A 71,128-nucleotide genomic window follows, 5' to 3' on the forward strand; every position below is an offset into this window, starting at 1 on the left:
TGCTGCTTCTGCCTGCTGCCTGCAAATACAGAGGCTCTTGCCGTTGTTTTATACCCCAAAGGGTATGAATCTTAATGTGGATTCCAGGAGATTTCAAGGAGCCATCTCTTCTTTTGAAGGCATTCAAAAACACTGTTATTTAGGGCATGAGTTTGTGGGAGGGGCTCGCATCATTCAGTTCATTTTGTACCTAACCACACAAGAGGGATGCTGAGGCAGCGACGTCATGCAGTAGTTTAGCTAAACTCCCAGCAAAGCCATACATTAAAAACCCACAGCTGACGTCCCACTCAATGTTGGAAGGCTGAAAGCATTCCTCCTGAGATCAGGAGCAAGATAGGACACCCATTCCCACCACTGCTATTCAACATTATACTGGACCCTCTAGCCAGAGCCACGAGACAAGCAACAGAAAGAAAGGGCATCCAAATTGGAAAGGATGAGGGAAAACCATTCTCTGTCACAGATGACGTGACCTTACGTACAGCAAATCCCAAAGGGCTCATAAAGAAACTCGTAGAGCTAATAAACGAGCTCTGCAAACTTGCAAGGAGCAAGACGAACATACAGAGATCAGTTGTGTTTCTACACATCAGTAGTGAACTCTCCCAAAGGAAATTTTCTGACAGGTACAGAGTTTTTGTTGGGGATGACAAAAATGTGTTGTGTAGAGTTAGTGGTGATGGTTGTACAACATTGTGTATCTATTTAATGCCACTGGACTGTGTAGTTAGGCATGGTCAAAATGACATTGTTATGCAGATTTTGTCACAGTTAAGACATAATCTATAGAAAGATAATCATAGATATCGTAATGTCTACTAATTATATGGAGCAGAGATCCACAAAGTGAGCACGGCTCACTGCCTGTGTACGTATAGCCCCCAAGCTAAAAATGACTTAGACATTTTTTTAATGGCTGAAAAATCCAAAGGACGAATAATATTTCAGGACACTTGAAAGTTATGGGAATTCCAACTTTCAGTATTCAGAAGTAAAATGTTTTGGAACCAAAAAATTAGCGGGATTTGGATGATTGATTTATCCTTAGTTAGGGCCCTGATGTGGTTGCCTCTCCTCAGGTGATTCAAATCCAAGCCACTGATCACCAAAATGACCTCTTTTTTTTTATGGTAAACCTTTACTTTCTACACACTTTAGAAAGTGCCCGTGACTTTGCCTTCCTTATAGGTTTTAGTATTTTTGCAACCTGGTGTCTCATGAATGGACCTGCCTTTTAGAGGTTCCGTTTACCAGTGTTATGGGATCCACAGGATTTATTCACCTCTCTTCTACACTGTGAAGCTCTTTCTACACTTGATCTTAGCCAAAAGGCCGAGAAGCGATTGTGAAGCTCTTTCTGTACTTGAGCACCGGACCACTGACCCGTCACTTGTGTGGCCACTGGTGGATCCATTGTTCCTGTACTCGATACACTTCCTGTCCATACACCTGCCGCCATCCTTCCCACCTGGTGCCTTTTCACAGCTGCTGGGCTTGCCTCAATGTCCCGCTTGCACAAATAGAGACGTTCAAATCTCTACTCTATCACCTGCCATGGATATAAAAGAAGAAAAAATAGTCACGTCCATTCATCTTCCTGCACTTATTAAAACCGGTGACAAACTCAACATATTTTATTTGTGTTCATCCAGCTTTTATACTTCAACCGCCTTTTCCTAACCTTTATATTGATTTTCTGTTTTTCACTGTAATTATGAACTCGTGGCTTTTCGTAGAATCAACTTCTTCCAAATAATGATGTTAATGTTATTTTCATTTTCAAATTGTCACAGGTGGTCTGGCAGGATTCCTTCCTTGGATGCCTTGTTTTATCAGCCTTGTTGCTGGCTTGATTTCTGGCATCAACATGGTGTTCAGTTCTGTCCTGAATTTTCCTGATGCAAGACACAAATACCTACTCTCTAAGAAGACAGATTTCTTTTCGGAGGAAACAGAGCTAGGGAGTAAACTCTAGTCACTGGTATCACACAAGAGAATTGGGGGTAGGTAGTGATGCTACTAGGTCCCGTTTGCCTCCCTTAGGAGAGACAGAGCCGGAAATAGTATCTTAAACATAATTTTAGAAGTATGAGCTCACATCACATTTCCGATTGAATATATTTCTTAAAGGGTGAGGTATTGTCAACCACTAATATCTTGTGCTATGTTGACAGTTACTTTATTAAAGAAGTTGGTTAAAGGAAATTAAAATAAAATGGAGAAGCCAGGCAAATAGAAACTGAGGTTTGAGACGGTTGAGAATCGGTACTGAGGGGGAATTGCAGATGCCGATTCAAGGTGGTAGTCTGTATCAAAGGCCAGAAAATACCAACAAGTGTTTCATAATTAAACAATCCCTGGTATGAACGATGCAACCCAAGGAGAAGGTGCCAGTGACTGAGCTGGCTTTGGGCAAGCTCAAAGGTCTTGGAAGAATTTCTAAACTCAGCAAAGGCAGAGACAGAGCAGTTCTAGTTAGAGGGGCCAAGACAAGACATGGAAGGGAAAGGACAGGAGACATCTGAGCAGAGGAGGCCAGGAGGGCGCAGGTTGAGAAGGCATTTGGGGACTCTAAATCTGGGCAGGCTGAACACCTGCTGGCAAGTTCATTGTGACCAGTTATGCAATAAAATCTACAAACCCAGGGACTTTTTAAAATGAATCTTAGTCTGTTTCCTCAAAATTAATACGGTTTCATTTAGGCATCTTAAAAATTGGCTACTCCAGAACAGAGACCAGAATCACAATAAAATAATAAATATCACAGTAATGGTCAACATTCTGGAGTGTCATACCCCAGGTACGCATTGTTTACATAGTGAAATCTTACTTTCTTCACCATCATTGTAGCTGATCTTTTCATGGAATACAACAATTTAAACAGACTCATGAAAATGGTATTTCATTTTCAATGCATATTTTCTCTTCCCCCCACATATTTTTAATATTTATAATGCATATTCTCTTTTTTATTGAGATATAATTGAGGTATACCATTATGTGTTTCAGATGTACAGCGTGATGATTTGATATTTGGATAGACAGTGGAATGATGGCCACAGTACGTCTAGTTAGCATACATTTCATGCACATCTCCTATGTGTAAGCAAGGTGGAATAGACTTACTGGGAGTCTAATGCCTTTTTGAGAGGAGAGGAGGAGATGCTTTAATGCACCTGATTTAGGCACGAGAGAGAAGGAAAAGATTAACAGAGTCAGAATCCAGAAATTAACCTAACAGCGTTAGTCAGCCTCTTGTGATGATATGGATAATACATGCTAGAAAAGGAGTGTGACAGCCCAATAGTCTGTTTAGAAATTTTTCAGTGAGGTATCACGATACTGTCACAGGGTCAATGAGCTAGGAATTTTCATGCTCTGTTGATCAGAGTGTAAACACTGATAGGGCAGAACCTTTTGAGAAATTGGCTTGGAAACATCAGATAAGGGCTTCAAAATATATATATTTAATAATTTTCCACAGCGTCATAAAATCTGAATAAACATCATTATAATTTCTTTTTTCAAAACTGTTTAGGTAGTCTGTGTACTTTCTATTGCTACATATCATGAAGCAGATAATGCCTGGATTTCAATTGCTCTTTTATTTATTTATTTTTTATTTTTATTTTCTTAAAGATTTTATTTATTTGAGTGAGGGAGAGAGAGCACAATCAGGGGGAGGGGCAGAAGCAGACTCCCCACTGAGTAGGCAGCCAGACATGGGGCTCGATCCCAGGACCCCGAGATCATTACCTGAGCCAAAGGCAGACACTTTACCGACTGAGCCACCCAGGCACCCCTCAATTGCTCTCTTAATTTATCAATTCAAACTTGGAAATGGAGGTAGGCCCAGAGTTAGAGCTTCATTAAATAGGTTAAAAACAAAATTAATCGAAGATTAATCATTCTAAGACCATGTTAGAATAATACAAATGTATTGGGGTTGTCAAATTCAACTCAAAATGGATTAAAGACTTAAATATAAGACCAAGAACTTTAAAACTCTGGAGGAAAACATTGGAGAAAATCTTAATGACATTAATCGTGATTTCATACCAGAAGTACAAGCAACATGATGAAAATAAACAAGTGGGACTTCATCAAACCAAAAAGCTTGAAAACAGCAAAGGAAACCATCAACAGAGAGAAAAGGCATTCTTTGAAATGGAAGAATTTGGCATTTGCAAACCATGTACTTGATAAGAAGTTCCTTTCCAAAATATATGAGGAACTCCCACAACTTGTTAGTAAAGGAAACTAATAACAAATTCAAAAATGGGCAAGGACTGAAGTAGACATTTCTTCAAAGAAGATATGCAAATAGCCAAGAGGTACATGGAAATATGCTCCACATCACTCATCATCAGGGAGATGCAGATCAAAACCACAACATCACTTCATACCTGTCAGGATGGCTATTAACAAAAAACAGTGGGTAAGAGGTATCAGAGAAGATGTGGAGAAATTGGAATTCTCAAGAATTGGAATGTCAATGTTACAGCCATTTCGGAAAACACTTGGCAGTTTCTCAGAATGTTAAACCTGGGTTTGCTCTATGACTCAGTGATTCTAGGCTTACGTATAGACCCAAGAGAATTGAAAATGTATGTCCACACAAAAACATGTGCATGGATGTTTACTTAAGCATTATTCCCAGTAGGCAAAGAGCTGAAAAAACCAAATGTTTGTCAACTGATGAATGGATAAGAAGCATGCGGTACATCTGTACAAAGGGATGTTAGTTAGCCCTTAAAAGGAATGAGCGACTATTACACACTATGACGTGGACTGGCCTTGAGAACATTATGCAAAGTGAAAGCAAGCAGCCACAAAATGCCACATAGTGTAGGAATGCATTTATATAAAGTTTCCAGAATAGGCAAATCCAAAGAGACAGAAAGTGGCTGCCAGGGGTCGAAGGGAGAGAGGAGTGGGGAGTTGTTTCTATGAGTATGGGGTTTTGAAGGGTTATGAAAATGCTCTAAATTTGTACATGGATAACAAGTCCAGGAATAGACTAAAAACTGTTGACTTGGGTAATTTAAAGGGGGTGATTTTATGGTATGTGACTTATATCTCATTAAAGCTGTTAAAAAAATGTCAATTATATTATTTTCTCCCCTCAGCAGATTTCTTTTAATAAAAAGCCAGAAGAGTGCAAAGAGATGGACCCAGTGAAAGCTTGCTCTATAAAGCTGAATGACGGACGCCTCATGCCTATGTTGGGATTTGGCACCTCTGCTCCTGGTGAGGTAGTCGTAATGACATTGGGGATGGAGAGTAGCAGACATGGGTCCTTACCAGAATCAGAATTTAGGAAATGCAGGAAGGCCTCATTTTCTCCATTTGTAAGCTGCTTCTCTCCAGGCTAGGTTGTTTTGTGCATTAAGTCAATGCTTTTCAAATTTTAATAGGCATACAAACACCTGAGGACCTTGTTAAAAATGCAGATTTGGGGGCTGCACCCACAAAGGTTCTGAATGAGTAGATCTGGGATAGGCCTCAAGAATCCACATTTCTAATGAGCTACCCAGTGACTCTGATGCTGTTTATCCAAGGATCACACTTGGAGTGGTGCTCTATCAAGGGACATGGAAGTGTGTCATCTATCAGCAGTCCAGGGGTGGGCAAGGCTGTTTCTGTTCCTTTCACCTGCTGTCCAGTTGTAGCCATTCAAAGTCTGTCGGAATCAGTGAAACCCAGGAGTCAGGGACTTCGCAGCAACCTTGCTTGTCATGAAGTTTCTTTGTAATGCCCAGGGTCCAAGACCTCTCTGTCCACGCATGCTCGTAGAATATCTAGAGAAATCTCAGCCGCTGAAGGATCTGGAGAGAGGCGAGATTCATGTAGAGAGAGGGTTGGTGGTCTGGAGTGGAAATACTCTCTTCGAGGCCCGGTTGTTAAGACTGTGCCATGGGGAGAGCCATGTGGCCCTTGGAAATTCTCTCTCTGCTTGGAAAACTGAGCTCCATGCATGTTTCTCATTTGAACATCGCGAATTTACAAGAGCACATCGTCAGTGGTTCTTGGTGGAGGAGCTTATAACTATTTAAAGCAAGTTGTAGGGTTTGTTCCCCAGCAGGAGAGTCACGTGGGATGTCATGCTGAGGACTCAGCGAGGACCCTAGCACAGAGTGTTTCTTTTCTTTGGACGTGGCTTTTAAGTCTGTATCATTGGGAGTTACAAATTAAAAAATAATCCTGGAGACATTTTAAGTGAGGGAGAGGAGGGTCACAGAGAGGGGAAATTATGGCTAACTTTAAAAGTCCAGCCTGGTAAAGCAGCAGAATAGTAGGCAGCTAAGAAAAATAACCAAGTTGTCTATTGATCATAGGAGAAAGTATCACCTACAGACACCAACTTAGTGACATAACAACAAATTAATGAGCTATTTTTGCGTAAAAAAATAGTTTATTTTCTTTTACCTCTTTGTCCTTCCTCAAACGTTGTTTGAAGTGTTTTTCCAAGTTGACATAGGTAAATCATTAATTTATTCTGTGTAAAGTTATGCCTTCATTGCACTGATAGATAATTTTGAGCCTTAGACTTCTGAATTGCAATCAGTGTAATAATCTCTTACCAGTGAATTAACTTGGGACTGTAAATCTACAGACTGTATAAAACCACAGATCATGTAAATCCAGAGGCAGAGGGTTAAACCAGTGACAAGTGGGGCCAGCTCATGGGCTCACGAGATCCGACAGTGAGCACCTTTTCCTAATGTTCATAGCTTGAAGTTAGCAGTGATGGGAGTATTTATACCATAGAAACTGGCAAATATTCTAAATCAGGACTTCTTTTCTTCAGAGAGTCTGTTGTTAAACATTTACCACTAAGGTTATAAGTCATCATTTAGCTCTGTCATCTCTAGCTCTCAGCGCTTAGAAAAACAATAGGTCCTGCTGAATAGCTCTGCTTGTGGAACTGGCCATTCCTGAATCTAGTAGGTCCTTGTCTTTTTATGGTCTTCTAGGTTGCGAAGAGCAATGTAGAAGAGGCCGTCAAGACAGCAATCAATGTAGGCTACCGCCATATTGACTCAGCTTATTTGTATCTAAATGAAGACGAGATTGGGAGGGCCATCTGGAAGAAGAATGCCGATGGCACGGTGAAGAGAGAGGACATATTCTACACTTCGAAGGTTCTGTGTATAGTTCCCTCTGTATCTGTGAATAATAGACATGTTAGGTCTCTTTCCTCTGAAGTAGGAAAATAGAACTGCTCCAAACATGAAATTAATATTTGTAAAAATACTTATGTATCTTGTTAACTTTTTAAACAAAGATGTACTTGTTTATTTTTTTAAAAAGATTTTATTTATTCAATCAGTAGAGAGAGAGACAGCGAGAGAGGGAACACAAGCAGGGGGAGTGGGCAAAGGAGAAGCAAGCTTCCCGCTGAGCAGGGAGCCCGATGTGGGGCTCCATCCCAGGACCCTGGGATCATGACCTGAGCCGAAGGCAGTCGCCCAACCGACTGAGGCACCCAGGTGCCCAAGATGTACTTATTTATTTTAGAGAGAGAGAGTGTGCATGTGCACCAGCAGGGGGAGGGGCAGAGGGAGAGAGAATCTCAAGCAGACTCCCCGCTGAGCATAGAGCCTACACGGGGCTTTATCTCATGACCTGAGATCTTGACCTGAGCCTAAATCAAGACTTGGACGCTTAACTGAGTGAGCCACCCAGGCGCCCCTACACACACACACACACACACACACACACACACACACACACACACATATTTTACTTTTGAGCATTTTCTCCTCTATTCCTCACATCCATGGATATCATACCTGAAACAAATAAAAGAACTTTCATATTTGAGTCAGACTAGAAAGAGAATCCAAGAGGCATTTTTCCAGTAGTGTTCATTGAGCTGACTACTACTAGAACCAAATGTATATATTTTTTAAAGATTTTATTTTATTTGAGAGAGAGAGAGAGAGAATAAGCGGGGTGAGGGTCAGAGGGAGAAGCAGACTGTGCTGGGCAGGGAGACCAATGCGAGGCTCCATCCCGGGACCCTGGGATCATGACCTGGGCTGAAGGCAGACGCTTAACGACTGAGCCACCCTGGCGCCCTAGAACCAAATATTTAAACGTGAGGTGAAGTAGCCCATGAAGAGAGAGTTGAAGTTCACGCAAATGAATCCTAGGCAGGTCTGTGAACAGATACCGCTTCCTTTTCGCTCCAGAAGATGAAGCTGTCTCTATGTGTTAGACACGGTATCACCATCTTACTCTCATCTGTTTATCTCCTTTCCATTAGATCCTTTTGTTTTGTTGGTTTTAGCAATTTTGATTGATTTTCCTTAAATTATTCCTTCTTTAAAATAAGCTGACTGAAGTACCTTCCCCACCAAAATCCCTATAGGACCGAATTTTCTTGGGAACACTGAACCATTTAATACAGTCAAGACACAATTTCCTGAATCACAACTGCTTGAGGTTCTTGTTTAAAATGCGATTTCCCAGCTCAATCTCTAGATACTGTGATTTATTAGGTTTGAGGTAGAACCCAGGGATGCGTTCTACACAGGGAGGCCAATTAATTCCTTTACGTTCTAAAGTTTGTGGGGCGCCTGGGTGGCTCAGTCTTTAAGCGTCTGCCTTCAGCCCAGGTCATGATCCCAGAGTCCCGGGATGGAGTCTCACATTGGTCTCCCTGCCCAGCACAGTCTGCTTCTCCCTCTGACCCTCACCCCACTCATTCTCTCTCTCTCTCAAATAAAATAAAATCTTTAAAAAATATATACATTTGGATCGAGCCCCACATCGGGCTCCCTGCTCAGCTGGAAGCCCGTTTCTCCCTCTCCCACTCCCCCTGCTTGTGTTCCTGCTCTCGCTGTCCCTCTCTGTCAAATAAATAAATTAAAAAAAAGAACTTTAAAGTTTGAGACCCTCTGTGTAGGGCCATACTTCTCCGTTTCTACTGCATTGTCTTAATTCAGTATGAAACGGAAGCCATGAGGATACGGAACTTAGGAGCTTGGCAGGATGACTTCCCAATGACAGCACTTGGATTTGTGGTTGTTGTTGTTGTTGTTGTTGATTTGCCATTTTATTATTTTCTCCTAAAGATTCTTTTTTTTTTTTTTTAAGCTGAATCAAATAGTTTTATTTGTTTCTGCTTAGGCTAGAACCAGGCAGCAAGCCCCTGATGACTCAATCAACTAAGCCATATTAAAATACAACATTTTTTTTTTATTGAAGTGAAGTTAAAAGAGCATTTTTTTGTTACAGAAGTAGAGTTGAAACACAATGTTCTTTGAGTTCCAGGCACACAACAGAGTGGTTTGACAAGTCTATACATTACACAACACTCACCACGATAAGTGTAGCCCCCATCCGTCACCATACAATGCTGTTGCAACATTATTGACTATATATGGTCTCCATTCTTCATGACCTCCTTACTGTATAGCTAACTGGAAGTTCATACTTCTTGATCCCCTTCACCTCTTTCACCTCTCCCCTGCCTCCCGTCCCTTCTGGAAACTACCAACTACCATTTTCTCCTCTGTATTTATGACTCTGTTTCTCTTTTCTGTTTGTTTGTTTGTTTGTTCATTCATTTGTTTTGCTTTTCAGATTTCACATATAAGTGAAATCATATGGCATTTTTCTTTCTCTGGGTTATTTCACTTAGCATAATATCCTCTAGGCCCATCCATGTTGTCACAAATGGCAAGATTTCATTTTTTTATGGATAACACTCCATTTGTACATATACATATATATCACATCTTTTTTATCCATTCATCTATCAATGGACATTTGGATTGTTTCCATATCTTGGTTGTTGTGAATAATGCTGCAATAAACACAGGGGTGCGTGTATCTTTTTGAATTAGTGTTTTCGTTTTCTTTGGGTAAGTACTCCAAAGTGGAATTATAGTAGTAGATAATATGGTATTTCTAGTTTTAATTTTTTGAGGAACATCCTTCCATGCTGTTTTTCACAGCAGCTGCACCAGCTTGCAATCCCACAACAGTGTAAGAAGGTTCCCGTTTCTCCACATCCTCGCCAACACCTGTTGTTTCTTGTGTTGTTGATTTTAGCCATTCTGACAGGTGTGAGGTGGTATCTCATTGTGGTTTTGATTTGGGTTTCCCTGATGGTTGATGATGTTTAGCATCTTTTCATGTGTCTGTTGGCCATCAGCATGTCTTCTTTGGAAAAATGTCCATTCAGGTTTTTTGCCATTTTTAATCAGATTAGTTGTTCTTTTGGTGTTGAGCTGTATAAGCTCTTTATGTATTTTTGATATTAACCACTTATCAGATATATCATTTGAAATATCTTCTCCCATTCTGTAGGTTGCTTTTTTTGTTTCGTTGATTGTTCCCTTCACTGTACAGAAGCTTTTTACTTTGGTGTAGTCCCAACGGTTTATTTTTGCTTTTATTTCCCTTGCCTCAGGAGACATATCCATAAGTATGTTGCTGAGGCCAACATCCAAGAGATTACTGCTTGTGTTTTCTTTTAGGCTTTTTATGGTTTCAGGTCTCACATATAAGTCTTTAACCATTTTGAGTTTATTTTTGTGTATGCATGTTGCTGTCCAGTGTTTCCACTACCGTTTGTTGAAGAGACTGTCTTTTTTCCATTGCATATTCTTTCCTGCTGTGTTGAAGATTAATTGACCATACAGTTGAGGGTCCATTTCTGGGTTTTCTGTTCTGTTCCATTGATTTATGTGTCTGTTTGTGCCAGGACAATACTCTCTTGATGACTACAGCTTTGTAGTATAACTTGAAGTCCAGAATTGTGATATTTTCAGTTTTGCTTTTCTATCTCAAGATGACTTTGGCTGTGCAGGGTCTTTTGTGGTTCCACATACATAGTAGTTCTGTTGGTATTTTGAGAAGGATTGCATTGAATCTGTAGATTGTTTTTGGTAGTATGGACATTTTAACGATATTAGTTCTCCCAACCTGCGAGCATGGTGTATCTTTACATTTGTTTGTGTCATCTTTAATTTCTTTCATTAATGTCTTATAATTTTCAGAATCCAGGTCTTTTACTTCTTGATTAAATTTGTTCTTAGGTATTTTATCCTTTTTGGTGCAATTGTAAATGGGATTGTTTTCTTAAGTTCTTTTTCTACTGTGTCCTTATTGTATAGAAATGCAACAGATTTCTGTATATTAATTTTGTCTCCTGCCACTTTACTGAATTCTGAATTTATTAGTTCTAATAGTTTTTTGGTGGAGTCTTTATATGGTATCATGTCTGCATTACAAATAGTGACTGTTTTATACTTTATTAATTTCTCCTAAAGGTTCTTAAAAAAAGGGGGGAGGCTGGGTGGCTCAGTCAGTTAAGCGTCTGCCTTCGGCTCGGGTCATGGTCCCAGGGTCCTGGGATCGAGCCCCGCATCGGGCTCCCTGCTCGGCGGGAGGCCTGCTTCTCCCTCTCCCACTCCCCCTGCTTGTGTTCCCTCTCTCGCTGTGTCTCTCTCTGTCAAATAAATAAAAAAATCTTAAAAAAAGATTCTTAAAAAAAATCATCTCTTTACCATTTCTCTTTCGACCACTGCAGGTGTGGGGAACCTTCTTCCGTCCAGAATTGGTTCAAACTGGCCTGGACACGTCCCCGAGGAAGCTTGGGTTGAGCTATGTGAACCTTTATCTCATTCATTTCCCAGCAGCTTTGAAGGTTAGCAAAGTTATTTTACTTTGATGATCAACATAACGATTAGTAGCTGAATACAGCAGAGGATATAGTTTATAAAAATGAGGAGAAAACATACATAATACTTTGAGATTCCCCTTTTTCTGCTACAATATTCCCATCTCAGTCCCAGAGTGACAAAAGCTCATTGGCTTCCATGTCTTTGCTTCGATCTTATGAATCCATTGCCTGTATTTTGAAGATCCCATGCTCCTAAATCTCAGCCTCTGTCCTCTGGTGTCTGGGGCAGGTCCCGATGTGGAGACCAGTTGAGGTACCGGAGATTTAATGAGCCTGGAACTCAGGCCTTGAGATGCTGATGAGTCATGCTCTCGTATGGCCACCTCCAGATGGAAAGCAGGGGTGGGAGGGGCCTATCCCACAAGGGTCCGGGGCCAAAGGGCCTGTGGAGTCCTGGCACCACCCTCACTTCTCTCTACGATGGGGCCTTGGGTGTCTCAAGTTGTCCTTGACACAAACAATATTCATTAAACCTTTAGCAGTTAAAAACATACTTTCTAGGAAGTATACTTCCTCCACATACTTTCTTTCCCTTTAACCTAACCTTTCCGTTCGTTTCAAGAATGAGAATAGATTGTTGCATTAGTCTCCAGGTCTGTAGGCTGTAGCTGGCTTGGCTGAGGCCAAACATAGCTTTATACAACCTCTCATTCTTTTCTGTGTCCCAGCCCGGGGAGGAACTTTTTCCAAAGGACAAAGATGGAGAAATCATTTTTGACACAGTGGATTTCGGTGCCACATGGGAGGTGAGTACAGTTCCAAAGGTGCTACCCACGTCTCTGCGTGTTGGGAGACAGAGGATGGACAAGGAGTCCAGGAAACATGTGTCTCATCCAATTCTGCTCCCGTGTAGACTTGGGCGAGTCCCCGGATGTCCCTCTGCCTTGGTTTCACATCGCCCCCACTTAATAATTCAGTAAGTACTTATTGAGTGCCTATGGTGTACTCAGCGCGGAGAATTTTTAAGTTCTCAGGCTACATCGGTGAGCAGATCAAGGTGTCTGGTTGCATGTGCTGTGGCAAGAGGTTGGAATGGGAAGGGAAGGCTGACTCACAGGACTGAGAGTGCCAAGGTAGCTATGGGGTGCGGATGGGCAGGGTGGGCCCTCCTGAGCAGCTAACATTGGGCAAAGATTTGCAAGAAGTAAGGGAGCTGATCGTGTGGGTATCTGGAGGGAGAGTGATACAGGCATAAAGAAAGCCAAGGCCCAGGGTTGCTTTTTTTCTTTTAAAAATTTTATTTATTTACTTGAGAAAGAGTGAGAGCGAGCGAGAGAGAGAAAGAGAGAGAGCATAAAGGGAGAGGGAAAAGCAGACTCCCTGCTGAGCAGGGAGCCCGATGTGGGGCTCGATCCCAGGACCCCGGGGTCATGACCTGAGCCAAAGGCAGACGCTGAACGACTGAGCCACCCAGGTGCTCCCAAGGCCCAGTTTTTAAGGTGAGAGAGAACCTATTGTGTTCAAGAACAGCAAAGGGGCATGTGTGACTGGAACAGAGTGAATCTGGTAACCCTAATAGGAAATGAAGTCAAAGGGAAAAGAGGGAGCCAGTGGTCTGGGGGTTACATGTATGGCCTCCTCCCTGCTTCCTGTGCTTCCCAGGCTCCACTTCCTGTTCTCCTGGAGCTTGTTTTGCCATCGCTCAAGGTTTTCTAGCTTTCAGCTAAAAATCGCATTAGCCCCTTTAGCTTTGTCATGAACCGCTTGCCTTCTTTCCTTATTCTATCTTCTTACTCATTTTTTTCCTATTATTTTCTTTTTCATTCTCATACTCGGTTAATTCCTACCTCATTTACTGACGTCGGCACCTTTCAAGGCTTTCTCTCTCCTGCTGTGTCTCACCTTCTCTCCCAGCCCCAGCCCCCAGGCTAAGCATGCTACTGTTTACCATGCTTCCCCAGGTGGTTACACAGATAACTCCTCACACCCCCTCCGTCCACAGGCCGTGGAGAAGTGTAAGGATTCAGGGCTGACCAAGTCCATCGGCGTGTCCAACTTTAGCTGCAGGCAGCTGGAGATGATCCTGAACAAGCCAGGGCTCAAGTACAAGCCTGTCTGCAACCAGGTGAGCCTCACCAGTCCGCCCCCCCACGCCCCAACCTCTTCTCCCTCCTCAGCTTCCTCTTCCCTCATTTCAACAAGGTCACCAGTGGCCTCTCCCTCCCCTCTAGAGAACGGAGTGCATTGCAAGTTGTTGAAACAGGTCCCAAGGCCACATTGCTTTATAAACAAACATCAGGGGGTCAGGTTGGAGTGTAATCAACTAGAGGCGCTATGGTGGTTGGTCCTAGAAAATTAAAGCTAACCAGCTACTGGGCTTTCTCACCTCCGGTCAATAAAGTTGGAACACCCTTGCGTAAAGGAAAACGGGGAATTCTGTTGAGTTCTGTGTCACGAGATAACCACTGAGACTCGAAGGTACAAAATCAGCCTGCCACAATGTGAATACGTGAATGCCATTGAACCCTACACTTACAAACGGTTAAAACGGTAAACTTATTTTTTTATTTTAATTTTTATTTTTTTAAAGATTTTATTTATTTATCTGACAGAGAGAGAGAGAGAGAGAGCGCACAAGTGCGAGGGAGGGGCAGAGGGAGAAGCAGACTCCCCACAGAGCGGGGAGCCCGATGTGGGGCTCGATCCCAGGACCCCGGGATCATGACCTGAGCCGAAGGCAGATGCTTAACCAACTGAGCCACCCAGGCACCCTGGTAAACTTATTTTTTATAAAAAATGGTAAATTTATGTTATGTGTATTTTACCACAATAACAAATTTACAAGTAAAAAAAATTAAGAAGTCCACTTGCGAAGATAAATCTGCTTTAATAAGCCACACATACAACTTGCTTATTTTACGGAATAAAGTAAGAAATCCTATAAGTAGGGAAGGGAGCGGCCACCCCTCTGCACTAGGCAGGGCCCACACGCACCCTGGTTTTATGTCAACTCCTTTTAAATTTCTTACCTGCTGGCTGACAAAGAGGGATAGGCAGTCCGTGTATTAAATATTCGGGAGGCTTATTTTTAGATGAAAATACAAAGGAGTTCTAAAAACTTGAGGATAACTAGGGAGGTTTACCTCCACTTTGGGCATCACAAGTTTAGAGGAAGTAAAGAAACTGGTTCTGACCGGGGTAGTGGTGACGAATTAAGAAGTCGAACGTGGCCATGAGCTCTACAGAGCCAGCAGAACGCGGCCAAGGGGAGGTCATTGGTCGGCGGGGCATCTGCACGGGCCCGAAGAGCTGGTGCAAAGTATAGTCCCTGGTGACCTGTGAGGCAAACAGGTCATCATGGACGGTGGTTGAGGTCAGGTGTACCCGGGGCCAGGTTTGGTTTGGGGCCCCGCATACAACACGTCCCCCTTCCTCCCCACCTGAGCTGCAAACAGGAGTGGCCGTGACACAGAGAGTTAATTTGCACTTCCTGCCTGAGCCAGCCCCAGCAAGCCAGCTCATTCTGGATCTCTGCTCCCTCTGATCTGACCACCGGAGTCAGAGGAAAAGCAGCGAGAAAGGTGTGCAGCAGAAAGTGCTTCTGCCGCACTTCCGGTTTGGGCTCTGGCACGTTAAGGAGCTGGGGAGTTGTGCCTTGCGTCTGTGCAGTAATGAAGAAGCTGACCCAACAGAGAACCAGCCACTCTGTTTCGATCCCTCAGACGACTGGGGTCCAGGCAAGCTGCTGCCCCGAAAATTGGAGAGGCAGACAGGCAGATGCAGGGAATCACAGCTTCCCAGGAACACAAGGGCTGCTAGGGTCCCTTTGGGGCAGGAAAGTGTCGAACAGCAGCTGCTGACTTGCTGGAGGCTCAGTGTGGACGAGTCTGAGAGCTAAAGACTCCGTGGGGCTCATCTATTGGGTGGTTCCACACACTTTTGTGATTTTTACCTCCAGAAGCCCTACCAGGTTTTCCCAATGAACACTGGAGAAAAAAAATCCCCTCATGCTTCTAACCGGGGGAAAGGAAAGTAGTCAGCTTGAAAAATGGTTAGAACATTCTGTTTCTGTCTGGGCCCACCCCACAGCGAAACCACTACACTGCAGCCTAACCACCTGGGGTTTAACTCTGGCCTAACTGATCTGATGGAAGGGAATATACCCAACCCCAGCCCAAGAATCCACAATTGAGCTGAGCTGGCCCCTAGCCCACCCGTCCCATGGCTGGGTTGACGGCCTTGGCCCACATATACCTGGACAAGAAGGCAGAGAAGACGTGGTTGGCATTGTGCGTAAAGGTTCTGGATTTCCTGCTCTCCGGGTGCATGGAAGGAAGACAGATGGAAAATGAGGAGACAGTACCACTGAATACCTGTTACTGCACAGAAACCTCTCTCACTAGCTGTGTGTGCGTCTCATAACACTAATAACAGTTTCTGGCGAACAACAACTAGCCATTTCTTTCCACTTGATGGCAAAGGGGCCAAAAGTCACAAATCCCTTTACACCCAGGACAAGACTGAGCTTAGGCAAGGGAACAGGTGCAGGGATGCAGAGCAATTCTGGCGTTTGGAGGCTCCAAGGATCACTCAGAGACATCACAACATGATGTGGTGGGAAAGAGGAAAGCACTCTGGTTTCGGGAGTCAAAATTACTCAGATGTGGAGGATGAGGCGGGGCGGCTGTGAAGAGAAGAGATCAGTGTAAGGCTGAGGATAATTAGGAAAGGCAGAGCTGCTCCTCCCTAGATACGAGCAATGCGTATCCTCACACAATGGGTGTCCTCACACCCAAGGCCTCCCACCCCGAGCTTGTCTCTCCTGAGCCCCGAGCCCATTTCTCGGTACTTGCTGTCTCTGGGCAGTAATCCAGAGGTCAGCCTCTGGCCACTCCACTGGCCCAGCTGTGGGTGACGATCCTGTGGGACGCCTAAATGCGTTGGTGACCATGCGACACAGCCCCGTATGTTCCTCATCAATTTGGTGGCCCTGGTCCTGAGATCCAACCCTTCTGCTTGGCACTCTGCGGGTGGAATGTCACCCTTACCTCAACCAGAGCAAACTCCTGGAGTTCTGCAAGCCCAAGGACATCGTCCTGACCGCATACGCTGCCTTGGGGTCCGACTCCAGGAAGGAATGGTAATGACCTCTGTGCATTTTTTCTAACCACAGGCGCCGTACCTTCTGGGGTCGTCATTGCTCAACCCTCAGGGGGAGGTTGACTGTAGACGGCAGGAATAATCCATCCTTGAAAACCCTTTAACTATCCTACGTTGTAACGACTCAAGAACACAGTATGAGGTAATAAAATCACGGATTAAAATATTCACACAATTCAGAAGCTTTGGCCTTCAAGAGTGACCAAGGGAGCCCACGCCACGATTCTGACGCTTGACGGTTGAGTGATAGGAGACAAGTAACAACTTCTGTAAGTCTTAGTTTCTTTATCTCTTGAAGAGGAATATAAAAATGCACCTTTTAGCACTCGACAGAACAGATCGTTACTTGAAAGCATTTTTGAAGTTGTTATGAAATAATTAGATTATTTATTATCATGGAGATTATTGGGTCCTGCTTTGGACAAACATTTTATCTTCTTGACCTATCCAGTCTTTTACTACATTACTCAGAAAAGTTTGAAAAAAATGAAATAATACCTGGGAGTCCTTTCCTGCCTTCCTTTCTCTGGTCCTTCTCTGGATTTACTAAAAGAAGCAAAAACAGGGATGGAGACAGCCAGAGGGTAATGAGGCAGATTTCAGAGGATGAAGCACCCGCAGCGTGAGTGGGTATGCAAGCTCAGGCACACGGCACCTCTGCCTCTCTTCCAGGGTGAACAAGAACACCCCCGCTCTCCTGAAGGATCCAGTGCTCAAGGCCATTGCCGAGAAGCACAGGTGCTCTCCTGCCCAGGTGGCCCTGAGCTTCCAGCTGCAGTGGGGTGGGGTGGTGGCCTTGGCCAAGAGCTTCAACGAGAAGAGAATTCAGGAGAACTTCCAGGTTCGTGGTAGGGCTGTGGGCAGCAGGGGACCGACAGAGGTGCCTCATTTCCCTCTGGTCTGGGTTATCTGTGGGACCCCCGAGGACTCTTTGGGCGTATACTGTGTGCATCTAAGTGCTGTAGGTAACTACTCCATCCTCCGGCTGAGGCAGGGAAGGAATGTGGGAAAGGACTCCAGAGGGTCAGGTTTGGGTCTCGATGTTGTTTTTTTTTTTTACCTCACGGTATGGCCTTGATTTCTTCAGGGGCAGAATGGAGGAGTTAGATGAGATGTGATTTGGGCTTAAACCTGTCTAGGATTCCTTTGTTCCAGCCGCACCCACACCCGCCCAGCAACCCCGAGGGTGGTCTGAGTTCAGTGGACACACGGCCACACTCTTGCAGGGGAATGAGCCCCAGGTTCACGGCCACCGTCTCACAACACCCGCACCCCTCCCCAACAAAATTTGGTGTTTCCCGGGGGGGGGGGGCGGGGGCAGTCAGGGGCACAAGGAAAAGGAGCCAGTCTTCTCCCGTTTCTGACAGGTTTTCGATTTCCTGGTGACACCAGAGGACATGGAAACTCTGGACGGCCTAAACAAAAACATTCGCTGTTTTGCAGATCCGTAAGTAGCTCGGTGCGCTGTAGACGCTGGGGAGGAGGAGGGTGATGGACTCCACTGGTCCCCGTCCAGAGGGATGCCTCATCTTTGAGGAAAGTGGCCGGGAAACATCCTTCCTTCTGACCTTCCGACCCCTGTCCCCCGTGGCTCTCCTCTTTGTGATTCTGTGATTCTGTGTTATAGTTTTTCAGGATGGTACCACTGGGGGAAACTGAGTAAAGAGTACATGGGATACTCCATATTATTTCTTATGACTTACTCTGAATCTACAATTAGTTCAAGATAAAAAGTGCTTTATAAAATAAGAAACCAGAAAATTGGTTTCAGCTCCACATATTCCCTTTCCTTTTGGAATCTTTTCTAACCCAGTGTCAAAAGAATTTGGGTGAGACTCTAACCATAGGCCCCTCTACCAGTTCTTGAGTAATCCCAAGGACAATCTCAGAGCACAGCCCAGAGGAAGTGGAATTGAAAACAGGAGTGATTTAGCTCAGCCAGTGAAGCCAGTGGCTCAATACACCTCCTTCTCTGAACTTGAATGATGGGGATTTCAAGCCAGTTGTAGGACTTGGCATTGTTAGTTACCACTTGGTAACTGGGATAATTCAGAATTTGGGGTGAGGGATTCAAAAGTCCAAATGAACCCCAAGGGAAGAACAATCCTTTCTGGAAATTGTTGTTAAACTCAAATTTTAATTTTCCCATACATTCAAATGATTAACCATAAATACTTTTCTTTAGCAACATACACTCTTCCACTTGAGAATATGGGGGGTTCAAATGCTATCAATTCATAGACACATTTGTACGGACTTTGGAATATAATCCCAACTTTCCTCCAGGAGATCTTTATAAATTTATAGTTCTCCTAAAAGTTACTGAAAGGGTAATTCTTCAAAAAACTTAACATATATTGGAGAGCCCAAATTTCAAAAATGGTATAATTGGTAAAAGGGACTGAGAAATGAGTGCCATGATTTATTAAGAGCTTCCAAAGGTGTGCTTTCTCCATTTGCATCAATGCATCTTTGTGAGGAATTTCCAGCCCCAGCTGCTTGCCATAAAGACCATGTTTCAAATGGAACTGAGTTTAGAATCAGAATTTCAAATTTCTATATCACAAAGTGTTGAATCAAGATTGACATATATATATATATATATGTAAAGCATAGTCAAACTATTGCTTTGAAAAGAATTTGTTAGTAATAAATTAGTAAGAACAAAGAGTTTGGACCGTGATTAAAGTTCTTATTTTTCAATTTTTTATTTCATCCCTGGCTTAATTTTTTTTTCTATTTTGCGGCATATTTTATAATGTACATAACGGATCAGTAAAGAGTGCGTTTATATAATACATAAAAAATACACATGTATTTGGGTGCAAGTTCAAAAACTGTCACTAATAGTAGAGGTTCCATCAAGAAAGATGGACCCCATTGTTCAGAGCTCACGTTGCCCTTATGTGCACGAGACGGGAGAGCAATGGTGTCCTTTTTCACCAAGGCTGTCCACAGCGCGGAGAGAGAGGCCCCCCTGGCAGCCCTCCAAACCACTGTTCCTCTCCCTGTGGACCAGGCGGGCCTGGGCCATTCCCAGACGGGGGCAGGCGCCACACCTGCGGGGAGCCGGGACAGAAGTCGCACCTGCGGGGAGCCGGGACAGAAGTCGCACCTGCGGGGAGCCGGCGTCGCACCTGCGGGGAGCCGGGACAGAAGTCGCACCTGCGGGGAGCCGGGGCCGGAGTCACGCCTGCGCGGCGCCTCGCCGGAACCCCTGGGCGGCCTGGGGAGAGGTCCAGTCTCAGAAGCTGGGTAAGCAAACAGAGCCCAGCTGCCTGGCCCCCGTCGGCTCCCCTGCTTCGCCTTCCCAGCCAGCGTCCCCGATGTCGGTCCGGGCTCGGGAACGAACCCCTGCCGCCTCCCCTGAGCTGGCCCGTGCGCTCTTGCAGTCCGTTTCCGTCCTCGAGCCTGGGTTTCACGACTCCCAACCCCCGGACGACCACCCCGCCCCAAGGAGAGCCTCCAACCCACAGGCGGAGGAGCGGCGCCCCCTGCCGCCAGAGCCGCGAATGCGCCGGCGCCCCCCGCGGACCCGCTTCTGAAATCCTCGGACGCAGGCGAGGCCTGGGGTCGCAGCCGGGGTGCCTGCCTACTCATCGACGGTCCGCGCCCTCGGGCTTTGCGGAGGGTTCTCAGATGTGCACAGTGCGACGGAAGCTGTGGGCCGCCCGCGCTTGGCCCAGCTGATGCAGAGGCCCTGCATGCAGAGGTGAGCACAGGGCTCACCGTGTGCACGCGTCCTCCACCCCAGCTCTGTGGGGCCGAGTGTTTCTCATCTTCCTGGTATTTGCCATGGTGTTGCTATTCCAAGTGGTCCTAGTCAAAAAACCACTTACAAATGTGTAATCCTTTTTTTCCTGTAGAATATAAAGTGATGGAACTTACAGTACTGTGTGGTCCCTCAAGGGACATTTGTTTAAGTTTAAGGTGTAGCGATGAGAAGCAGCACAACACCCCCCCCCCCCCATCGAACAGTGCCTTTGCAAGGCTGGAATTACCGTGACGAAGATTCAGTGTAAGATGTGGAAATCATTTACACTAGGCAGGAAGCTCGGATGATTAGTTAAAATTATTTGTCAAAATATTAAGTGAACAGTTGCGTGAACTGTACGTCCAGTATATACATTCATGCATTTTTAAAAAGCAAGTTACAAATGACATGTGCTGTGTGGCAGGTTTTGTGAAGTGTTTATGTCCATTTATTAGATGTGTATACGTGTTACATATATTTTTTTAAGATTCATTTATTTGAGAGAGAGAGAAAGAGTGAGCAGGGCGAGGGGCAGAGGGAGAGGGACAAGCAGACTCCTCCCTGAGCACGGAGCCCCACTTGGGGCTCAACCTCACAACCCTGAGATCACGACCTGAGCCGAAACCAAGAGTCCCACGCTCCACCGACTGAGCCGCCCAGGCGCCCCTGTGTTACATACTTTATGTAATTTATCTACATAATGTCGTGGACATGGGCAAAGATTAGAAGGAGCCACTAGAAAGATGATTCTTCTTAGATACTGCTATTTTAGGCCATTTTTGCTTTCTATAATTGAGCTTTTTTCCATTCTCTTTGCATTCTGAATCCGGCAAAATTACTTTGTTAAATAGAAAAATTCTGTAAATATTAATAGAAAGCATTATTAGCCAATTGTGTAGAACTTTTCATACACTTAACAGAAACAGGGAAACACCTGGCAACTAATTCATGAAAATGAGCTTTCTTAATCCAACATAATAATTGGTCCGAAGCTTGGTGCCGAAGTGCCACCCAGTGAGACGAATCACACGCTGCCCTGAACGAGCCCATGTGGACGCGCGCCCTCATGCTCTTCCTGATGCGGCACGTGGACAGGCTGGACCCTGAGTGCATGACGGGGACAGGCCACATGTCCTCTCTGAGCTGGGTTTCCCCAGGTATATTTAAATAAGAAGAAAAGCCTCTGTTGAACCGAGACCTCGCCCACGTTCAGCCAGGTGTTCTCTGGATGTGTGAAGGTACGGATTTTGGGGGGACTGGCAGGGGCAGAGGAGCACAGATGACACAAGGCGGGCCCAGGGTTGGTGAGGGGACTTGAGTGACAGATGTAGACTGATGTGATGATCTCAACTCTTGTATTTAAGTGTTTCCATAATACAATCTTTATTTCGAGAGTACAGGCCACATAGCTTGTCTTGTAAGAATCCCATCACGCTGTGCTCAAAGGATCCTTAGGACTGAGGGTTCTCCACGGAGAGTCCTCACCGCTCCCATGGTGTTTGTCTCCATCACTGAAACTGGCTGAACCGTGTGTGTTTCTCAGGGAGCTCAGCTTCTGTTCCAGGTGGGAACCCACCCGAATCAAACCCCGTCCCTCCCCTCCCTGGCCACCCTGCGCAGAGGCGGGGGTCAGACCTGGGGCACCTGTCCGGGCAGCAGGAGGACGAAGCGGGGAGCCATGCTCAGTAGTCTATGTTGAAAGGATAGTCCTTGTGGTTTTCAGCTCTGAAAAACAGGAAAACAGATAAAAAATAGAGATGTTCATTCTTTTTAAGAGAAACATACTAAAAGCTACAGTCGTGTACTTTCAAGCTCCCTGATACATTAAATTAAATTAGTCTTTGGCTTCACTCAGTGGCCCAGCCTCAAATAGGAAAGACTGATGCACACCCAATTTAACCTCAAACGTATATAATCAGCATCTCTTCAAGAACCAATCCCTGTCGTGAGACGAAGTAAAGGAGACATATTTACATGGGTAACCTGCACATTCGCAAGTTCCTGTCCAGGCCGAGGATGTTGTTCATATCCTGTTCTGATAATTCGAAGTCAAACACCTGCAGCCAAAACAGATGTTCACAGCCAATTCAGATCGGTGAGCATTTCGCTGAGCACGCGTCACCTGCAAGGCGCTGAGCCAGGCCCGTCGGGGACACAGCGCTGCAGATGCAACACCACGTGTGGCCCCTGCAACTCCCCCAGAGCATCGGCCTCCGCACCCGCACGTGGACTGTGAGCTGCCACCTCCGGACGCCGGCTGCCCGGGGCTGGGTGGGAACCGCATGCACCCCGCGGGAGTAAGGACATCCCAGAAGAGTTAAGAGGTACAGCAAAGCATTTTTTCCCCACTGCTCAAAAAAGCCAAAAAATGAAAAACCAAAGCCCCAAACCATTTGTGCCCCACACCCTGCCAGCCCGGAGGACACATGGGCCCCGGGACCGTTAAGTCTCACAGTATCCGTAACACGGTGTGATTTTCATGTCCGTTCCTTCTAAAGCAGAATTCTAAGCTGCCCCCTGCCACTCCGTCTGCCCTTTTACTCTTAACACACTGGAGGACTAGGAGTCACTCCTAAAATAAGAGCTTTTCTCCCAGGAGAGCCAACCCTAGTCGCCGCTGAGGAGCTGGGAGAGAAGGTGCAGTGGCCGGGGGCCCGGCCTCTCCCCAGAGGGAATCCTCCACCCCAGTCCAGCAGACACCAGGGACTCGGTGTCCACGCAGTGCTGACTGGAGGGCGGGCTGGGGCCCCGGGGGGGCGCTGGGTTCAGTTCTGGAGGGCTCAGGGCAGCCCCGGGGCCAGCGGTCCTGAGGGCTGGGGAGCAGGCTCCTGGCTGGGCAGGCAGCCCTGGGCGCCTCTGGCTGACTCCCTGGTTCATCACCTCTCCGTTCCCCGTTTCAGCTGGTTTGCCAGCTCCTGGGCCGGTGTGGTCACCCTCTCGGGTTCCTTGTGCTGTGGCCGTGGCTTCATCCCGCCCCTCTGTCGTGTCAAAGCCACAGGGGGCCTGTTTGCTGCAGTGGTCAGACCCCCAGCTAACTAACATATGATTCCAAACCCTCCGAGTAAAAGAAGAAAAGCACTTTCCTGGATATTCTCAAGAATCCGCTTTGGGGTGACTGATTTGGGGATCACTATCACATTCCTCTGGATCTGAAATCGGAGCAAAATCTACAGAAAAAAAAGTCTAATATTAGACAAGGGGAAATCCCATGGAGTTAGCTGTTTCCCGCATAGTCTATATTATATTGTGCAATGAAGTCCAAAAGTCAGGGGCAGCTGGAGCTTTTATTACAAGCTCTTCTGTTCCAAAATCCTTCCAGAACCAAACTGGCGTTTTCTGGATGGTTCCTCCAATGTGTGTGTAATGACTGCCACTGGCCCATGGAAAATTCCGTGAATTAATGAGAATTAATGAGGCGCCCAACCCCCAGACGTCGGACATGAGAGCACGGAAGAGTGGTAAAGGCCATCCCTGTCCCATTGGGCTGGTGGGCCGAGGGACACGGCCTCAGAGCTCCCATCCGGAGTGCCGCCGACGGGGCCTCGCAGCCTGCATGGCTGGGAGCACGGCCCTGGGCTGGTGAACCGAGGGAGCTCCAGACAGGGGGTCATCTGGGCCACCGTCAGTGAACCCTTCCTCCGTCCAGTCCCTGGCTCCCCGAGGAAGAGGGCATGCCCCTCCCCTCTCCCCCCAGGCAGCCCCTTCCTACCTGGGCTGGAGACTTGTTGTACTTCCGGGCCACCCTCTGAATCACGGGGTCATCCAGCAGGTCCACCCCCTCACTAGAGAGAGCAGGACCGGGCAGGGAGTTAGGGGGTCAAACGTGTGCTTCTTGCTTTAAAACACACAATACTTCCTCCACAACATAAAACCTAGCATTTGTGTTTGAGCACAGTACTTGCTCCCTGTAGGGAAGTTAAATGGTACAGGAGAGCTCATCACCCAAATCCCACCGTCCAGCCACAACCAGTGCTAACACCCCCGTGGAAACAGCCGGATGCCCTGCTTTCACGGTCATTCGGTGTGTTCTCGAGAACGAGGGGGCAACGTCGGAGGGCCTGCCCATGCTCTGGTATGTGCCCTTCTGACACTTGCCGCAAGGCCTGGAGTGGGCCCATGGCCAAGTAATTGTTGATGATGATGGCAAGTTCAGAAAAGTTCAACTCAAATACCAGCACAAGCCCAAGACTGGGGACGTGTCGGGCTCCAGTGCAGAGAATGGCCCTCTCCCTCAGTGTGGGTCCCACAGGCCCTAACCTCCCCAGAGAGACATTTTGGCAGGAACATTCTATAAGCCGCTCGTAGGTTCTGAGCACTGCTCTAGAAACAGTGCTCAGCATCTCCTGAAGGAACTAAATGGCTGATTTCCTTTGCCGCGGGCCCAGCACTCGGCTGGTTTTCCGCCCCTGGGCGGCTCCCAACGCCCACTATGGCCCCGGGATCCCAGGCTCAGCTGCACACCACCACCCGGCTTCCAGCAACTCGCTTGCTGCTACCAAGTTCAAACCCCTTGCCTGCTTCCCACGGGAGACATACAGAGAATCAGAGTCAAATGCTTCCAGCCCTTGCGGGGCCCCTGCTCTGTCCCAGGCACTGAGTCAGGGGCTGGCGGAGTCACACATCACACGCTGTCCCTGCACTCAAGCAGCTCTGACAAGTGGGAAAAGAAATTAATGACAAGACAGTGTGATGAGGGCTATGGACAAAACCTGACTATGGGGAGTCCGGAGGGCTTCCTGGAGGAGGTGACGCTGAATTCAACCATATACTAGAAATCAGAGTTAGCCAGGTTTAAGGAAAAAAAAAAAAGAATAACAGCAAGATTCTAGGTAAAGAGAACAGTGTGCAGAGGCACAGAGACTGGGAAGAACGCGCTCTACCCTGGGAGCCCCGCGTAGTTTAAAGTGGTTGGTGCGCACACTTCCTGCGGGAAGAAATGACGCAAGAAGTAGGCAGAGGGCAGACCAGTCGGGACTCCTAGGCCATGCCAAGACCTGAGGAGTTTTTAAGCAGGAAAGTGACCTGATCGTATTGAGATGCTCCCTTCAGCTACCGTGAACATGAACGGGGCAAATCTGGCCGGAGTGAAGAGGCAGCAGAATTCCCCGTGAGAACTCCCTGTTAACTAAGGCAGGGATGGCGAGAACAGAGATCAAGAGACAGATCCCAGGTCCTCCGGCGGAATACTCAGCGGATGTTGCTGATGGATTGGAAAGGCTGGACTTCCAGGTGTCTGGTCTGGGGGCCGCGCGAGCCGGGGCTCGTTAGCTTAGCGGAGGGAGGGAGCACACAGTTCAGGTTCTGGGGAAAGAGGACAGGTGGAGTCTCTGTTCTGGGGAGATGCGGATGTCTGTGAACCAGCCCAACGGAGAGGCCCAGCAGAGGACTACGTGCTAGTCCAGAGCTCTGGAAGAGGCTGCTCCCAGCCACTTCTGTCCCTCAAAGTGACTCTCCTCCGGCTCCCAGCACCAGCTCCCTCCCTCAGCTACAGGGCCCAGGGGTGCTGTGAGCGCCCCCGGCAGGGTGCCTGTGGTCCCTGCATGCCCTGCCCACACCCTCCTTCCCGAGACCCTCTGCCAACTACCCAAATTCAGCCGGAGGGTGCATCTTTCCTGCTAGAGCCTTGACTCAGCACCACTGACGCAGCCCTACCTGGAACCACCGAGGGGCCGGTACGCGGTCACGGACACATCTCTGGACTGGCAAAAACGGATCAGATCCTTCTGGGTAAGATACGGGTGGCACTCAATCTACAAAGAGAATCCCAGCTTACCAAGAAAATTCAGACCAACCGTACATCAGGAAACAGGGCACGCATTAATGTCTCGGCTCTGTCACTGAGGGGCTACATGACCCGCGCCTGTGAAGTGACAGGCCACTGAGAATGCGCAGGAGGGACACCTGCGTTCCCTGGACGCTCAGACAGTGCCTGCTCGGTGCGGCCCTCGCTCTGGTCCTTTACTTTCCGCTCTAGCCCGAGTCACTGACATCCTCGATGTTGTACCTATTTGCCATTGTCTGTCTCCCTCCATGAAGGCACGGGTTTGGTCTGACGGTTGTGCCCCCAGACATCTCCCCAGCATCCAGAATAAGCTAGCCAAACACAACGTGCCCCATCAACACTTGTGAGGGGAGCGAACGAGGCTGGGGGAGTCACGGGGCAAACACGCTCCAGGGGACGCCAACGGACATTAAAGAAACTGGAGCGCAGGATTCCTGTCTCCACATTCTCTAAATTCTCAAGTACGATGCCAGGTTCTCAGTGGGCTGAAAACAGATGCTGGTTTAGGGTGAAGGAAGAGCTACAACAGTGCCTTGCGGGCTCCAGGACAGAGCTCAGGGGCGTGCTGGGCACGGTCATCGGCAGCAGTGGAAACACAAAGCCACTGGGCTCTCTGAAAACCCTTCTGAGCCCATGTTCCTGGGGGCTCAGAACTCTAACTAGGAAACATGCCCTCCAGCCCCTCTGCACCCCACAGACGAGGCACCAGCCCTCCCCCGGATTTATAGTGCTGCCCCAAACCCTGACGGGACAGGAGCTATGACGCACACGAACAGATTCTAGGCGCGCAAGGCTGTAAGGCAGGGAAACTAAGCTGTGCCTCACGTGGGGACAGAGGCCAGAAGAGCTTCCAGAAGGCAGAGGCTGTTCTGCTTCCTGCTCTGGGTGCTGACCACTTGGGCACCTCACCTGCGGAGACTCACCAAGCAACAGCCTTTCCCGTATCCACGTGGTACTTCAGCTAGGAAGGTTTTTGAATAAAAAATGGAACGTGATGCTCTATTCTTAATGTCCCCAAACTGGAAACTACCCAAGTCCCCATCAGCGCTAGAATAGATAACTACCCTGCACTCTACTGACGTGACGGAATACCATGCAGAGATCAGAATGAGGGCCAGTCATACATGAACACGGAAGCATCTAACAAATACAAGGTTGAAAGAAGCCAGATACAAACGAGCACATAATGTGTCATGTTATCTACATAAAGCTCAAAGCCACTCTGTGCTTTAGTAATCGGCATAGAGACTGCCCTTTGTTGGGGGCTGGTCCATAGAAAAAAGAGCGTGGTGGGGCTCCCCGGTGCTGGTCACACTGTTTCTAGACCTGGATGCGGAGCACAGCTAGGCTCCATTTAGGAGAATCTATCAAGCTCTACTGTCATGTGTATGCACTTTGTAAATGTACATGACACTTGAGCAAACATCTAGGTAAAATAAAGTGCTACAAAAATGCCCTTTCCACACGAGCCAGCTCTCTGCACAGAAGTCCTGGGAGCGGCTGTGAACGTGGCGGTCTTTCAGCTGCCCACCCTGTGAGGCTGGAGAGAGGGGAGGGGGCCCTGGCGCTTTCCCAGGAAGCCCGCACCGCTGTGAGCACCACGGTTAGTGAGGGAGGAGGGCACGCCGGGACCCTTCACCGCTTCTGTGCAGAGAAAACCCAGCTCAGCCCCCGCCCTGCCTTCCGAGGGCACCACCTGTCCGGACAAGCCTCTGGAGCAGCTCCCCTGCCTTGGCGCCAGCTACCTACCTAACTGCTCCCTAAGTCACCCATTTGCAGCCACAGGAGAAAAACGCCCACTGTGTGCCCCACCCCTTCTTCTGTTTCCCATTTAGCTCCTGTTTAGCCACATGAAAGGGACAGCTGAAAAGCCAACTCCACCTGTTAAAGCCTCACCTGGTTAGTGATTGGCTTGAATCTCAAGTTGGGTTTATTCAGAAGTCTCTCAAGCTGCTCGTGGTTGAAGTTTGACACCCCGATGGCTTTCACCAGCCCCATAACCACCAGGTCCTCCATGGCCTAAAGAGAACAAAGGGTCGTTCTGCTGCACTGATAATCCACGTCCCTCACTCCTCTGCACACTGCACGAACCAGCTGCATCCACGATCCCTAAATAGCCCCCGGACGCCCCCCCAGGCATTCTGCCCCCAGGGCCTAATCCACTTCCACCTCTCCCTGGCTGGGCGGGCTTGGGTGCATTTATATGATCGCACTAAACCTCAGTGTCCTCACCTGCTAGTGGGGACAAGCTTGTCCATGTCACAGGATTGTTTAAAGATTCCATCAAATAATGCAGGCACAGCATTTAGCTCAGGGCTGGAAAGTGGTAAACGCTCAACATGGTAGCTATTATTATTCCTCTTACTCTGAATAGCTGTTGAGACGGTGTTGGGCAAGGACGTCCACAGCTGTTCGCTCACCCCCCTTTCTACCTAGATCATGTGCTTCCTAAGCCCAGGGAGGGAGCGTCCGCAGGAGTCCAGGGTGGTCACAGCGGGCGACCCGCGAGAGAGCAGCAGCTACAGGCTGCACAGCTGTCCCCCTGGGCACCACCCGGCACCCCGCCCCTGCGCACCGACAGCCCAGAGTTTAACCCTTGGCTTCCCGAGCGGCAAGGCGGTGGGTCAGAAAGGGCTGGGGCCCCTGGCCCCCGCCGCACAGCCCAGACTGCTCAGCTAATCTGTTCCGCTGAGTCCCCTGTTTAAGAGGAATAGGGGGAGAGGGTGGCCTGCAAATCCTCCCCGTCTGTGTACCCCCTCGTTCTGCCAGCTCCCACGACTCTCCCTGACTCAGTGGGGCCTCACCTGCTTCCCACGCCTCACCCCTGCCCGCCTCTACCCCACATCGGTGCGCAAGATTACACGCGCCACGTCAGCCTGGGGCAGCGGGACCCCCCCGGCCCCCTTCCACACCGGGGCAGTTGGCACCCCTCGCCCCGACTCCCGTGCTCGCTGCTTTGCTCGAGGCCTCTCCCTCCCCTCCTGTCTGGACTCCAGCAGCAGGCTGCAAGCCTGCATACCACCCTCCAGCCCCCAGCACTCCCCAGACCTGGCCGCGCTGCCCGGCATCGCTCCGAGCCCTTACAGACGAGCCCTCGGCAGCTACAGCCTGGCAGTGGTCGTTACCACCGCGTAAGGGAAAAATGGATTATTAAATTTTCTTTTTATCCTCTTCTGTATTTCTGTAACGACTGCGTGATGTTTTCTAATCAAAAAACAAGTCGACACTGAGCCTGACAGGGAGGTCTGCCTCAGTTACCCCTCAAACAGGCATTTCGGAGAGAGGAACCAGCTGGGACTAAGGAAGCAGACGGCCGCCCAGGTCTCTGAGTTTCTGGGTCAGGTGTGTGTTCCCCGTTCAGACTGCACACCTGTGTGCCTGAACACAGCTCACGGTGGCCCGGCACCCTGCCCAGAGGCCCGCCAGCCCATGGCTCACCTCCCACGTGTCCAGGAAGTCGGTGTCACTGGGTATCACCATGCCGCTGCGGTCCAAGGGCATGTCTTCCTCCCCGGGCTGTGAGGCAGAGGAGGGAGCTGATGGGGGCCCGCGGGCGGTGGCGGGGGGGGTGGTGCCTGGAGCCCAGGCTTCTCCCGAGCTGAGGCCCACGCTCCCTGCACCACCCGGAAGGTGTGACCTGGAAGGAAGGTGCCGCTCACACCTTTCATACCTTGAAACCCATGGGCCAGTGTATGAGGTAGAGGTCCAAGTAATCCAGCTTCAAGTCCTTCAGACTCTTGGTGCACGCTGCTTTCACCAAGGACTTCTTATGGCTGGTGCACCACAGCTGCCGAGGGGAGGAGGGAAGCCAGGGTTAACACAACGTCTGCCCCTGGCCCCACAAATCCAGTATCGGGAAGACAGACAACATAGAAGACCAGATGGCAATAGATACAACAGGGCCGTGACGTTATCCTCCGATGGTTCCAGGACTCCCTCGGGGAGGGATCTCCAAAACTGGGTTCTGTAGCCCGAGTCCTACTAAAGGGAAGTTGGAGGTACTGTGAACTATTTGGTGGGGGGGCCATCTGGTTAACTGGATCCACTGGGACCAAAAGAAAACCAAAGCCAAACCAAACCAAACCCAGCGCCTGGGAGCAGAAAGGGGAGGAGGGAAACTCAGAAGAAATTCTGCATTGTGTTTCCCACTTCAGTCAGTGCCATGTTGGAGTCCTCGGGGACGAAGGCCTCACGCTCGTGCAGATAAGTCCGGTGGGCGAGTGAACATTCACCGGTCCTGACTTGGGTATTTCCCTCCCCGCCCTCTGCTAAGTAGAAAATCCGTGACTGGTTTTTCCTCTCGTTACTTCCCATCAGACTGTTTAGTATTAACTGTGACGGGAGCCTCCGGGAGCCAATCTGAAGGCTCCCACACAGCGAGAGAAAACACAAAACAAGTACAAGAAAGGATGCAAAGATGTAAAACCACACCGTAAACACAGTGTATTGACAAAAGAGAAGAAAAGCAAAAAAAACCCTAAAAATACCTTGTTAACAACAGGACTCTCTAGATGGTGAATACATAAAGTGATCTTTCTTTTTTAAATTATATTTCCATGACTTTTGCAAATGTCTAGAGTAATGAGCACAGCTCCCCTGGTGGTGATGCGCTCAGGAGCACTAGTCCCCTGACCTCGGGCTGGCCTAAGCAGTCCCGGCACCCACCTCCCTTCCTGGGGTAGCAGGAGACACGTCTGGTCCTCGGCCAGGTGCGTACCTAGGCCTCTCCCTTACTCGCCCTTTGCTCCAGCTGTGGAAGCACCGACGAATTACAGAAATCATCAGATTTCTAAAATAGAAGAGCAAATCTTCTACAGAAACAGCAGTGAATTGTGCAATTATGGACATTGGACCTGGAAACTACTCAGGCAATGATCAAATCTGAGTCTCACTTTACACACAACGACACTGTGACCCAGCGCCGTCCAATGACCGACCCAGGCTCTCGGGGCTCGGGAGAGACAGCTCGGAACGAGGGCCCGTGGCTCCTGGACACAGCGTGTTGATGTTCTGCTTCAAAGTCAAAAGCAAAGGAGTTCTTGAACTCTGCTGCCGGGGTCTGCCCCTAACCGGCTGCACGGCTGTCCCCCTCCTCCACCGTCTCCACTGTCCACGTCCAGGCCACCCCCCCTCGCCCACCCACACTGCCCTCAGTGTCTCCTGTCTTCTGCCTCCTGCTCAAATGCACGCTCCGTTCAGTGGCTGTAATCGCCTAGACAGGACACAAGTCTCACTGCTGTAGAAGATAAGCTCCCTACGTAAAAACCTTCAACTGTGTGCCTTTGTCTATGGGAAAAAGAATAAGGCCCTTAAAAGGCACGCAGGCCTCTGTGATCGGGCCTGTCCCCTGCTCCAGACTTTGTTTCTCAGGACTCCGCTGCCTACCATTTTCCAATCCGGGAACACCAAGCTTCTTCTAGGTCCCTGTACCCAGGGTGCTGTCCCACGCCTCGTGCCTCTGCACGGGCTGTCCCCTCTGCTCGTCACCCTGTCCTGGACGCCCTCACCCACACCACTCCCAGCATGTGGACCAAGCTGCCCAAGTCTAGTCAGGTCTGGTTCCAGCTCCTGGGAGACCAGAAACCCCTCCACACGCTGGGTCAGCCATCTTGCTAACCAAGCCCCGAGCGGTCGACACCCTGCTCGCCCCGTGTGTACAGTCCTACCTTACTGACGATAAACAGGTCCTTGCGTTTCACCACACCCTCCTTGATCTTGCACTGGATCCCGGCTCCGATCTCACTCTCGTTGTGGTATAAGTAAGCGCAGTCGAAGTGCCGATATCCGGCGTCGATGGCCAATTTCACTGCCTCTGTCACTTCCCCTGGAGCCGCCTGCAGAATGAGCACGACAGAAGCAGTCCACCCACATTCAGGAGATCCCACCTTTTCACTCTAAATTGTAGACTCAAACGGTGCGTAAGTGAGGAGGTCATGGAATTGGTGCAAGTATCAGCACTAAAATTAGGGAACGTCAGAGTCAGAAAGGATTTAAACACAATCCAAATTCCAACTCCTTTCCTTATTTTGGGAAAACTCTATAGGTATTTTTAGTGCCTGCAAATAACGGAGCCAGATGCTGTGCTTCCTGAATGAACAGAGGAATAAAGAAATGGAAGAGGAATCATAATAGTAACTGAGATACTAGAACGTGTAGACTCACTCTCTACCCAACAAGACCAGAAGTCCAGGGGTCAAGGTGAACAGGTGTATACTCACATGAAGATAATCCACCACCCCTGCAGCATCTCCCCAAACCCACAGGAACAATATGGATTCCATCAAGGCTGTGGAAGTTCAGAAACGCTCACTGTGAACTGGGGCTGCTCAAGCAAGCAAAGGGATGCAAGCAGGGAAGAAGCCCGGGCAGAGCTCACAACACATCGCACTGAGCCTTCCCAAAGGGCTTCGTGGTTCACAAAGCACCTGCTCACTCGACCTTTGTGGAACCCCATGCACTGTGTGTGTGATGGTCTTCGCTTGACGAGCAGCACATTCAGAGGGGCTGAAAGCTAATGAAGCATCCATCTCAAGTCAGAAGTTAGAAGGAAAGAGAAAATTTGAAAACAAGAATGAACATCCAATAGACATGACAGAAATCAACAAAGCCGGAGGCTAGTTCTTTGAAAAATCTGAATGAGGTGGACAAACTTCTGATGAGACTGACGGGACCAATTTTTTTTTTTTTAATTACCTGAATGAAAAACAGTCATACAGATTAAACAGAGACCCAAAATCTCAGAAAATATTATCAGGGGCTATAAGCTGACAATTTGGAAAGATGAAAAGAATAGGAAAAATCCCTAGAAAAACTTACTTGAGAAGAAGTAAAAGCTGACTTGTCCTATAATTATCTTTTAAATGAAGCAATTAGTTAAACACACACACAGTTCTACAAAATTTTCAAGGACAAAATCATCCCAATGTAACACAAAATCTTTCAGAGAAGGGAAAAACAAAGAATACTCCCAATTCATCCCACTAAACCAGCATATCTCTGGAATCAAAAGCAGACAAAAATATTAAAAGGACAGTCACACACTCATCTCACTCGTGAATGACAGTTGCAAAAACCCTGAGTAAAATAACAGCAAATTGGATGCAACAACATATTATGGAAAAAGAACATACCACACCCACCCTGAGTTTATCTGAGAAAGCCAAGGATGGCTTGATAGGAAATCCATAATAATTTACATTAATAGACTAAAAAAGAAATCATGTCAATCAATGTTGCATAAGATTCAACACCCATTCCTGATTTAAAGTCTCAGTGAACTAGGGCAAACGGGAACTCTTTAACCTGGTGAGGAATACCCACATTTAAAACAACAATGATAACAAAAATATCAAGAACAAACACAGCCCAAAAAACCTAGGAGCAGACATCATGCTAAATGTGTAAGTGTCAGAAACATTCCCTTTAAGATCAGGAACAAAACAAGAATGTCCATGGTAATGGAGGCCCTAGCCATCACAAGCAGCTCAGAAAAGGCAATTTGAGACTTAAGGATCAGAAAAAAAGGAAATGAAAGTAGCATTATTTGAAGCTGGTATGATCATTTATGTAGGAAACCCAAATGAATCTATAGGCAAACGAAGAGAATAGGACATTTTAGCAACGTGGCTGGAAATGTGTTGAATATACCAAAGAAGATTGTTTTTTTCTTTTAACTAGGCTCCACACCCAACATGGGGCTTGAACTTCTGACCCTGAGATCAAGAGTCCCACCCTCTACCGACTGAGCTAGCCAGGCGCCGGAGAAGATTGTTTTTCTATGCATCAACAACGAATGAGCTGAAGACAGAATTTCAGAGAAGTTTCATTTCCAACAGTATCACAGACTGTCCAGTATCCAGGAATAATTCCAACAAATGAAGGGAAAGCTGAATATACAACCAGATGAAGAGAAAGTGAGAGGATGCCATCTATCTAGGACAATTTATTAACAGAGAAGTATACTATGTTTGTAGAAAGCCAGATTTAATACCATAAAGTTGTGAGTTCTTTCCAGATTGATCTATGGATTTAATGTGATGCCACAGACTCAGAATGAGCTATATTCCCCCGGCTCTTGAACCTGGGCTGTCCCTGTGTTTTACTGCGCCCAACAGAACGCGGAGGAGATGCTGGTTCCAAGCCTAGGCTTCAGGATGCCTTGTGCATTTCTCTGGCTCCCTTGTGCTTCAGCCATCACCAGGAGAATATCCCAGATTAGCCTGCTAGAGGCTGAGAGTTAGGTGGAGCCAGGTGGAGCAGCCCCAAACGTCCCAACCGAGACCAGCCAGACCCCAGACATGGGAGTGAGCTGCGCCAAGATCCCCAGAGCTGCCCAGCTGACCACCTGCACGCAGCAGTAATAAGCCACAAAACAGTGAGTTTTCGTGCTTGGTTGTTGATGCGGCACTTCTGGGGCATTAGACAGCTGATGGTAGTAGCTCTGTGACCTTACACTACTGAAAACTACCACATAAAAACAACACTCTGCATGATCAGGAAGAGGCGGCTAAGACTGATCCAAGTCTGTGCGCCTGAAGTCCGACAATAACAGAAAGGAGTGTTTTGGCCTCTGAAGCAGTGATTGTAGGTTTTCCTTGCACTATGTGCAAGACAGGGCTCCCACATTGAGCCAGGTGCAGAAGACAGCCAGGGAAGTCAAAGCATTTAACCTGGCTTAGCGCTTACTGAGCTGCTAGATGCCGTGCGCCACCACGAATAAAGTTACATCCTTGCTCTTTGAGAGTTGTAAAGTATTTAGAAGAAATCATTTGAATAATACTTGGTTGAGCCGGGGTTGATGATGCTAATGCCTACTCATCCGATCGCTTCTTTTATTAAACACGACGTCTAAGCAAACAGTGCAAAGCCACCGGTGCGGAGGGCTCGCGGTGAGCGCTGGGTCCCACGTCCCGGACAGCGGCGACAAAGTCCGAGGACACGAGGGCGCACAGTGCTCCGCCCCCGGCGCGCACAGGGAAGTACGTTCTGTCCCAAACCGCAAGTCTTCGGGATGCAGGTCCCCTGGCCCAGGGCGCCCGCGGGCAGGTGGCCGCCAGTCCTCCCGCCCCGACACCGGCCTGACCACCGTCTGCTCCCGCCTTTCACCGACATTTACTGGCCAGTGCTCGGGAGGGGGCAGGGGTGGCGGCGCGGGGGGGGGGCGGTGGGGAGGGAGGGCGGCAGGCGGCCCCGCGGGTGCCCTCCGCGGCTGGGGAAAGGCCCCGCCCGCCCCGGGGCGCGAGGTCCACCTCACCTGCCAGGTGCCCAGGCCCACAGCCGGGATCCGCTCCATGCTCCGAGCAGCTCGGCGACCGCAGCTCGACCACCCCGGCGCGCCGGCGCGCCCGGGGTTCCCAAAGGCCGCGGCGCGCGCGGTGGGCGGTGCCGGCGGGAGGCGGCCCTGATTGGCTGGCGGCACCTCGGGCCAGGGGACACGCCCACATCCCCCCGCGAGCCCGAAAGCCTGGCGTTGGGGAGTGGTTGTGCGCAAGCGCCCGACTCCGCGGTCTCAGGGCCAAGGGTTCCAGGCGCGCGGCATCGCGCATTCCTCAGAAGCCAATGCCAGAGAAAGGGTGAACCCGCCAAAGTCCCATCAGTGCATACATTTGCCTAGCAGTGCTGATTCTAGGAGTTTATCCAAAAGAGATTCTTGCGCAATTTTCCAAAGATCTACTTAGAAGACGACTCCCACAGTGTCTGTAGGCTGTTCACTGCAGGGCTGTAGCCTGGCCCCTCCTGCTCCCTCCAGGCACAGCGCTCCTTCCTCTCAGTGAACCCAGCATATCTAGGGCAGCTCAGCCAGGCGCAGGGACCACCGTGGACATGCTCCATCCAGGGGAAGTTCCCAGTTGCAACGGCAGGACCCACCTGAGCTTGTGTGAACACAGGAGGCTTTTGCCAGGTATACAGAGGGGGCTCAGGAAAACTGCTGAAAGGGCAGAGGATCCGGCTTGGGGCTTTAGAGAGGGAAAAAGTGCTCAAACCACATCTAAGGCTCTACCAAGAGTGGCCACTGCACTAGCCCCCATCCCATGTATCAGCTTCTACATGGGCCTTTGGTCAGTGGAAAGGAAGCGGGGAGCCCTCAAGGCAGGGTCAGGTGGAGTCGGCTTGGTCCGAGGCTGTTGGGTGAGGCCACAGTCAGCAATGTGTCTGCCCAGACTTGGAGTCCACTGAGCAGAGAACATCAGTCCTCAAGGGGGGGACACCGAAAGCACAAGTATAGAAGAAAATATAAGCTGGCTTCATAAAATTTAACATTTTTTGCATCAAAACATAGCATCAATAAAGAGAAAGACAACCCACCAAATGGGATAAAATATTTGCAAATAATATTTCTAATAAGGGACTTATGTAGATTAAACAACTCTTACACCTCCATAATACAGTAATATAAACATTCCACTTAAAAAGTGGGGGAAGGATCTGAATATGACAAATTCCCCTAAGAAAATATACAGGGGTGTCCGGGCGGTGCAGTCGATTAAAATGTCTGACTCTTGGTTTCAGCTCAGGTCTGATCTCGGGGTGGTGAGTTCAAGCCCCACGTCAGGCTCCGTGCTCAGCGGGGAGTCTGCTTGAAATTCTCTCCCTCCTTTCCCTTTGTCCCTCCCCCACACTCTCTCTCTCTCTCAAATGTCCTTAAAAAAAGATACACAAATGGCCATAAAAAGAAGGTATACACATGAAAACTGCTAAGCATAATTATTCATTAGGAAATGCAAATCAAAACCACAATCAGATACCTCTTTACATTCAAAAGGACATCTATTATTAAAAAGACAGATAATGAAGTGTTGGTGAGGATATGGAGAAATTGCTGATTGAAATATAAAATAGCAGTCCTTTGGAAAACAGGTAGTTCTCCAAAAAGGAAAACATAGAGTTACCACGAATCCAGCAAGTGCACTCCAAGGCATGCCCCCAGGAGAACCAAAAACATGAAAATCTATGTACATTAATGGTCATAGCATCATCATTCATGATAACCAAAAGGTGGAAACATCCCCAAAATCTACCCACTGATGAACAAGTGGACCAAATATGGTATATTTATGCAACAGAAAAGTGTTCTGCCATAAAAAGGAATGATTTACTGATAAATACCACAAACATGGAGAGAACCTTGAAAACATTAAGCTACATGGACTGTCAGTCACAAAGGACCACATATTATTGTAGGACTCCAGACGTACGAATGGTCTAGAATAGGCAAACTACAGAGACCCAAAGAGTAGTGGTTGTCTAGGCTCATTGCTTTCCACAAAGAGGTACCTGCTGAGGCATTTCATGGGGATTACATTGAATCCAAAAAATCAAACTGGAGAGAACTGAATATTGTGCAAGGGGAGAAGACTCCATAACTTTAAAAAGGAAGGAAGGATAAGCTGGGACAAATGTCCACAACTCCTGTCTTGGGCAAGAGCCTAACAACCCCTTGTAAATAAAGAGATCCTAGAAACTTATAAGAAAAAGAGCATAGAGCGCCTGGGTGGCTCAGTCGGTTAAGCGTCTGCCTTCGGCTCAGGTCATGATCCCAGGGTCCTGGGATCGAGCCCCGCATCGGGCTCCCTGCTCGGCGGGAAGCCTGCTTCTCCCTCTCTTCCCTGCTTGTGCTCTCTGTCACTATCTCTGTCTCAAATAAATAAAATCTTAAAAAAAAAGAAAAAGAGCAGCCACACAATATAAAACAGGCAAAAGACATTAAAATACAGTTCACGAGAAAGAAATATAAACAGCCTTACACCTGTGACGTATACTCAGTCTCAGTCATGACAAAATGACTAAATCCAAAAGATTACAAGGATACTCGGAAGCTGTGTAGAAAGAGGAACTTTTTATTCCTTGTTGATGGGAACCCAAGCTGCCCTCCCGTGGAGGCGGTCTGGCCGCATGTAGCAAAATTACAAATGTATTTCCCCTTTGATTCAACAGCCCCAGCTTGGGGAATCTATCCCACGGAAACGCTTCTACACCTGACCTTCCTCCATGGCTGTGCACCACAGCCTTCTTCATATGAGCAGAGATTGCAAACCACCCAGCTCCCTTCATTAGCGTCTGGTGAAATGAATGCCCCCCATCCACGAGATGAAACGCAATGCCGAAGGGGGGGGGGACAAGATGAGGAAGAAAACGTGCAGAGTGAAGCTTCTTTCTGATGGTTTGCCAAGATAGCAAGCCCACGGCCCCTCCAGCCCCACCCAGGTTCGTCCTGAGCTGCTGGACGAGGAGACGCGGGCAGCCTGCTAATCGCGGTTGCAGCTGCCAGCTGAGCCCGGGGCCCCGCGTGCCCTCATTTCAGCCCTGCCTCCATCAGCTGCACCCAAGCTGCTTTATTCCCAAGGCTCCAGAAGAGTGTCTAGCACGCAGTAGGCACTTGCCCGCATACTGACTCAGGGTCATCCTCCCAACGGTCCTAGGATGTGACTACTGTTATGTTACAGATGTGAAAAACCAGAGATACAATGGCCTCTTGGGTTAGCTGACCGACCCATTCGTTCGTTCGTTCATTCATTCATTCATTCATTCATTCATGTATGTATCCAGCGCCTGTGTACTGCTCCCTTCAGTGTGCAGGCAGATACTCCCCTAACCCTCAGAGCTCACAGCTGACCAGGTGGGACAATGTCTACCCCACAGCCAGGAAGGGGGGGGTGGCTACGGAGCTGCCCCCACCTCTAGCACAAGATCTGGCCCGGGGAGGGAGGGGGAGACCAGAGCTAGGACCAGCTCCAGAATTAGAGCTCCGTCCAGCGTCAGCACTCGGACCGCTAGAGACTTAGCCTGCTCTGGTTCTAGATCCAGACCGGAAGCACACCCATTACTGTTCTCTCCCCAGTTCTGGTACCACCACCACAATCTAGGGCCAGCCACAGAACAGAGCAATTCTAGAACCAGCCTTCGCATGACTGCCTGCGATGGAGCCAGCTCCAGCTCTGGAACCCCGTCCTGGGCTAGTTGCCGAGCCCCGGGCCCGGTGCATCTCCAGCTCAGCTGTGGCGCCCCCTCCTCTGGGGAGCCCACCCGGCACCCCCCACACGTGTTCCTGAGCACACCAGAGCCGGTGCCGCTCGAGCTGTCCTTCCCTCCCTTGTGATGACACGCTGGTTTCTAAATCTTCTTCCCATACTTTGCAGCTTACTAGATTTTATGCTTTAAAAAGTACACAGTGAAAACTGACCTTTTACTCATTTTAAATTCAGTGGCATTAAGTAAATTCAATATGCTGTGCACCCATCACCACTATCTATTTCTAGAATGTTTCTAAAGACAAATCCTGTATCCAGTAATGCAGACACCCGGACTCTGCCTGTCTCCCCAGGCCCACTCCCAGCTCTGGGGGACTCTAGAAGCTCTGCGCAGGAGCTGGGGGTGCAGAGTGGGGAACACTGGCACCAGGAAGGGGTCCCAGTGCCCACATCCCTCACTCCTTGGCCACCACTAATCTCCTTTCTGTTTCTATGCATTCCCCTCTCCCAGGCCTGCAGCCACCTCCGGAGCACAGCTGATCCTTCCTCTGTCCCTTCTTCGGCCCGTCCCCCACCAGAGCTGGAGACCCCTGACAACGCCAGCCTGTTCTGCACCAAGAACCCTACCACCAACTGTGTCTTTGTCCTGAAGAATCAGACTTTCACCAGGAGGGCAAAGGCCAGGCACGGACCCAGCTCAACCCTCCCTCACACGAAGCAGACGGGACTCAAAATTGCCAAGGATTCCTTCTCATTGGTCCCCTAGCGCCAGCTGGCACGGGGCCTGGCGGGTCAGGGAGCTAAGTACTTACAGACCGCAGTGTCCCGGACCAGGTGGGCATCTTCTGCCCAGCCTCCAGCCCAGGCCACTCCCAGGGTCTAGATCCACCCCGAATCTCGCCGGCCGCTGCCATGAATGCCTGCCCTTCAACAGGCTGGCCTCCGCTTGTCCGTTCACAGCCTCAGGTGTCTTCTGTTCCCTGGGAACCAGAAGACTGGCTGCCGCTTGCCCTGCTGCCCCCTGTATGCGTCCCCACACGTCCTGAGTGCAGGTCACAGCCACGGCGCCCACAGGCACGTCTCCCCACCCCGCCGCATGGCCGCCGATGCGGAGCCCAGGACCAGTGGCAGCTCCACTCTTGGTCCTCGGACCAGCTCGGGGGTGTCGTCTACCTCCGCGGCATGCTGCTGCTGGTGGGTTCAGCATGCAACCCATCACCTCCTGCAGTTCGAAGGGGAGCAGATCAAGGTGAGCATTTCCCTGGGGTCCCCACTGGCCAACCCGTGAAGCTCCTGCCTCGTCCCATTGCCTTAGCGATCTTCTCCCTCCCCATCTCCCCCTTCCTGCGGCCGGTGTTCCCCCCCCTGCCCCCAGGGCCCACCCCCCCTCCCCCCGGCCCCCGGGCGCCCCGAGCTGCCCCCCCCCCCCCCGAGCTGGAAGGAGCCTGCTGCTCTTGCTGTCCCCACTGTTCTGGGGACCACAACCCGTCCCACCCAGGTCATCCAGCACAGGCCCGCCTCCATCAGCCCCTCTTCCTCTCCGGCTTTAGCACCCCGCCAGCCTGCGCGTGGAGGCTCATGTGCAGGAGCATCCTGGGGGCGCTGCCCAGCCGCAGCTCCAAGTCCTGTGCCTGTTACAGATGCAGCTCCGCCTCAGCAGCGCGGGTCTGGCTGCCGTGCTCGGGGAGCCCTGGACCAGCCCCTCCGGCCCTGCGGGGGAGGACAGCAAGCGAGCGCCATCCCACACTCCTCCGATGGCCTCCCTTCCCCAGGCCGGTGTTCCCTAATCTCCACACGAAGAGCCGAGAACCCAGTTCCCAGAGGCCCCGAGCTGCTTCCTGGCATGGGGTACTCCAAAGAGTCTGGGGCTTCTGCTCACTTTGCCACCTCCCACCGTTCTGGAAGTCGAGCTCCTTACTGTCCCCCCACCCCCCCAATCCACAGCATCACTTGGGCCTCGAGCAGCACGTCCTCCTTGTCAGCTCCCACCGCAGCGGTGCCCACCGCAGTGGTGCCCACCGCCGCCAGGGGCGAGGCTGCAATCAGAGCCCCTCACTGCTCTGTACTCCGCAGGGGGGCTGTGCTGCCTCCTCCTCCTCACCCCTGCAGGAGGCCAGCAGCAACATTTCCGGAAGCGCCCTCCTGGGTAGGGGCAGCCCCTCTGGTCCCGCCACAGCCCTCACTGTGTGCAGGAGGACACTGGAGCAGGTCTCATGTCTGGGTGCTGCTTAGATTAGACGTCCATGCTCTGGTGTGGGTGATCACATGCCCACTAAGCTCCCTCCAAATCTAGGACGCTGTGGCTCTGAGAAGGTGGCCTGGATTGTGCCTCTTGCTTGCCCCGCCCTGCTGTGCCCCTGACTCTGTGGGGCACTCAGAGCGCCTCCCAGTGTGTACCCCTAACACCCCGCTCCAGCCCCCCCCAGAGCCCTCCTCACCCAGGGAGCCCACCAAGCCCTTGCCCCCACGGAAACCCCTGGCTGCACTGCCCCTCTGCGTGACCCCCACCCACGACAGACTCACAGCCAAGGCTGGGCTCAGAGGTCGCCTCCTCAGGCTCCTGAGCACAGCACACCTGTGGGTCCGACTGCCTGGGGCTGTGTCACAGCCCTGTGACAGGCAAGCTCATGTCACCACTTCTGAGAGCCTCAGTTCTGCTGCGCTTGGTCACTTGAGTGACCTTGAGCGCTGGTGCCCCCCCCCCCACTCATCTAATATGGGGTGAACTGAGTGACCAGGAAGGGCCCCCCCTCCTTCACCTCTTACACCAGCCACGGAGCTGGACCTGTGTCCCCAGGGCCTGCCGGGAAGACAACGAGAGGAGGGGCAGAGGAAGAGGGGGAAGGGGCGGCCTGACCTTCTCCCTGCCCGGACTCAGGTTTTCCTGACCTGGCCGCGCACTGAGCTGGCCCCGGGGTGGAGCCTGGGGACCAGCACACCAAGGCAGGAGGTACGCTCGACTCTGCTCGGTCTCCGGCCTACCTGGCTGGGCTGGGGCGGCCTGGGGGTGCTAGGGATTGTGAGGTCTCACTGCACCAGCCCCCAGGGACTGCAGGGGCCGCCGGGCGGGCCGCGGTTGGTGAGTTGAATGCGCACGCGCGCCACAAGTTGGAGTCTGATGCACGTGCCATGGGTGCTGTCCGTGGGCACGAGGCTCGGCCGCCCCAGGGGTTCCCCTCTGGTCTTCATGTGGGCAGGAGGCCCTGCGCATCCCACAGTGCACCCCACCAAGCCCACCCAGGGTCTGGGAGCCCACGCTGCATCCACACCACCAAGGGGGAGGCGGTGAAGTTCTGTGTCGGGCCCTCCTGAGACAGTTGGGAAACAGGCCAGGAGAGGCAGGAAGTGGCTCCGGGCACACCCGATGGCCAGGGTTCAGAGAAGTAGGGAGGGTTCTGGCCACCCAGGCCAGGGCTCAACCCTCCTGTGGGGTCTGCTTTGGAAATGAGAGCCCCTAAGATTGTGGGGGACCTCTGCTCACCCCCCCCCCCGTGTGGGGCCCTTTCCTCTGCGCGTGCCCATGGGAGCACCCCTCCTCCCTATTTGTCTGCATGCCTGCTATGGAGAGAGCATTGCTGGAGCCCACGAGAAACTTAGCAGTGTTACCTGGGGGAATGGAGCAATGAAGTGGAAGACATAATTAAAGGCATTTTGGCTGTCGTGACATTATTTTTATGATATATGTAAGTTTTTAATTTTTAAAAATAGTTCATAAATTGAAGTAATGTGGAAAGAGGTATTTTATAGATTGAAGTGTAATTAACATACAGTGTTACATTAGCTTCAGGTGTACAACATGATTCAATAATTCTCTACATTACTCAGTGCTCATTACAGTAAGAACAGTCCCCATTTGTAATACCAAACGGTATTACAATATGATTATATTGCCTATGCTACTTGTCATCTCTATGACTTATAACTGGAAGTTTGTATTTCTTTGAGAAGGTCAATAATGTAGGCTAGCATGTATTTTTTAATAGATATCATTTTAGAAATAATTGTTTTATTGTTATTTATAGATTTTAGAGAAAATTCACAAATTATAAATCAAGTAGATGACTATTTAGAATGTGCTTCACCTGAACTTGGGAAATGTCTTGTAATTGTAGAAATGGGTTTATTAATTTAGGAAAAATAATTGTATGGTAAAAAAAAATAGTTACCTATTAGTTGAGAATACTCCTAATACACCACCAATTACAGGGATCTGCGCGCAGACTTCAGCTTGGCTCTCCTGCCCTCTGGTGGTCATTCTTCAAAATGCAGACACAGCTGTATGCAGGTGGAAGGTCTGAAACTATTCGGACAACCCACGTGTGTGAACTGCACTCCCAATTTTTTAGATTTGAGGAACCTGAGAAATTTTCTCATTCAGGTTCCTCACTTTAATTTTGCCATGTCATCACTGTGTCTCGATTACACAGTCCCTTGAGATTCCTGATACAAAACTGAATTCTGGCGTCTCTTGACTGCTTGACTTAGCAGCTTTATCCAAAGCTACACACATTTTCTGTAAAATCTTTTACATATATACTATAATCTTAGGCCTTATAAGTACCACACAAAAGGTGTTTTGCAAATAAAGAAACTAGTAAATGTACTTATTCTGTGTCTATTAGATAAGTCCTTTGTATATTGTATTTTTTTTATTCCTCGTAACCAGGCCATACACCTTGTGAAGTATACACTGTTATGTTTCAGATTTCATGGAAATAAGGCAACATTGGGGGAGGCTGACACGAACGTAGGCAGTCGTACAGCCTTGGCCTAAAAATCAATCTGACTTTAGATTGGGTCGTTAACTTTCCTCCTTCTTTTTAAGATCCATACAGTTAATTAACTTTCAATTGATTGTAAATTACTTAATGAGAATAGCTGGTAGTATGTTTCAATGTTTTAACATGCTCGTTTGTTGAAAGCAACATTTGTGTATCATATTTTTTCATACGCTGATGTGAGTCGCGCTCAAAGACCTAGACTCCTCTGTAAAGTTTAAGAACCAGGCTCCACGATTTGATTTGTTTTTAAGATTCATTTAGTTATTTGAGAGGGAGACAGAGAGAGAGAGAGAGCGCACAGGCAGGGAAGGAGGGGCAGAGGGAGAGGGAGAAGCAGACTCCCCTGCTGGGCAGAGAGCCTGACAACGCGACAACGCGGGGCTTGATCCCAGGATTCTGGGATCATGACCTGACTCCAAGGCAGACGCTTAACCGACTGAGCCACCCAGGCGTCCCTAGGCTCCACAATTTTAGAAAAGGGTAGATTTTAGAAAGTCTTAAAATACAGGTTTTTCATTTTTAAGCTTCCAACTTCTTTAATTTTTCAAGAATTTAAGGAGAAACTGGTGCTTAGCATCCTTTTCATGGAAGATGCCAGTGTATAGATTGTGATTTCTGATAAAAATAATTATTAACTTCAAAACAGATTTTTCACTGCTATGGAACTTCAGAGTAAACTTTCTAAGAGTCCCTTGTGTAAAATAACTTCATCAAAAAAAAAATCCTTTGGGCTTTCCTCTGATAGACAGTTTCAGGTCAAATCAGTTCTGATTAAGCTACTCGTGGTCCACAGACAGGTCACCTGATCATGTTAGCCAGTAATGACTTTTCCTCCCTTGAAATTCCACATCTGGTTTATGCTGCTCATACAGCACTAACTTCACAAATAAGAACAATGGAACAACCATAAGACCCAAAGAAAAAAGAATTATCATATTGGGTTAAGCCCATAAACCTATACATAATAGACGAGGTTAGCTGCTCATATATTAACTAGAAATGTGTGGCTCTTCATGGGATCAAAGTAATTGGAGTGAAATCTCAGGGAGGCATATGAGAGGCTTGGCCATAAATAGGAAAGCTCAAGTCTGGCCAGCTGTACTATGTCCTGTGTGAAAAGAGTATTAAAACAATCATGTAACTGGTTTCATGTTAATTTAGTAATTGTGGCTACGTGAAATACTTAAAACCCAATTATTCTAAGTTCTAATGCAAGCAATTCCCACCTCTATCCCCAGGAGATGGGTATTCTTGTTAACCACACTTTTGTAATGAATAAACTGAGATGCATACAAGTCAGTAACTTTCAAGATTTCAATCTAGTAGATGATGGAGCATGATTCATCCTGGGTTCTCAAGTCAGGACACATCAACATGTTGCTCTAATACCTCATTTAAGATGGTCTACGCTTGTGATGGTTAATTTTATGTGTCAACCTGACTGGTCCACAGGGTGTCCACATATTTGGTCAAACGTTGTTCTGAGTGGTTCTGTAAGGATGTTTCTCCATAAGATTTAACATTTTAATCGGTAAAGCAGATTACCTTCCCTAATGTGGACGGGCCTCAACCAAGGCCTGAACAGAACAGAAAGGCTGACTCTTCCCTGAGTAAAAAGGAATTCCTCTTGCCTGATTGCCTTTGAGCCAGGACACTGGTCTTCTCCTACCTCCGGACTTGGACTCAGACTGAATTACAACATTGGCTCTCCTGGGTCTCTAGGTTGTTGACTGTTGATGTTGGGACTTCGTGGCCTCCATAATTGTGTGAGCCAATTCCCTACAATAGATACATATGCTGTTTATATAATACACATGCGTTCTATATATTACTTATACATATACATAATTCCATAAATTTATACATATAAATGTATATAATTTCTATACATATATATAATTTTATAATTTATATGTATATATTCTCTGGAGAACCCAGACTAATACAGATTTTTGTTCTGAGAATGGGCATGGGGAGATAGATATCTATATCTATATCTGTATCTATATATATATCACCCTGATGTGTTGTAAGCTCCCAAGAATGTGGAAATACGTGTTATCTTTCCACTGCATATCCAGCACCTGTTATAATTTCTGCTGCAGGGTAGGCTTCCCAAAATTATGCATGTATTCATTGGAGAGAAATGCTAGATGAAAGAATACAGAAATAAAATACACAATTCCTGGGGTGCCTGGGTGGCTCAGTTGGTTAAGTGTCTGCCCTCTGCTCAGGTCGTGATCTCAGGGTTCTGGGACAGAGCTCCCCACCGGCTCAGTACTCAGCAGGGAACCTGCTTCTCCCTCAGCCTGACCCCGCTCATTCTCTCTCTCTCTCTCAAATAAATAAATAAAATCTTTAAAAAATTACTAGTTCCCGCCTTCAGGGGCCTCACACTTCTTAGGATGACATGCAGAATCTACATATATAAAATCTAATTAACTGGGTGACTTCCATATTAATCTCAAATGGGTATGGACCTAATAATGGAGTTTCACGACGTATGAATCTGAAGTTGATAGAACTGTAAAGGGAAATAGATCCACAATCACAGTTGGAGATTTCAATACGCCGCTCAGCAACTGATAGAATAAATAGAAGACAACTCCATCCACCAGTGGGACAGAGTTATTAGCATGTACACAACACTGAACCTAAACAAAGCAGAACGCACATTCTTTTCAGGAGCACTTGGTGACGTTCGCCAGGAGAAACCATATTCTGGGCCGCAAGCTGAGTTTGGATGTCTTGAAGAGGACAGAAGAAATCCTACAGCATTCCTCCTGGCCTGGAAGCCTCCTCCCCTGGTTCAGGCGGAGAGAACCCAGAAGGGAGAGGGCCGCATCCAGGGATGACAGGCGGCAGGCAGATGTCTGCGATGACACGTCCCCGAGCCGGACGTGTCAGAGAGCGTGGGGGAGACGCAGGGTGTGCGACGGGGAGAACCGGGGTGACGACGGGGACTGGGCTCCTCGCGGACGCCGGAGAGCCGCACCTGCTCCCCGCACCTGCTCCCCGCACCTGCTCCCCGCACCTGCTCCCCGCACCTGCTCCCCCGGCTTCCGGCGTGGGTAAGTGCAGGGACGACGATTCGGCTTACCAATAACAGAAGTAAAAACAACACGCCCCTTCCGTCCCTCCCTTCCCGCAAGAGGAACGCAGCCTCCCACTCCTCTTCCTCAAGTCCCGCCCCTTTTGCCCACCCGCCGGGGGAGACGAATCTGCGGCCGCGGAACCGCCCGCAGCAGCGCGCCGCGCTCCGGGGGCGGAAGTAGCTCTCACGCGGAGCCGTAAAGCGCGCTCCCTTCCGGTTAACGACAGCCGCCGCGACCGTCCCTGCCGGCCATCCTCCGGTAAGCGCCTCCGCCGGACCCTGGGCGTTTCCACAAATCTTCCCAGCTCGGGCTCTTCGCTGGGGGCGCCCCCTTCGCCTTGGATCATGTTCAAGAAATTCGATGAAAAGGAAAATGTGTCCAACTGCATCCAGTTGAAAACCTCGGTTATTAAGGGTATTAAGAATCAATTGATAGAGCAGTTTCCGGGGATTGAGCCGTGGCTCAATCAAATCTTGCCCAAGAAAGATCCGGTCAAAATCGTGCGCTGCCACGAGCACATAGAGATCCTCACGGTCAACGGAGAGTTACTGTTCTTTAGACAGAGAGAGGGGCCGTTCTACCCGACCCTGAGGCTCCTTCACAAATACCCCTTCATCCTGCCGCACCAGCAGGTGGACAAGGGGGCCATCAAGTTTGTGCTCAGTGGGGCCAACATCATGTGTCCCGGCCTGACGTCCCCGGGGGCGCAGCTGTACCCCGCCGCGGTGGACACGGTCGTGGCCATCATGGCCGAGGGCAAGCAGCACGCGCTGTGCGTCGGCGTCATGAGGATGTCCGCCGAAGACATCGGGAAGGTCAACAAGGGGATCGGCATCGAGAACATCCACTACTTGAACGATGGGCTGTGGCACATGAAGACGTACAAGTGAGCGTCCGGAGGGGCGCCCCGGGACTGGAGCTGTGGACGTGGTGCTGTGTCTGTGTTTGTGTCTGTGGGACGGCATGAAGAGCGTTCCTCCGCGCTTACGACAGATGCTCAAGGGAACAAAAACCAAGTAAAGATTTGGAAGGAGCCCAGCTGTCTGTATCTGTGTCCTTGCGCGCGTGTGAGTACGGGTGTGCGTGTTGGCAGCGGGGCGCTTCGTGGAGAGGCGCCGTGTCCTCTGCCCCAAGCGGATGTCGGTTCAAAGGCAGGTGCGTCATCTGTGGTAGAAAAGTAGATTTTTCAAAGCGAAGAGCATGCGGTTGGGAGACAGACCCACAGTTGGGATCCAGGAGTTGGGAGGGGAAAAATGACCGGAGAGGGGCCCGAGCAGCTCGGTTGACAGAACACTGGAAGGACGAGCAGAAAGCTCAGTACAAAGTGTCCCGCAGGCATTAGTGGCTGTCTGCCCGACGAGCATCATCCCGTCCCCCCTTGCTGGCAGAACTCGGTCCATCCCGGCTCTACGTGAGCCAGGGAAATTGCGATTAGGTTAGGCCCACCGCAGTGCTCCGTTTCCCAGTGAGACGGAGTCATTTGTGGGTGGTCATGGGACCTAGGGCCAAGTAGAATCTTCCTGTTCAGGAATCCCTAGGAATCCGTAGGTCCTTCCTCCCACGGTTTTGAGTTACTGACCTGGGCGGCCATGTGACCTGTGTTAGGAGGGGCTGCTGGAAGATTTCTGGGAAAGGCGTGCCGGCTCTCAAAGAAAGATGCATGGGGAGAAACAGTCTCCCTGCTTTGGGCGGACGTTGGCATGTGTGATTTTGCTCTTGCCGCACACATACGCGCACATAGACTGACACACACACTCTAACGTGCACACAAAACCTTGATGAGCATCAGGTCTGAACATGGAAAGCAACCGGGTCCTTGCTGATTTATGAGCTGATGATTAATCAGCTGTTCGGATTCCATATACCGGGACTCTTTATTAAGGGATGTGGTGAAGTTATGTGAGGTAAAACAGTTTCCTTATCAATTATTTCATCTTGCCTTGGGTTTTCTGAAATTTAAAGCCAACGTTATCTCAGTTTTTACAGAATGGCATCATAGACACCCAGCTGAAAAATTGTGTAAAGGAGGGGAAAACAGGTCAACTGAAGGCTCACTGGCGACTTCGCCATGATCGGTTTCAGTGTCACTCCTATGAGGGCAAGATAAATTGCGGTAGATTTAGGGGTGAATGGAAAGTGAAAAGGTAAAAGGTGGTTATTTAGACTCATGTTATTCCTTACAGAAGTTTCGTTGTGAATGAAAAGATACTGGGTAAAAACTAGAGGAAGGTTATAGTCAAGATATTTTGTTTTGGAGTCCAGATTATTTTTCTGTTATTTTTATTGTTGTTGTAGGTTGTTGATGGGGTATCTAAGTACGTCTACTTGTTGAGGAGAAAGATTCACTAAGAGTGGGAATACTCGATGGGGATAGAATCAGTGGGCTAGAAAAGTGGGAAGGAATGGCTCCAAGAGGAGAGGAGGGGCTGACCTGCCCTCATAAATCCGCACATTTAGATTATGTCCTTTCATCACAGAGTTGTCCTGTAACAACTCAAACTCTCCTCATTAGAACACTATTTTTTCCTCAAAGGATTAGGGCTTTTGCCCCATTTAATTGTCTACCCCAGTCAGCACCACTCCGGCCGTTGGTGGACACCTGTGGAGGCCCTGGAAGCATCTCATGATAATATTCGGGAGCGGCAGTGACTCTGACGAACACGGACGGAGACACTCAAGGTAAGAACCCTACAGTTCTTTCACTGTGTGTCACCACCAACTATCTCCACCAGAAGTTGAAAGAGGACCCTCTGCATCTGTTTTAAGCCTTCTTTCAGGACTCCTCACTCATGCATATGCATACTGTCTTCCATTATTGGACGGTGAGGCTGATCCTTGTATTGATACCAATCCCACCAAACAACTCACGGTAGAAATCCCGCATACACATTGGAAGGGATGGAGGGCAAGAGTTAACATGACCTTCCTGGAATGTCATACAAAATTTGGTGTGTGTATTCAGAGATAGATGTATTTATTAAAGCCTTCTCTACATTCATATGTTTAAGGTGATCTGTGAGCCAAAAGGTTATTATGAACAATTAAAGTAGAAGAGGATTGTCTCTACTTACTCTTGGCTAATACCAATGTCTAATTCGATGGTGAGGAGACTGGCAAATACAAGTGATAGTCACCTCTTACCTCAAGAATCCGCTCACTCCAGTGCTGTTTCATCCAGGATAGTTCAACAAACATTATTGGGTACTTGCTTTGGGGCTAGATACTGGACTGGAAGTAAGATGCAGAAATATAAAATACCACCCTGTTTTCCAGGAGCTTAGTCTTGTTAGGAAGGCAAACATGTAGATACATAATTTAATTTCACATATTTGTGTATGTGTATACACCTACATATAGTAAATGTATGAATTACTTATTGTAATATGGTATGAATGAGTGAGGGAAAGTTGTCTCTGCCTCGAAAATCAAAGAGGATTTCTTAGTTAGAGGCTGTCTCAGTAGAAATGTTAAAAAAAAAATGATTAAGGATGTTTTCATAATGAAAATGGTGAAAAAAATTCCAGGAAAAGAAATAGTGTGAGCAATGCAGTAGAGTCACAGAAATAGAAGCGGCTTGACTTCTGTAGGTCATCATTTTCCAGGAGAAGAGATGAAACTAGAGGCTTATGGTAGAGACCCACTTTTAATGTGCTAGAGGATTTATGTGCTTACAGTTGAAATGGGTCTTTACAAGAGTGCTGAGAAGGAGTGCAGTGTGAGCGAGATTATAGGTTGGGTAGATGATAGTGGGAGAGTGGATGGAGGGGACCTGGGACTAGAGGAAGTAACTAATACTGCAGCATTGCAGATCCTATTTTAGTATATGTGCTGCCGAAGCGAGCACAGCATTGCAGATCCTGCAGGCAAGAGACGAGGACACTGATTCAAGGGATACGAATTACTCTAAACATTTTTGTGGAGGAAAACTTCAGACATTTACTGGGAAAAGGAAGTCTCCACTTGGTGGAAAATGGCCCCATAAATAGAAGAGGAGCCAGGAGGAGGATGGTTTGGGCAGGGCAGCAGACGAGGAGAGGGACGTCATTCTAGTGACGCGTATGACGCAGACATTTCCTACGGGACCTCCAAGTGGGACTACCCGGCAGACGTACAGGTGACAGGTGTCTGGAGAGTGGGCAGTGCCAGGGCTTTGAGGCAGATTTCTGAGCCATTAGTATGCAGGTGGTGGTTAAAATGATGAGAAGTAAATGCTCGTGAGTTTTAAAATGAGGAGGCTGGAGACGGACTGTGTGAGCGGAGGAAGATCTGTCCACTTGGAGAACGAAGGGGACAGCGCGTCGGTGGGACCATGAACCCTATGACCCACTGATTCCCGGGAGGAGAAGAGCGGTTTCCTTCAGCTCTAGAGGGCGAAGTAAATGCCTAGAATGGTGACTTATAGGGACCATGAACCCTATGACCCACTGATTCCCGGGGGGAGAAGAGCGGTTTCCTTCAGCTCTAGAGGGCGAAGTAAATGCCTAGAATGGTGACTTATAGGGCCTGGAGAATCTTGAATGGGACTCACTGGGACAGAAAGAGGCTTGTCTGTCTTCACATATACAGTGCCCACTGGTGGCAGAAAAGGGGGACATGTGCGTTTTCCCAGCAGTCAGCCTTGGCCAATCCCACTAGACTTGGGTTGCTGTTTGGACAGTTAATGTTCCTAATTCTGGCCAGCCACCTTGAAAATCTATGTAACCTCAAGATTCAGAGAAAGAATGGTGTTGGGCAGGCGGTGCACTCTGGCGCCGAGGGCCTGGCAAGAATGCAAGGCTCTGACCACGCAGAGTCGCTTTCAGCGTTGTATTGGCAGGCGTTAACCACGAGGGATGAGGTGACCCCCTCCTCTGGAGAAGGAGCAGCCTTGCTTCTGCCCGTAAGAGCCGCGGATGCAGCAAGCTTGGACCCCCTCTGCAGCACGAGCCCCTGTGTTTGCAGTCATCACCTGTGGGGTGTGAAGGTCTTGGGGAGTCAGTGCAAACGAACGTGAAGCTCTGGCTGCTGCTTTTCTCGTGACTCCTCTGTCCTTTGTCTCTGGCTGCGCAGCCTTGTGCCTTCTGCCCGCATTCATGAAGCAAGCTAGCTTGCTGGTGTGCAGGTCGCGTGAAGTTGGAGACCCGGCACAGTTCTTGGCAGTTTGGGGGATGGGGATGGGATGCTAACTGAGACATGGCTTCTGGAAGAGAGAAAATGAGGACCCCCCACAGGCCAGGCAAGAGGACTTTAGAAGACCCCTCAGGATCCTGTGACAAAGGCCCTTGTCGTACCAGCAGCGGGTGAGGAGGGGAAGCGGGGCACTGCCCTCGCCTGTCTGTTCAGCAGCAAGAGACGGGATGGACACCAGCCTTTCAGATGGCACCTTGGTTGTCACACCCTCCGTCCCGAGTGAAGGAAGAACGGCGTGCTGTCACTACCAAGGGCAGGCCCCGGACTCTAACTGAAAGGTGATGTGGTTTTGATTGCAGAGTCAGGGGGTCTCCAGCGCTGAATTAAACGATGTCCACAAGGGGATGGAAGGTTTTGGAGGGAAAAGTTTGTTTATTGAGCTCAACAGGCAGCCTCTGGAGACCAAAGGTAAATGCAAAAATCTTCCTGCCTGTTCCTTACTTCCTACACTGTTCCCTGAGGCCCTCCTGCCTCCCTCCCTCTCTCCTGCCTCAGCTGCTTTAGGAACAAAGCCAAGTAAGTTAGCCCCTGAGGCACAGGTGTTAAATCCTTGATCTGTGTTAGCATTTTGGGGGTGGTTGTGGGGAGCAGCATCTGAATTCAACTGATAGGGCTCAGAAAATTCACAAAGAAAGTGGTAAGAACCAGCTCACTCAAGAACCAGGTAACTAGGGGCGCCGGGGTGGCTCAGTCAGTTGAGCATCCGACTCTTGATCTCAGCTTGGTTCTCGATCTCAGGGTCATGGGTTCAGGCCCCCCGTTGGGCTCCATGCTGGGTGTGGAGTCTACTTTAAAAAAAAGAAAACAGGTTGCTAGAAGAGTACTGTTGTACAGGAACAATTTAACTTCTACCCTTCTAGCTTCTGTGGCTGGTCAAACAGTTACAATAGCATAAGACAGGTTAACAAGAGAAAACCAAATTTAATTATGTACGGGAGCCCCATAAAGATAAGAAGACTCACAAGGCAGCTCTGGGCAATTGAAGCTTATACAACATCCTGAGCGATAGAGAGGGTTGGGGGCCTGGGGAGACAAAGGGAAGGAAGGCTGTTCACAAGACGGCAGAGGAGGTGTTTGGAGAATAAAGGTTTCCCTGTTATCCACACAGTTTCTTAGGTAAACTGGCTGTCTCTGGTTAAAGCTCTCTTCCTGGTACCAGGCCCTCTTTCCCATGTAAATTTAGGCAGTTGAGAGAAAGGTGAAGAGCTTCTCCTGAATCTGCTGGGTTTTGATCGCCTTTAGCTCAAAATAATCCTCGTGCCAATGTGACATATATTGGGGAGACTCGTCCTGAAACCCTGAGTTTTGTACTTATTAAAGTAATTAAATTTGTAGTTAAAGTTCTTCAAACAAAGAACACTCCAGACCCAGAAAGTCTCACTGGGGAATTCCACTAAACATTCAAAGAAGAAATAAAAATTTTACGGAGTTTCTTCTTTAATAAATAAGTTTAGGGGACACTTCCCAATTCATTTTATGAAGCCAGTGTTACTCAAAAATCCAAACCAAAGACATGACAAGAAAATAAAATCAGACCAATATCCTTCATGAACATAAACACAAATATCCTAAAAAATATTAGCAAATTGAGCCAGAAATATGTAAAAATAGCAAAATATGGGATTTATTCTGGAAATGGAAGGCTGGTTGTCATGAGCGAGCCATAAGGTCGCACACACGAGTTGTGTCTTTCCACAATGTCAGCTTTATTCCATCATAAAGCAAAGTTAAATCACAATTATAGAGCAGGTTCAGGATTCCAAACTCAGTGACATTTCACCATGTGATTAAACTTGGCTTCCTACATAGCACACAAAGCAGGACGTGAGACAAGCCACACAACAAACAAGGCAACAGAAGGGCGCAGGAAGTTACCGAACCAAACGCCAAGTCATCCTGTGGGCGTGCAGTTGAGATGAGGCCTTGGTCTGCCCGGGTCAGCCCTCGGCACTTACTGCTGCTTATGTTCAAGCAGTGACGGGTCTCAGTTCTGTTTGGAGATCCACTGGGCAGAGCCTTTGGCCGCAGCTGCCTGTTGTAAGTGGTCAGACAGAGATGGGTCAGGTCTGAAGAGTCTGACAGTTTGCTGCCCAAGTCCTTCCCTTTTTAAAGGGATTTAATTGGTTTTGGGGTCCCTACAGACCTCTCTTCTGGTTCTGGTCGTTATCAGTTCTGGGGTGTCAGCTGATGCTGGTCCCGTTGATATCTCTTAGCTGCGGTACCTTAACTGCTCAAGTCATTGCTTGACACAGGCGCCTGCTTGACATGAGAGACTCCATTTTGCTCTCTACACTGGTGCAATATTCAGAACTTAATTAATGAACCGTATTAGTAGGTTAAAGAAGAAAAATCACATGCTTATTTTACTAGATGCAGAAAAAAATTGATATAAAGCAATATTAATTCGTTCAAGAAAAGAAAAGTCCCCCAATCTGGTAAAATAGATCTACAAAACATCTACAGCTCACGTTATATTTATTGGGAAAGACCGAATGCTTTCTTCCTAAAATCAGGAGCAGGACAGATATGTCCCTATTACCACTTATATCAGTCATTCTACATGGTCCAGTAGGGGAAGAAAAAGAAAAGACATATAGCTTGCAAATAAAGAATAAAACTGTCTATTCACAGACAGTATGATTGTCTAAGTGGAAAATCCAAAAGAATCAATAAAAAGGTTTCTAGAACAGATATGTGAGATGAGCAAATCAATTTATTCCAAAATCAGTTGCATGTCAATATGCTAGCAATGAATATTGGAAATTGAAACTTGAAATAATTATGTATCAATCTCACAGAGTACGTGTATGATCTGTATGTCAAAACAACACAAAACACTTAGGAAAGGAGCCCAGATTAAAGGGAACCCTAGCAAGCACAGAGGTATGCTCTGTTCACAAACTGCAAGACTCAATAACGGCGTAATTGATGTGGGAAACAAAGGCAAAGGGAAAAACCTCAGTTACCTTTCTGGCTACAGCCTATTGACGAGTCCTTGAGACAGGCAGAGTGACCTTCCTGTACGAACTCAGCTGCCTCGATGTGGGAAGCTTTGCTAAGGGCAAAAGGTAATCTTAGCCTGACCCCCTGGGATCCTGAAATTCAACACATAAAAATTCCTTTGGAAACTTCCCTTGTATCTACCCTCCAAGATATACGTTGGCAATCATCCCCCAAGCATACGACCCACCGATATACATCTACAGGGTCTCATGACTAGGGTTTTACTAGACAGTAGTAAATGACCTTTTCCTAACAACAGCTAGCCCCTCAAGGTCCTGGAAACCTTGCTTCCAAATTCCTTAGAGGCTTACTCTCTCCCCAGCCCCGTCCCAACTTGAAAGTATATAAATAGTCACCTATCACAACCCCAGAGCAGCTCTTTCTGCCCACGGGTCTTATGCCCATGCTTTAATAAAACTACTTTTTTTGCACTGAAGATGTCTCAAGAATTCTTTCTGGACTGTTCACTCTGAACCCCAACATTTCTACATCAGTAATGTCAATTCTCCCCAAATAAATGTATACATTTTATATAATTGGAGTCAAAATCACACAAGATTTTTCATAAGAATTGACAAACTATTTCTAAAGTTTCGGGGGCATTTAAAGGGCATGGAATAGCTGAAAACATTTTGAAAAGAGAAAAAAGTTGGGGGCTTACACCACCTGACTCAAGGCTTACTATAAAGTGTCGTCACTTTAGTGATGTATAGTAAGTACCGTATAGTACTTTACTATAGTACTATAAGTACTTATATAGTATATATAAGTATATATAAGTATATATATAGTGTATATATAGTATATATAAGTACTTATATGCTATAGTACTTACTATAGTAAGTACAGTATAGTAAGTACTGACACGTCAGTAGGGTATTAGCAAAAGGATAGACATGTGAATTAATGGAACTGAGAAGAGAGTCCAGAAACAGACCCACTAAACATTGTCAAATGGCTTTTTACAAAGCTGCAAGGGTAATCCAATCGAGGAAAAACAATCTTTGCCACAAATGGTGCTGGGGACATCCCCGTGCAGAAATACTGGATCTCAGACCATCCCTTGCAATGTAAACAGGTGTTAACTCAAAATGGATTATAAACGTAAATGTACTAAATTTCTAGGAGCAAACATAGGAGAATGCCTTTTTGACCTTGAATTCAGCAAAGATTTCATAGACCTAACACTGAAAGCACTATTCTTAAGTGAAAAAATAGAATTAATTGAAATTAGGAATTTCTGAGTTTTGAAAGACAGCTAAGAAAATGAAAATACAAGCCATATACTAAAAGAAAATATTAGCAAAACATATGTTTAATAGATAATTTAGCCTTAGGAATATAGCAAACTCTCCAAATGGTGAAAAAGCAGAAGCATTAAAAAACTGGACAAAAATTTGAACAGATACTGCACCAAATAGGATATATACACATGAAAAGATGCTCAGCACCTTTAACCACGAGGGACATTCAAATTAAGCCACCGTGAGACACCACTGCATATCTGTTAGAATGGACAGCAACAACAGAACCCTGACCACGTATGTGTTGGTGAAAATGCGGTTACTGGTAGGAATGCAAATGGTATAGTCACATTGGAAAGGAAATGTGTAAATGGGTTTATTTGTAACCTTCCCAAACCAGAAAAACAGGAACACTCCTACCATTGTCACACGTTTACCTGCTCCGTGCTCTCAGTCTATTTTACTAGGAATCTTGTAGTGGTGAATATTACAAATAATGGCCAATGAGGATCTTGAATATTACAAATCGAGGTTTTCATATTCTGAGGATTAACGATAGTGTACATGTTGGCACATTTTTCTTTTACGTCTACGCACTTTCTCATTTTTAAAAAAAATCAAAGTCTCCATTTACTGTGGTGCCTCAGTCCCTTCATTTCATCCTCACGTGATAAACTCTAGGAAAACTTTAAAACATTTACAAAGAGCATGATTGCAATTCTTGCATGCTCTTTCAGCAGAGCTAAATTCAGGATATAATTATTTTCTTTAAAAATTCAGTTGGCTCAACATATTTTCAAAAGAGGAAATTCCAAGGCTTTGGAAAAGCACATCTGTGTCACAGAGAAAACATTTCCTAAGCAGGAAAAGTCTTTCTGACTATGCAAAATATCAAATTTCCAATCGCATGTTTTGGGGTTATTTCTATCCAAAGACTTTTTCCTTTTAGTTGGAGCGATTTAGAAATGTGGGCACTCAAGTCATGGTACTGTCAGAAGCTTAGCCGAACAACCGTGAATGCTATATTAAATGATTTTCTTAGGGCAAAATAGAGGCTTTTTAACGTGAGCTGTGCACTTGGCCTGTGTTGCAGAGCATGTGCCCAAAGATATCCTTGTCTTTCAAAAGCATGAAACCTGCAGCTCTTTCAAGGGCTCCTTGCGGACACATGGGCCGTTGGTAATGATGTCTCTGTTCCTTTGAGGTCAAATGTCAATTGATTCTCTGAAGTTTGTGTTCACCTCTGTATCTCCTTAAAAATCGACAGGAGTGCACAGTAGAATAAAAAGGTTAAATGGCAATTGTCCCTTTTGCAACAACACAGGTGAACCTGGCCCTCTGTCATGCTGAGTGAGTGGTGTCAGTCAGAGAAAGGCAAATACCATAGGGCATCACTTACACGTGGAATCTAAAAAAGGCCAACTCGCAAACAACGCATCATGGAACACCACATCAAAAACTAATGATGTATGGTGATTAACATAACGTAATAAAAAATGTAATAAATAAATAAAAAACCGTGAATGTTGGGAAAGAAAAAAGCCTACCAAAACTAACAGTTGATTTACCTGAAATCTAATTTTGAAAATAAACTTTATGTCATAACAATTAAAAAAAAAAAGTCCAACTCATTGAAAGGGAAGGTAGACTGGTGGTCGCCAGGGGCTGGGGGTGGAGGGAATGGGAAGGTGTGGGTCAAAGGGAACCAGCTTCCAGTTATACGATGAAGAAATTCCAGGGATCTCATGTCCAGCATGGTGGCTCTAATGAATAATCCAGTGCCACATACTTGAAATTTGCTAAGAGAGATTTTAAGCAGTTGCATAAAAAAAGGGTAATTATGTGAGGTGATGGGTGTGTTAGCTTGATTGTGGTGATCGTTTCAAATCGCATCAAATCGTCACGGTGTACACCTTCAGTACGTTACGATTTTATGTGTCAGTTACACCTCCGTAAGGCTGGGGAAGAAAGGGAGGGGAGTGAGGTGAAAAACTGGCGTGGACAATGGACTCTTATTACTGAAACTTTGGCGCGAGCTGCCTCCCCCTGCTGGTCGCTGGCCTTCATTACATTTCTCCTGCCCCTTCTGGAAGGAGGTGTGGTCCACACTCCAAGCCCATCGGAGGCCCTTGTGTTTTCTGATACCAGGAGGCGTGAGATATTCCAGTCCCCCAGTTTGTGTGACCTGATGTCCCCTTTCCACTGCTCAGAAGGAACCAGAACCCGGAGCTGTGGTGTCACAGCTGGGCCTAAGAGGCACAGCTCGATAACTCTGCCATAGACCGTTTTGAAAAAAAGTCCCAGTATCATAGTTTTTGTAAAGAATACAAATGTACTAAAACTTGTTCATGTTGCAAGGTGTTGGAGATAACCTCCCTTCATTTAGAGGATGAGACTACGGAACCATGGGAAGATGAACAAAGTTGGTCCTGGGCTTGGACATCCTGAGCTGTGGAGACTTCTGGAGCCATTGCATTAGGTGGTGATTAACTCTGCATAGCTGCTGCCACCATTACTCCAGCCTTCCTTCCCTGGTGGCCTCCTCTAAAAACCTACACAGTGTTCCCTCTGCGGCCTCCCTGTCTCCCCATATACACCCTTAAAAACATCAGGAATTTATGAGAGAAAACCCCTCTGTGATAGGATCATAGCCTCTTTGGAGATGACAAACTCGAGGCACAGAGGGGCTGAGCTAATCAGCCAAGGTCTCAGAACCTGTGCGCGGTGGGGATGGGTTGTCCTCCAGCATCTGTGAGCTAGTCCATGGAAGGGACCACGGTATTACCCTTAGTGATCCATGTTGTCATTTCACTTGTTAACCCCAGAGGCACGAGGGCACTTCCATTCGTTTCTTATTGCTTACTGGGGGAAAAAAGTGCTAGAGATTCTTAGTTTTCAGTATGCTCATCTGGAAAAGCTAACGCTCTCCAGTCCAGCCTACCTCTTTTCCCCACCCTCTCGCAGACTTTGTATGGACGTTCTGGAGTCTGTTTGATTCCAGTTATTCTTTTATCTTGAGTTTGCTGTTCCCTCCTGGTCCAATTACATTATTGCTTTTCTTCAAAACTTAATGGAAGTTCTACATTTCCTCTATTAGATTCTCTTTTATTATTTTGCTCACCCAAAATCAAATCTTCTGAACTCTTACCAGAGCTTAATGTCTGTATATCTCATTTTATCACATTGGCCTCAAGGAATCAAATAAAAGCTGCATTGATTGTCATCCAGTTGCAAAACCACGGTGCTGGGTACCATCAGGACTGCAGAGTGGGACGAGCAGAGTTCTTGCACTCACTGAATTGATATATGTGAAGGCAGAATATAAATAGGATTTTTTTTTTTTTTTTTTTACGAAACTGAAGGTATGAATGATAAAAGACAAGATGACAGCAAAGGAGCTGACACTATGCAGAGGGCGTGTGAGGGAAAAACCACTTTATGCATGAAGAGGAGGAAGAGTAACTGGAGTCGGACCAGTCAAGCAGGATTTATGCGGGAGACCCACGCAACCTGGGTGGCAGAAAAATGTAACTTGTAATCCTTGAGGGCAGAAGTGGAAGTTCAGAATGGAAAAGGTGGATTGCAACCACCCAGGAGAGGACTTTGAGTTCTCAATCACTGAGTTCACTGAAGGCAAGAGATCACCTATTCTTCTGATGCTACCAATGGAATGTTGATTTTGAGAGTGCCCAGCGGGAGAGACTAGGGAGAGAAAACTCCCGGGGCTCCAAACGGGGCGGGGCCACGGAGGGCTGGAGCCCTGCACTTGGAGGGAGAGGGACAGGGAAGGAAAAGGGAAGGGGGTGACGAAGTCATGACTAGGAGTTACCCACACATGGCTGTGTGTGTGTGTGTCCACGTGTGCATGAGTGTGTGCGTGTGAGTGTGTGCACCCGTGTGAGTGTGCGCGCGCATGTGCATGTGTGTCCACGTGCCCGAGAACATTTGTATTCTGAGAATTGCACAGGACAACTCGATGTGGACTTTTTCCTACAGAATCCCCAAATAATGACCGATTCAGTAGGAATAGGAAAGTGTGTTATCTGACATCTCTCGCCCGGGAAGAACCACTCTTTGGCAGACGTTCTTCCCTCCCTTACCTGACCGGCATTGCCTTAGTGTCTGAACTGTGTCTTTTTTTTTTTTTTTTAAGATTGTATTTATGTATTTGAGAGAGAATGAGAGTGAGAGAGGTTACAGAGGGAGAGGGAGAAGCAGATTTCCCAAGGAGCAGGGACTCCGATATTCGGCTTGATCCCAGGACCCTGAAATCATGACCTGAGCCGAAGGCAGACGCTGAACCTACTGAGCCACCCAGACGCCCCTGAACTGTGTCTTTTTAGCACCATCCATACTAAACACTGCAAAGAACAAACACCACCCATATGATTAGGGAACAATTTGTTTGCTTGTTCTTTTTCTTTTTTTTTAATGACAGTGTGAACTACAAAATCATAGATTCTTTTAGCACTAGAAACATGAATGATTTAAAACATGTGGTTGAATTCAGGTAAAATAAAATTGGTGCAGAAACCTGGCTGTGAAAAACAGCACCAAAGAAGAACACAATATGACGTGCAGGGTTTTTCCCCATAAAACTCTAGTTCAGGGATGATCATACATATGTTCGTCATACATAGGGATATACATACATATATTTAAATATACACATATATTTAAATACCTAAAAATTAAGAAATAGATGAAATAAATGTGCATAGAAGCTGAAACATAAAATTATGGTAGAATGGGTATGTAGTATAGTTTATTCCCTTAGAATGTTTCAAGGCTTGAATTTAATAATGCATTAAATTATTAATAATAAAACATTTTTTAAAGTACACGTCTCAATTTTAATACACAATGCAACAATGCAATAATGGAGAAGGCCTCAGCATTTCTTATAGCTTTTAAAACTTACAATCTTTCATTTTACACCTACAGGCAGATCTTTAAATAAGAATTAGTTATTTTAAACATTAGGAAATACAATTTTTATAAAGTACTGCATGTTGGATACTTCCTGCCTAGGGAGTTACACAGGAAAGGACCGCTCCCCCACAACACAACGTACTACACAGATCAAGTCTTTCCATTTATTCTAAAGGTTTTATTCATTTATTTGAGAGGGAGAGAGAGCTCGAGCACGAGTGGGAGGAGGGGCAGAGGCAGAGGGAGAAGCAGACTCCCCGCGGAGCAGGGAGCTCCACTCGGGGCTCCATCCCAGGACCCCAAGATCATGACCTGAGCCGAAGGCAGACGCTTCACCGACTGAGCCACCCAGGCGTCCCTGCGTCTTTCCATTTAAAACAAATGTTTTGAACAAGGTAATCATAATAGTGCCTGAAAGACAAACTGCTTCTTTTGAGGAGGGAGGAGGATGTGATTAGGAAAGAAAATGTAATAAACAGATTTAGATAATTAGTTGGAAGAAATAATCGAAAGCCTTATGTTGTTAATTTTCAAAATTCATCTGCAGTCATCGGCTTAATTTATGCATTCATTTATCCTTACATTAGTTCATTTAATAACTACTAATTAATACCCACTCTGAAATGGAAATTAAAACACTTAGGCAATTCTTTTTGGTTCAATTAACAAAACCCCATTGCTCTAGTAGGAGCAAAGCAATGTGGGGTGATTTTAAAGATTTGAGGATCTAAAGGAAGGCACAGGCTGGGGGGTGGTGGTTGGTTCTCACAGGGGACTGGGCCTGCACACCTGTCCTGACCCAAGGTGACAAAAGATTCTCTCCGTCTCTTCTCTGCTTCATTGTGTTCTCTCCTAGCAAACCAACCTGCTCTGATTTCGGCGTGCATGAGTCAAAAGTACCCAGACCATTCTTCTGAATAGCCATGGTCACCAGTCCAGGCCACCCAGGGATGGTGATTGGTGTCTGAAATAAAAATCCAAATTCCATGGGGTGCCTGGGTGGCTCAGTCGTTAAGCGTCTGCCTTCGGCTCAGGTCATGGTCCCAGGGTCCTGGGATCAAGCCCCATGTCGGGCTCCCTGCTCTGCGGGAAGCCTGCTTCTCCCTCTGCCTCTGCCTTCTGCTTCCCCTGCTTGTACACTCTCTCTCTCTGTCAAAAATAAATAAAATCTTCAAAAAAAAAAAGTCCAAATTCCGGGAAGAATGTATACAGTTGGCACTGCTTTGCTCTCATCACACCTTGGGCTCATCAATTACATTTAGGAGCAGAGTCATGCAGTGTAAGCACTGCCCCAGGATCCTAGCCCCATAGATGGGTAAGGAGGTGGGGAGTGGGGCTTAGAACCCTTCGGTTTCCAGCACCATCACCAACACCCTCCTTTATGAGCTTGATATGAAAGCCACAGATTATATAACATTATATAACCAGAAAGATGACTTTTAAAAATTAACAGACTGCCCTATATTATAATGTAGAGGAAAATAAAAGGAAGGCTATTTAAGATAAGATATGATTTGAATATTTAAATATCCTGCACAACTACACTGAGGACATAAGTAGGCACTCAGATGCTTACATAATATACGCAAAATTACTGTGAGTGTGGTAGTTACAGAGACAATTCAATGCAGGCGAGTTACATTGAATCCTCAACTCAAGCCCCACAGGTAGTAACATTCCCTGTGATGTGGTTTTTCTGAGATGTGGAGCGTTTGGGGGACGTGTCTGAAGCAAAGGACAATCTTCTCTCGATTTGCACATTAATTGAATTTCTATAAAATTCAGTGTGTATTAAAACTATGCAAAAATGTGTATGTGCTTTATTTCAGCATTCTGGGTAGGTTGTGGCGGGCTCTGTGAGATGTTGGAGGCTCTCCAGGCGCTGCAGGATATCCAGAGTCTCTGGCATTGTCCACTAAGTGACGGTAACACCAGGATCCCTGTGGCAATCCAAAACTTCTCCATGAATCCCAGGCTACTGTTCCCATTTCAGGACCTAGAAATATATTTCTTGAAAGAGTCCAACATAAACTTCCATCTGTCATCTGCCTTCCGGTTCTCAAACTGATACACTCCTTAAATACACTGGCAATGTTCAGCCCTTATTGTGTTTGAGCTACTCTTTCTCTGCCCAAATGCCAGCAATTTCTCCCCAGACCCCCTCTTGCTAGTGTTGGTGTTCCTCAGAGCTCCGTCCTAAAACTTCTCCCCTTCTCACTCCACACACTCCTTGGATAGTCTGTCCTCTCGCAGGGGATGAACTCTGGGCTGATGGTTGTAGTATTTATACCTTTGGCGCAGATCTCTCTTTAGGAATTCTGAGTATGTTCTACTGCCAGGCAAAATGGCCCTCGGACAGTCCTACAGGGACATCAAATGCAACATGTACAAACCCAGCCTTCCATGTCCCCACCACCTTGTCCCTTCCCGCCCAGTGACATTACTGGGCTTTCATGGAGCAGCAAGTGTAGTGAGAAGCCTAGAACGAAGATGTTATCTGTTGCCTTTCTGCGTGGGAGAGATAGACGGTCACATTACAGCCCAATTATCTTTAATCCTCGAATTCATTTCATTTATTCTCTGGGTTATTTAAACATTAAGACTAGTAGAGCCCAGGCTCTGCGTATAGAGAATACCGCAATCTTCTGATTATAGCAACGTGTGTCCACACACGGTCTTAGGAAAAGCTGAATTTCCCTGTGGTATGTGGAGCCCGTGGGGAGGGTGGGCAGTGTGGGTAAGAAGCAAGCGGAAAAGCTCTGACATTGCCATCCTTTCTCCCCATGATGGATGGAGGGGCGCCTGGACCGTTAAACGTGGGTGGGCCAGGCTCCCCTGGCGGATCAGCTTTAGCTGGGCACGTGGCTACTCAGGCCCAGACCCTGTTCCCCAGGGTCCTTTCCTCCGCGTGACTGAGTGCCAGCCGCCGGAATGGGGCAGAAATGCCTGTGTATCTGGTCACCTCGGCGTCCCAGCTCACTGCTCTGGACTTTCCCGTCCCTCCCAACATGGCATGTGGACATGGCTGGGACCTGGCTTCCAAATGGCCAGGTAGCACGAGTCACCAGAGCAGAGATGCTTCCTCTTGGTTTCCAGGGACTAATCGTGGAAAAACGGTTAGAATTTTATTTCCACAAACTTCTAAGGAATTTACCATTTCCTGTACGTGTGATTTAGAGAAAGCCCATGATGGCACCCACAGCGCTCTGTCTCCGTCACCAGTAACAACCGTGGATAGTTTCCTGCTTTATCCCAGTAGTTAGTGACATCTGAAGATGAGCGCACTGTGCATGCTCCGGCTACTTCAGAGGGGGGTGCCAGGAGGTCCTTTCCCGGACTGTGTCCCTGAGTGTCTTATTAGGGACACACGGATATTACTGTATGGATGCAGTGCTCCACCAGCCATAACCAAATAGCACGGACTTGAGGGCTTAAAGAGCAGACATTTCTTTTCTCAGCGCAGGAGCCTGGAAGTCCCAGATCCGGGCGCTAGCTCATTTGGTTTTTGGTGAGGCCCCCTCTTCTTGGCTCACAGATGGTTGCTTTTTTGCTTCTGTGTTCAAGTGGCTTTTCCTTGGTAAGTAAACATGCAGAGAGAGCGAGCGAGCAAGCGAGCAGGGGAGTAGAGAGAGGGATGGAGAGAATGAGAGAGGGGGAGAGAGAGAGACAGAAAGAGAGGGGAAGAAAGAGCAGGAGAAAGTGAGTGAGCGCTCTGGCGTCTCTTCTTGTAAGCACACTTAATACTGTAAGATCAGAGCTCCACCCTCCACCCTTATGCCCACATTTAACCTTAATTACTTCTTCACTCCAAATACAGACACACTGGAGGTGAAGGCTTCAGTGTATGAATTCTGTTGGTGGGGGGGCCAGGGGGGGGGCGGGATGTGCGTGGACACTAACATTCAGTCCATAACACCATACTACAATTTTACAAAGCGTTTTGTTTTCGTAGTTTATAATTTGATAACGGTCTTCATATATTGTGTCCTTTGTGGTCTTCTATATTTTATGATTCACTCTTAAAATAATTTTTGAGGCGTCTACAGGCCTGGTCACGCTGCCGTGGAGAAGATTATATAAAACTAAGTAAGAACTCCTGCCTAGAGCACTAGTTAACAATATTGCAGGAAGAACTTGAGTCTTTAAACGACTCCATGAAGCACCATGATGTACGCTGCCTTTGGGTTTAATTTCTCTGTTTTCTCTGCATGGAACATACGCCCTGACTTTGCCTGGTGAACTCTTACCCCTCCTTCTGAGTTAATTGCACATTGGATCCTGCAGACTCTCCTACCCCAGGTCGGAGCTGACACCCGCTGTGCACTGCCCTCGTCCCAGGTCGGGGCATATACACCGTAGTTGTCTCTTCCTGTGTTTGTATAATCCATGAAAACTTCTTTCCACCTATAACATACTGGCTTCTCAATTAATATTGATTAAATAGGTAAATATTCAAACAAATGGATTCCACAGGAGGATAAGGAGGTTCCCAGAAGGGAAGCGGACCTTAGTATTGACCGCCCCTCCCCCCATGCTAGGCAAACTGTCAAGGAACGCTATTGTTTAAGGGAAATAAATTGATGATTTTAACTCAGAAGAAAACAGGGTGGGTGATAGAAAACAGAGGGGTAACTTTAATATGGTGGGTGTTTGAAAAGTACAGTGTCTCGTCCTGGTTCTTCATTAACTCATCGTGCAAAATGAGTCAAATCCCCTATATTAGAGTCCATTTACTCAAGGATAAAATACAGCAGCCTTACCAATTATCATGGGTTGTTATAAAATTTAAATAAGTATTTAGAAGCTGTAAAGAGATCTCCCAAATGGTATAAAGTCTAACACAATTATATTTTAAAAATCTGTATCCATCAATAATATAACAAGTCTAAAGGGTATCTGAGTAACTTGGAGATCAACGTTTGCGTAATACCTAAGGTATTAGCTCTTTTCTTGGAATCCCAGTGTTGAGATAGCCAACCTCATGCTCGTTCTGTGTGGTGGCACTCAGCACCCGTTTTCCTGTTCCTGCTCTGCACTGGGAATCAATTGAGAGACAGACAAGTCGGGCAGATGGGGATCTGTATATTTATTACTGCAGAAGCTGTCAGACAACCTGGCTTAGTTGCGTGGCAACAACATTCTTACTGATACTATGACAAGCCCACAAAATTTAGGGTCATCTGTTGGAATTAAGGCTTTGAAACTTCTTAGCTCAAGTCATACATTCTTGTGTGAACCTTGATTTCATTATCTGTAAATAGAAATAAATGTCATCCCAAACTACATACAGTTTTGTACTTTTATGGGTGTGTGTATGTGTGTGTGTGTGTGTGAGCCACATCGATAGCATGTGAATATAATCCATATATGTTTTTTGTTGCCAGTGTTTTATTATTTTTTTTCTAATTTAAACTCAATTAGCCAACATGTAGTACATCATCAGTTTCAGAGGTAAAGGTCAACAATTCATCAGTTGCGTACAACACCCAGTGCTCATCACATCACGTGCCCTCCTTCATGCCCATCCCCTAGTTACCCCACGCCCCGCCCGTCTACCCTCCAACAACACTCCGTTTCTTTCCTGTAGTTAAGAGTCTTATATTCCATGTATTTTTAAATGATGTAAACATTTTATTAATTGAGCACTAACACAGAAATAACACACAGTAATATCTCTGAGATGATAGATTTAGTAACTCAAGACACTGAGAAGTATGGGCACCAGGCTCCCTCTCAGTGTCTACTTCTGGTGACAAATTTATAGTTCCAGAATTTGAAATTTGAATACTTTTATGTGTATTTGCTCATTTTTCTTCAATGTTTCAGTCAATCACACATTTGAGTATCTTTTTTGTCTAGTTTTATCATTTTATCATATTGTATAATGATAATTCATTTGGGTTGGCTTTAGTTGTTTTTTTTCCCCCAAAATATGACCTAAATGCATTTGCTGAGCTAGAAAATCTTTTATTGTTCTTGTAAGTACTCTTTCTGCCTACGTCACTCATTTTACCTCCTTTCTTGCTTACTCTGAGCTCCAGGTTACTGACTGGTTAGGTAAGGTCCGACTTCAGAGCCTCTCGTCCTCCTTCCGGTCCAAATAAAAAAGGTTCCGACCTGTCCTCAGTGAGCGCAGAAAGAGGGGCATTCGGAAAGCACATGAGGGAGTGAGAAGTCCAGCATCTCTCTGGTACCCAGTGTATTCTAGAGAATCGTGGGTATAAAAGGTGCCTGACCTTCTTATCCGCCCCAACCCCTTCAGCTCTTGAATGGGAAAAGGTGAGTGAGTAACTTTAAACCCTGATTCTCAACCACTGAATAAACCAAACTCCAGCAGTAGGTTTTGTGAGCATACAATATTCCCAGTTAAATGACAGAGATTTTTTATGGTGAATGGTTTCCAAATCCACCAAAAGGAAAAGCGACCACGTACTTTTTATAGAGAAAGTATATTGCTTATACACATTAGATACCTACAGAAGCTTGCAGCTTCTATGAATACACTGTTGCTTGAGTAATAGAATAATCTCGTGAGGGTAACGTGCCTGAATCCTGCTGTAAACCAGACACTCCTCACCACGAGCTTCTACAACGGGGTATCTGCCGAAATCCAGCCTAGGAAAGTAGAATGACACGTCCTTCCCGATGGATCTGTGACCCTCAAATCCAGTGCAAAATCCAATACAGAGCGTCACTATTGAGCTGAGCTAGTCCTCAAATAACCCAGATCCGTAGGATTCTGAAATCTTGCTTCAGTGATTGACGCTGGAGAAGGCTCTTCTTTCTGGATTCAGGGCTGTCATTCCAGGCAGGGATTACTTTTAAACCCTAAACTTAGATTCTTGTAGTCAACTGGCACTTTTATTTATACTTGCATGCGTTTGCTTGTGTATACCTGCAGAGGTAAGAAAAGTCTACTAGTCTGGAGAATGAATGACTCTCCTAAGTAGAAGTTCATCATGCCCATTAGGGTAAGGAAAAAATAATGTGAAGAGCAGTTATTATATATGAAAAACACGAAACAGAATTTGTCACAATTAGGTATCTTTATTTCTCCTCTCTCTTCATCCTGATTATGTAAGTACAATTTATTTGTGATTTTCCTTGAAGTATTTTCTCTCTATTTATGAAAGCCAAGGTTATTTTACTTAGAAAAATCTGTTTAAAGTTTTCTTGGATGGTGACCCCCAAAAGGTAAGTCCACAAGGAACCTCAGAATACGGACCCTTGGAATAGGGTCTTTGCAGATGTGATTAAGGGAAGGATCTGACGATAATACCACCGTGGATTAGAAAGGTTCCTAAATCCAATGACATGTGTCTTGTAGGAGGAAAAGACGCACAGCCCAGGGAACAAGGACATGTGGAGACATAGGCAGAGATTGGACTCTTGCAACCACAAGCCGAGGAAAGCCATACATTGTTGAGTCACTGGAAACTAGGGGAGAGGCGTGGACCAGATCCTCCCTCAGAGTGCCCACAGGGACCCAACCCTGCTGACACCTTGATTTCGGACTCCTGGCCTCCCAAACTGTTAGAGAACACGCTTTTGTCGTTGGTAAGCTGCGTTTGTGGTCATTTGTTACATCAGCTCTAGGAAGCTAATACAGTGGCTAGTCGTTAACATTCAAAACACAATTTTATTTGGGTTATTTTCCATTGACTTTCATTAAGCTAGCTAAAAAAGAAATTGTTGTTTAAAAAAAAAAAAATCACTTTCCTGGGGCACCCGGGTGGCTCAGGCGGTGAAGCGACTGCCTTCCACTCAGGTCATGATCCCGGGGTCCTGGGATCGAGCCCCGCGTCGGGCTCCCTGCTCAGCGGGGAGCCGGCTTCTCCCTCTCTCTCTGCTGCTCTGCCTACTTGTGCTCACTCTTGGTCTCTCTGTCAAATAAATAAATAAAATCTTTAAAAAAAAATCACTTTCCCGTCCTCAGATCTTCTTTTTGCATTTTTGAAATGTATGTTCTGAATTTTTAAAATTTCTGTTTTGGTTAGTTACGGTTTATAGCTTACCGGCATATAAATTATGAGTTGGAAAAAGGAACTCAGAAAAGCTCCTTGAACAGTGAAGAATGGCTACTTAAACTTGGCCTTCTTAGCTCCTTTGGGCAATAAAGTGTAAAGTTATTGCATTCCTCTTGAGTACTCGGGATGCAATTCAGATGGTCTCAACATGTAGCCGGAGATGCAAGACAGAAAAAAGGCATCAGAAATGGAAGGATTTGCTGTCGTCATCATCATCATCATCATCAAAACCTTATTACTGAGGTCATATCATGGAAGTAGGTTCTAGAGGGTCTAATATAAGGTTCTGCCCTCAAGATGGACATACCTTAGAGAAAGATAGATGAATAATTTTGACTTGTTGGAATCCTGCCTGAGACTTGTCGGAATCCTGCCTGAGACTTGTTTGCACGTTTCCAGGTGTTAGGCAGAACTCGTAGAAATCCAAGTCAATCGCATGTAATCTGAGTCTCGGAGAGGCTTTGCCCCCGAGACCGAGTATTCTGCAGGCCAGTGACTGCAGGGGGCGCTCTGTGCTCTTTTGTAGGTGTGCCGGGTTGAGGGCATAATGGGGCAGGGGAGTGGGAAAGCCGCCGTCACTTGCAGATTGCTGTGTGAGTCTGAAGACAGGTGTTAGAAACTGAGGTGCAGGTTTGCGTGTGGTCAGTGCCCCCTTACTATTCCTCCACTTTTAAAAGAAATAGCTTTCCGATGCTTACCTACTGTGACCACCTTGTGGGGGCCCACTTACTCTCTAGTTCTCTCTTTTTAATAAAAGCACAGAGATTTTTGTTCCTGCTGGTTTGGGCTCAGCCCTGCCTCGCCTCCAGCCCGGGGCAAACGGATTGTTTTAGGGATTTGAGCAAGTATTCCCATTAGTCCCCATCCAAATGCTGCCTAGGACTTCATATAATGATCGAGGCAGCGGACTTGGAACGGGGGCCATGCAGATATTGCTACCAAAGAGGAGTCAGACACAAAATGGGGAGGGAGCGGGCAACGCCAGCGCCCCCCCAGAAGCTGCTCTGACTCTTGACATTCCTCTCATCTTTTAGTTATGCATGTCTATAACTTTCCTTTTCAGCCTGAGCCAATTCAATTTAGGACCTGCAGGTTTTATTTTTTGTTACACTGTGGCATTTGCTAATGTAATTGATTCATGAGATTGGATTTACAGATTGCTCCAGATATTCAAACCATGCATTCGCATCACATATTTCTACCTATAGGCTGGGACAACCTTGGTAATCTCATCTGAGAACCACACACTATCAGGGGCCTCCAAAATCATGGCATTCAATCCCTCATTTTATAAATGAGAGACTGAGGCCGTCAAGCATCACGGCACGGTTAAGGGTGAAAATCAGTTCTCTTCAGCACCAAAGGCGCTTCTCCCAGAACAGAGCATTTTTCATTATGTTTTCCATGCACTGTGACATCCCTGAGCCAGGAGCCAGGCTGAGCCAGCTGAGAGCGCCGTGCAAAGGTGGGGGCACAGTGGAACAAGGGAACGAGCCCCGATGGGAGGAGGGGAAACGCGAGGACCCCGGAAAGGCTTCTACCACCTCCTAGAACAACGAGTGCAGACAC

General features: G+C 47.4%; 3 protein-coding genes and 1 long non-coding RNA gene across 4 annotated transcripts; 2 read left to right on the top strand and 2 right to left on the bottom strand.

Moving 5' to 3' along the window:
* Window positions 1–5,171: 5,171 nt before the first annotated feature.
* On the top strand, window positions 5,172–19,875 carry LOC112810041 (aldo-keto reductase family 1 member C15-like; the record flags this gene model as incomplete). Its single annotated transcript, XM_025853505.2, has 9 exons — window positions 5,172–5,258; window positions 6,981–7,148; window positions 11,552–11,668; window positions 12,373–12,450; window positions 13,647–13,768; window positions 16,674–16,784; window positions 17,477–17,645; window positions 18,172–18,251; window positions 19,824–19,875. Coding segments are annotated over exons 1-9 (984 nt in total), but the record flags the coding sequence as incomplete, so codon positions are not given.
* A 2,036-nt stretch (window positions 19,876–21,911) lies between these two features.
* On the bottom strand, window positions 21,912–35,720 carry LOC112810118 (1,5-anhydro-D-fructose reductase). The gene is made up of 10 exons (XM_073879968.1): window positions 35,594–35,720; window positions 32,007–32,174; window positions 30,011–30,127; window positions 29,779–29,856; window positions 28,237–28,359; window positions 26,211–26,308; window positions 24,268–24,340; window positions 23,641–23,725; window positions 22,533–22,614; window positions 21,912–22,283 (listed from the first exon to the last, which is right to left on the bottom strand). The coding sequence occupies exons 1-10, from the start codon at window positions 35,630–35,632 to the stop codon at window positions 22,241–22,243; spliced, it is 906 nt and encodes a 301-aa protein (XP_073736069.1). The 5' UTR covers window positions 35,633–35,720; the 3' UTR covers window positions 21,912–22,240.
* An 8,577-nt stretch (window positions 35,721–44,297) lies between these two features.
* Window positions 44,298–47,339, bottom strand: LOC141370512 (uncharacterized). The gene is made up of 2 exons (XR_012374593.1): window positions 46,764–47,339; window positions 44,298–45,868 (listed from the first exon to the last, which is right to left on the bottom strand). It is a non-coding gene; the product is annotated as an uncharacterized lncRNA (long non-coding RNA).
* A 41-nt stretch (window positions 47,340–47,380) lies between these two features.
* Window positions 47,381–48,217, top strand: LOC112810081 (malignant T-cell-amplified sequence 1-like). Its single transcript, XM_025853564.2, has one exon. It carries the CDS (start codon window positions 47,529–47,531, stop codon window positions 48,072–48,074), a length of 546 nt encoding a protein of 181 aa, XP_025709349.1. The 5' UTR covers window positions 47,381–47,528; the 3' UTR covers window positions 48,075–48,217.
* The last annotated feature ends 22,911 nt before the right edge of the window (window positions 48,218–71,128 follow it).

This window comes from Callorhinus ursinus, unplaced genomic scaffold, assembly GCF_003265705.2.
Source record: "Callorhinus ursinus isolate GAN/ISIS: 27379988/994484 unplaced genomic scaffold, GSC_fseal_2.0 scaffold36, whole genome shotgun sequence".
NCBI lineage: Eukaryota > Metazoa > Chordata > Mammalia > Carnivora > Otariidae > Callorhinus > Callorhinus ursinus.

Bases quoted from the DNA above. Each gene is read 5' to 3' on its own strand.
- LOC112810118 (XM_073879968.1), bottom strand. From the start codon at position 35,632: ATGGAGCGGATCCCGGCTGTGGGCCTGGGCACCTGGCAG. The intron at 32,175-35,593 runs GTGAGGTGGACC...CTCATTCTGCAG, and splicing joins TGGGCCTGGGCACCTGGCAG to GCGGCTCCAGGGGAAGTGAC. The intron at 29,857-30,010 runs GTATGAAAGGTG...TCTGCCTCACAG, and splicing joins ACTGGCCCATGGGTTTCAAG to CCCGGGGAGGAAGACATGCC.
- LOC112810081 (XM_025853564.2), top strand. From the start codon at position 47,529: ATGTTCAAGAAATTCGATGAAAAGGAAAATGTGTCCAACTGCATCCAG.